Below are 72,089 nucleotides of genomic sequence, written 5' to 3' on the forward strand. Positions count from 1 at the left end.
CTAAAATGCTGCTGAATTTTCATGAGTACTTGGTGTTTTAAAAATGTGAACTTAAGAGTGGGAAAATGAGAAACTGAAACTGACCAACTTGCCTTTCCTACTTTGAACAATGTCCACATTTCTTTGAAGTGAGCCCACTTGTATTCAAGATTTGTCCAAAGCAGATGCTCACCCTTCTTGCAAATCCCACTGTTGAATGATGTTGTTACAGTGCCCCATTCCCTGGTTATTAGTTGTTGTTTTTAAAATAATTTTTTATTAGTTTTCACATTATCTTTCACATATATCCAATTACAAGGTTCCCTGAACCTTCCGACTTCCTCCTCTCCCTCCCATGGGCTTTTAAATTAAAATTTATTATTATTTGCATATTATAATTTTACCAACTATTATGTATCCCTATTTTATCATAGTCAATTTCACATTACAAATGCCATTATGCTACCAATATTTTTAACTGCTTACAGTGGTTTTTCAAGTAAGTGACGAATTTCCTCCAGTCTCTAGCAAATACTTGATCTTCTTGGTTTCTGATCTTCCCCATCAGTTTCGCAATTTCTGCATAGTCCATCAATTCTGTCTCCCGTTCTTCCTTTGTTGGTAATGCTTCTTCTTTCCATTTTTGGGCTAGTAGCATTCTTGCCACCGCTGTTACATACATAAAAAGTCTTTTATCTTCTGTCGGTACTTCTTCCCCTAGTAAACCTAAAAGAACGTCTTCTGGTTTTTTAACAAATGTATTTTAAAACATTTTCTTTAGTTCATTATAAATCACTTCCCAGAAGCTTTTTACCTTACAACATGACCACCACATATGGAAAAAAGTACCTTCTTTCTCTTTACATTTCCAACACATATTTGATTTAGTTTTATACATTTTTGCAATCTTACTTGGTGTTAGATACCAACAGCACATCATTTTCATGTGATTTTATTTCAACGCACAGCATGCTGTAAATTTTGTTTCTTCTCTCCACAACTTTCCCCAAGATAAAAACTGGATATTATACCCCAAATCACTAGCCCAATGTATCATCACTGCCTTAAATGGTTATTAGTTGTTTCTGTCACACCGAAGAAATGCTTTTGCACCACTGTGTTGTGGCCATCTCAGGAGATTCATCAGGAAGACTTGCTGAGTCTCCATTTACTCTATGAAGAGGAGCATAATGCATTACAATGAAAGACACGGTATTCATTTGAGCTTGCTGAACGCAGTCAGCAAAAAACACACAAAACACCACATTTTGATTAAGCTGAAAATCTGTTTGTACTTTCACTTGTGTTTTTTAATTAGGATTCAAATTATTTCTTGTAGACAACTCAGTTATTAGGAGAGTTGGTAGCGTGCCACGGCAGCAGGCAAATGAACTCAGTCCTAAATATATATATATAAAGGCCAATTTAAAAATATCATTGAAGCCAACAACATTTTCAGGAGATTAAAATCTTAGCAGCCCCATATGTTATACCTTTCACTATGCTCCATTTTTCAATCCTTCCGAACATTCCTAAACAATATCCTTTGGGATGACATTTTGCCAATTTACTCACAGCCTGGATGCAGATTATGTCTGAGCGTTTGATTGAGCCCTCTGTCACTCTCAAGCAGTATGAATATGGAGCAATGGCATTTCCTGAGACAGTCATTTATTTTAGCTGGATTATCATTAATCAGATACAAATTTGGCATTACTTTAATACTGCTATTTTCTCTTATAGGCGCCATGCTCAGTGGTGGTTGGTTGTTTGTGGGTTTTTTTGGGAAAAATAATAATTGATGCAAGCTGGAAGGAGCACTGTGAATAAATTAGTGAGGGAATGTAGAGGGCTTTCGTTTTGTACGTTTTGTCAGGGTGGGAATGGGTGACTGGACCCAGATCCAGACCTTCTGGCTCAAGGTTCCTGAGGTCAGTAGCTTGTGCTGGACCAAGCAGAAGTAGCTGCTGTGCTGCCAAGTTGGAGCAGAAGATATGAGGATCCCTCATATCTATGCCAGGTCTGATCAATTCAGGGGCCTCTGACTGACTGCCAGTGACAGAGTCTGATATTGCATACTCGTTTCCTTCTGTTCCTGAGAGGGATTTGAGGCTAAGCACCAGGGCTTCTTTTCAGCTGGAACTTGACGAAACTCTGTTCTGGCACCTGTCAGGTGGACGCCATTGCCATTCTAGGCAAAGGAGGCAGGTGTTCATGGAGAGTTCTGGCACCTCTTTTTCTAGAAAAGGTGATTCACATGGCTTGTTCTCAGTCTGAGACACAGTGGTTCTTGGTCCAAGGTGGACACCCACTAGGGAAGGGTTTGCAAAACCTTCAGCTCTGGGGCCAAATCTAACCCTTTATACCTTTATAGCTGGCTCGTGGGACTCTTCCCAGGCTAGACTCCATCCTTAGTTGCTCCTCTCTCCTGTGCCACCCCTCTTCCTAACCAGACTTACTTTGAATCCTCCCCATATGTTTTTGTCTAGCTTGAACGCTAACAATGCATCTTGCTTTCCTGGTTGGAAGACATAAACTGGTGTGTAGAAAGTGGTCTACTGTACAAAGGTAAGATTTGCATTTGGTGCTCTGCCCACCTTTGCCTCTCACCCACACGCTGGCATGTGGCCTCTGGAAGGCTGCCCAGGATGGAATGTGATATTTAACTGAGCATGGTTCACCTAAAATAGGGTGTTGGGTGGCGCTGTGGGTTAAACTACAGAGCCTAGGACTTGCCGATCAGAAGGTCAGCGGTTCGAATCCCTGCGACGGGGTGAGCTCCTGTTGCTCGGTCCCTGCTCCTGCCAACCTCGCAGTTCGAAAGCACATCAAGTGCAAGTAGATAAATAGGTACCACTCCAGCGGGAAGGTAAACGGCGTTTCCATGTGCTGCTCTGGTTCACCAGAAGAGGCTTAGTCATGCTGGCCATATGACCCGGAAGCTCTATGCCAGCTCCGTTGGCCAATAAAGCGAGATGAGCGCCGCAACCCCAGAGTCAGTTATGGCTGGACCTAATGGTCAGGGGCCCATTCCCTTTACCTTTAACAAAGGGTGGCATTGAACTAAATTTTACACAGAGAAGACCCCTTGAAATCAATGGGACTTAAGCGATTTGCAACTTGTCCCATCAGTTCTAGTGGGAGCTAACCTCAGTGGACTTTGTCTGGCTCCAAGCCAACACATTTTAAGCATGCTATGCTTTGTTTTACTCTCCACAAAGTCCTAAGAGACATTTCTCAGGTCTCAAGCAATGGTGATGGGTGCGTAGTATTACAGTTGCATTCAGCATGGAACTCAAAGCAACATATGTAGCATTACAAGACAGTCTCCAAACCAAGCACAGACCAGATCAAGGGCCTGCTTAGCTTCAGGAAGGTTGCTGCATCTGGTACCTTGCTCCTGGATATGGATCCATAACCAGTAGTGGAAGAACTGCACTGCTCACCTGACCTCCCTCTGACTGAGTTGCTTCTGCATACTGGGATGGAGAAGGGTAGGGCCAAGGAGACAGCAAGGTCAGCCTGGTAGAAGCATGCCAGCGGAGCCAATCCGGTGCTGCTGCACTGACCTCACTGCCACTTTGCCCCTCCCACTTTCCATCCTGGTAGGTAGCAGCGACTCAACCAGAGGAAGGTCAGTTGAGTGGCCCAGCCCCACCACAGAATGCACTGCCGGGAACCACAATGTGATGTCCATGCAGTGTTGGCGTTGGGAATGGCTACCATACACACACCCTTGTTATTTGATGCATTCTGAAATTTGAGAGAAGGAGAGAGAAAGCTTCTCTATTTTTTTACAATTTGCTTGCTACATAGAGGGAGTTATATTGAGAACTTCAAATAGTGTCTGCCCATGGCAGTCATGCAGAGAATAGAGAAGCACACGGGTGGCACTGTGGGTTAAACCACAGAGCCTAAGACTTTCTGATCAGAAGGTCAGCGGTTCGAATCCCCGCGACGGGGTGAGCTCCCGTTGCTCGGTCCCTGCTCCTGCCAACCTAGCAGTTCGAAAGCATGTCAAAGTGCAAGTAGATAAATAGGTACCGCTCTGGTGGGAAGGTAAACAGTGTTTCCGTGTGCTGCTCTGGTTCGCCAGAAGCGGCTTAGTCATGCTGGCCACATGACACAGAAGCTGTACACCGGCTCTCTCGGCCAATAAAGCGAGATGAGCGCCGCAACCCCAGAGTCAGCCACGACTGGACCTAATGGTCAGGGGTCTCTTTACCTTTACCTTTTATGGCAGTCATGAGCACCTCCAAGAAGGAAACCAACATTCCATTTCCAGCCACGGTGATCTTTGATTTCTCAGCAGAATCCTTTCCCCATAAGATATCAGAAAGAAAACACATTTATCAAAAAGACACAACAGATTCTCAGAGCTAGCCCTTCTGTTTGGCAGACTGAGGCAGAGGATTAAGGCAGAAGGCAGCAAGTGTCACTGAATGAGCTGAAAAGGCCAGTTGTTTAATTTATTGTTGTTTACAGTTGGGAGAGAAGCTTGCTGGATTTTCCACCTGTAGTGCCAACATTGAGTTGGCCCTACAAATCAACCCCCTGAGGCTGGAACTAGATCCTTTTGGCTATGCGTGGCTGCCACAATAAGTAAATAATTCCCCCATATCTCCTGTGTCTCCCTCCCCAGTAGCAGTGAATAAAACAAAGAAAATGAGGTGACATCACAATGCTCCAAATTTCTGTAGACCCACAATTGCCAGTGTAGTGAGGGTGGGATGTTAGAGCATCATGCTACGTGGTTTTTTAAAAAAGAAATATTATTATGTGTCTGTGAGGAAACAGAACGTAAGAACAGACCAAAGGTATATCTCCAGGTGAGTATCCTGATTATTTATTTATTTATGACAACACATTTATTCAAAAATTACAATACAGCTTTGTCCACTGCTCTAATATCACAGAATGATCACTCCAATCTCCAGTCCCTCATGCTGGCTCGCCAAGAACCCTCAACAAGAACCCAACTACCAATATGGCTTACTAAGTAAAGGTAAAGGGACCCCTGGCCATTAGGTCCAGTCGTGGCTGACTCTGGGGTTGCAGCGCTTATCTCACTTTATTGGCCAAGGGGAGCCGGCCTACAGCTTCCGGGTCATGTGGCCAGCATGACTAAGCCACTTCTGGTGAACCAGAGCAGAGCACGGAAACGCTGTTTACCTTCCCGCTGGAGCGATACCTATTTATCTACTTGCACTTTGACATGCTTTCGAACTGCTAGGTTGGCAGGAGCAGGAACCGAGCAATGGGAGCTCACCCCTTCGCGGGGATTCAAACCGCTGACCTTCTGATTGGCAAGTCCTAGGCTCTGTGGTTTAACCCACAGCGCCACCCACGTCCCAATATGGCTTACTAGACATTCTCAATTAATATATTAAGTAGGTGACACTTCTGCAATGATGATAGCATTAAAATATCCTGTTCTTTTTCAATAAAAGGGGGTGGGAGGAGACCAAATTGTGTCTGACCTAACCAGTTGCTCCTGGCAAACCAGTAAGCTTGAAGGCATCAGTCTTCTCCTACATTTGCTGAGATAACGCCTAGTTCTTCCCTATGACTTTAACCCACGCAAAGCAAATTCAGGTATTTCCTGATGTATTTTATGGGTGAATTTTAAAATAATATCCATCATAGCAGTCATCTATGTTTCATTCATATTGCATGCTGTCGTAGCTGAGACAGCGTTCTGAACGGCAAAGGGACTTTTACAGCTTTCTGAATTCTGAAAATCCATGTGGACGTCTCCTTGGAGAAATGAGCCAGCACTGTGGGCTATGGATAAATCAATAGATACATGGAGAAATTGGATGCTTTTTATGTTAACATTCCATCTTCTTTTGCAAGCTGCTGCTGCTGCCTGTAATTTTTACTTATTATCTGTGTCAGTTTTTCTTATCCTATCTGACATTCATGGACACGAACTTGGTTGCATTACAACATAGCCAAACATGTGTCAGAACAGGCCTTCAGATAGTCTGCTAAACATTTGAGGAATGCAATCTTTTAAAATTTGTTTTTGGGAAATAGTTTGGACAATAATATTTCCACTAAAAAAACAAAAATAAACCTTACTAAATCTGCCTATTAGTACAGCCTCTCAAGCAGCCTCTCAGAAGTACCAGTAAGAAATTCCAAGCACACTTAAGTGTATGAAAAATGGATCGTTCTCCATGATCAGGCAACCAATGCATGCAGCAAACTGATCTTCAGATTGATTTCCATATGGGAAACTGCTAAGCGGTTCCTACGACAAAAGGACATTGTTCAGTTGTTATGTTATTTTGTTTTGTTCTGGTTTTCCTTGATCCACCTGTAATCTTGAATATTTTTACTCAGTAAACACACTGTTAGGAGCTGCTGAGATCTATGAACATTCTGTCACAAGTGACAAGTCCCTGGACTCAGCCTGCCTTACAAAACCATAACAGGTAGCCCCAAAGGTTCCAAAACAGGGTTCACTTGGACAAACGTAAGCAACCCCCATGCCACTCAAGAAAGCTCCACTGGACTCAAAGATGCAATAGGTGCCACAAAGAAGGCCTTTTTAATGCCTTCGCCATCATTCACCTAGATACTTCAAATCTGCAGGGCATGATGAGTCCTAAGGACCCAATAGTCCAAAAGTAGCTTTTAATCTCAGACCTTCTGTCTATAGTCTTTGAGAATTATTGGATAAAAGGTGAGATTCCTGTGGGCTGGAGGCAGGCAAACGTAGTTCCCATCTTCAAAAGGGGTAGTGGTGGAGAAAACCCAGTTAACTACCAATTGGTGAGCTTGACGTTGATACCAGGAAAGTTCGTAGGACAGAGAATTAAACAGATTCAAGATTCAGGTAGGTAGCCGTGTTGGGTTGGTCTGATGCAGTTGAAATAAAAAAATAAAAATAAAAAATTGCCCAGTAACACCTTATAGACCAACTAAGTTTGTTCTGGTATAAGCTTTCATGTGCATTTTAGAAAAGGATGTTTTGATTAACAAAATCCAGCATGGCTTTCTCAAAAACAAGCCAGACAAATCTCATTTCTTTTTGTGATAGAGTTACAAGCTTGGTGGATCAGGGAAATGCTGTGAATCTAGTGTATCTTGATTTCAATAAGGCTTATGGCTAAGTCCCCCATGATATTCTTTCAGAGAAGCTGGTAAAATGTGGTAAAACAGCAAGATAACTGTGAGGTGGATTTGTAGCTGGTTGACTGACAGAACCTAAAGAGTACTCATTAATGGTTACTCACCATCCTGGAAAAAAGTAACAGGTGGGGTGCTGTAACACATGTACCACTGTAAGACTGGAAGACTTGCACCACTTCTGCTCCTGCTGTTTCTTGACCTGTTTCATTGCTCGGAGCTCCCCAGTCAACCTGGGGGCTGCACAAGCTTCACAGGGCTGGTGCAATTGTGTTGGTGACCCATCATTCCATAGCAAAACTACAGCTACAACAGAAATGCATTCACTGGTTACTCGAAAATTCCCCAGATCATTCAGAAATCCATTGGATTTCCTAAGTCTTTCTTTCATTTGTTTGTTTGGATGACATAAATACAGAGTAATTTTAACCCCATCACCACCATCTGAACCATCTTCCTCCAACCTTGAAGCAAAGGTTAGAGTGTGTGCCCTGGCCTATGTATTGGAATGGTGACAAACTGAGGCAGCCTCATGATTATCATGTAAACCATGGTGTCCTATGCTGGCTCTCTGGGGGCAATCTCAGAGGCTACCAGAACCAAGGCCCTTGGGTGGTCAAACAACACATTGGATCTGAAGAAATTCAACATTTTCCCTGAGATTATTGTATTTAGTACACTCTATCCCTTTGGGAGAACTTTTTGGCTTGGAGGGGAAAATATGTAAAACCTCCTCTCCTAAAACCTGGGAAATGCTTATTTCAGAACTATGAAATTGCCACAGTTTTATCTTAATGTGCACAGAGACCAAAACAACAACAACTCTTCACTATGCAATTAGAACTTGAACTGAACCAATTACGTGTTGTAATGGCATACAACAATTATGCATAATGACAGAATTATAAGTTGTGATGATATCACAAAAGCTGTTATGCAACTTTCTGAGTGAACGTTGACCATGGAATGAATATGTGTGCGTGTGCTATTTCAATGTTTCAGCTAAAATAGGGAGTGTGGAAGAGTAAAACCTCATCTTACTATTCTGCATTATTTAAAAAAAAATGTGCAAAACAGGAAGAAACCATACCCTACAGCAATAAATGAAAATATGCTCATCTCAGCATTGGAAACAACACGCATGGATTCTGATGCTCAATAATATTGGGACTAGGATTGTAATAACATTTTTCAAACTGCTAGAGGACCAATATTCTGGTCTGGTTAGTGATCCCTCTGTGATGTGCACAAGCATCCGCATATTACCCCTTTTTCAAAGATCTGTTCTCGCTGTCAGTTCACTGCCTGGTTGAGTTCAAAGTGTTACTGTTGCTATATGAAGCCCTTAATGGCTTTGGATCACTTTGATCTGTGCACTTGCACTTCTACAAGTGCCACACAATCTCCATTTTGCATTTTCAAGGAGTTATTCTTTTTAGTGTTGCAGTTGTACAAATTCTTTGAGACTCCCTTACTGTTAATATTAAGCAAGCACCATCACTGTACTCCTTTAGACACTTGCTGAAAACTTTTCTGCTTTGGAAGGTCTATTGAGATGCATGACTCAGTCGCATCTATTCTTAAATTTGTTTCAGACATATTACTGTGTTTCATTGTTTTAAATGTTTTAAATCCTTTTTAAATATGTCTTTATTTTATTGCTAACTGTATTTTTTAACCACAGAAGTATTTGCTGCCCTTGACTACATAGGGAAAAAGGACAGGGTATCAATTTAATAGATAAAATAAGAGTAGGCTTAATGTATTTCTCCCTGTGTTACACAAGAACACATATCACAATCTCGGATGCCATTTATGATACCACCCTAAAACCATGGCATTCTCTTCTGGCAATGGTGCAACACTTCTTGCCCCATCAATTCAAACACATCTGGAGGGCATAACATGTCTCAGTGATTCTTCCCAAAACTAAATTACGTACAAGAGAGACAAAATAAAGGCTCTCCATTTAGGGGAGAAGCAGAGAATGAGAGATACCTGCCTTGGATGTAACACATGTGAGAAGATTCCAAGGATTGTGGTGGATCATCGCATGCTGAACATGAGTCAGCAGTGTGTGGGTGGTGCAGTTTTAGGCCTCATCAATGGAATCTTTGTTTCCAGATCCCATGATGTAAGAGTTTCACTTCATTCTTCATTAGTGTGTAGTCAGAAGACTCCAGTGCTGTATCCAGTTATGGGTACCACCCTTTAAGATGAGTATAGGCAAACTGTAACAGTTTCAGAGGAGGACAATGAAGATTGTCAGCAATATGAAAAACAGACCATATCAAAAGAAAGAAAAGAAAAGAAAAATGGGCAAGAGAAGAGAATACTGAGGCAGAACGTGTTATGGTAAGACCCTTCAAATACCTGAAGGGATGGCACATGGAGGAGGACAAAGGCTCCTCTGTAGCCCCAGAGGTTATATGGGAGAGAAATTTCATTCATGTTGCATATAGAGGACAGCCTACCTAATCCATGTTTTTTGAAACCATATGTGAACCAAAACACAGCCATCCTGTAACATTCACAGCTTTATTAGTTTTTCAATGCACTTCTCCAACCAATGAATGCATACAAAAATGCATAAAGGTAAAGGTAAAGGTACCCCTGCCCGTACGGGCCAGTCGTATTCGACTCTAGGGTTGTGCGCCCATCTCACTTAAGAGGCCGGGGGCCAGCGCTGTCCAGAGACACTTCTGGGTCACGTGGCCAGCGTGACGAAGCTGCTCTGGCGAGCCTGCACCAGCGCAGCACACGGAAACGCCGTTTACCTTCCCGCTATAAAGCGGTACCTATTTATCTACTTGCGCTTAAGGGTGCTTTCGAACTGCTAGGTGGGCAGGAGCTGGGACCGAAAGACAGGAGCTCACCCCGCCGTGGGGATTCGAACCACCGACCATGCGGTCGGCAAGCCCTAGGCACTGAGGTTTTACCCACTGCGCCATCTGCGTCTCCCACACACAAAAATGCATAGATCAGGGTTAATTCTGCATCAAAATACATAAGTGGTAAAAACATACAAAAATGCATAATATTTGTTGGAACTGGTCGGTAAAAATGTGAATATTGTGGAAGACTCCATGTAGACATATGTATTGTAGGAGACATTCTCACTAAATTGCTGGCGGGGAATTGCCAACTGATGTGGAAATGTGAAGAACTGAATTTAAGACTGAGAAATGAGAAGTAGAAAGAAAACAGAATCGGCAGATTCACCCATTCCTAACCAGAGGGCAAGAAAATATAATTACAGATTTGTCTGGAACATTTAGAGAAACCTTTTGATGACAAGAGCCATCCAACAATGGTGTCAAATACTTGGTGTGTCATGGGGAGGGAGATGCTGTATCTCAGTGGAGGTCTTCGAGAAGCTAGCAGCCATCTATTGAAGATATCACAGTTCTGAATTTCCTTCATACAATGGGGATGGATTTGATGGCCTATGGCACCTTAGAACAGGTTAATTCTAAGATGAATGGGAAAGTTCATCTTTATCCGAAACCTGCAGAATGCACAATGATTGGGTCCGATCCCTCACACTGGAATGTGCATCACGATCTGGAAGTTCAGTTCTGCAAAGCAATTGGAGGTGAAGATGAAAGTGTAGCTATTGATTTCCTGCTGCATTTCTTTCTTTTGCTACACTAGATAGCGCTCATCGAAAGTGACTTTCCAAGAATTACTTTTATAACACTTCACTTATTTGGTGAATCCTACCAAATGATTTCTTTTGAAGTTCATCACCCACTCAATATTTTTCAAAGCCAAGGAAACTATTTTTCAGGATTCTTGTTTCTTGGAATACCCTGTTATAAAGGACAGTGTGAAAAATACACATTTCTAAATGGAGGGTCAATGTCTTTCATAAGCCATCTCCTGGTGTTCAGCCTGAGCACAAGAGCACAGAATGTGTGAAGGGGGTTCTGTGATATGTACGCAACTCTGCCCCCAAATGTAGACATGTTAGGGGGTGGGGTCCAGATGTCAGCAGACTATAAGATGGTTATCACCAATGGAGGCTAAGGCCCGGAAAAGACCCAATATGGAGGCCAGCTGGCCGAAATATTGGGAAATAATAGAAAAAATTGGAGAAAATTGGAGGTTGCAGAGCTTGGAGAAATTAAAGAGTAAGGTGCGAGATTGGTTACATTACGCTCAAATTAAAGAGGTTTTCAATTTGGATAAAAAGATAGGATTCCAGGTGGAAAAATCGAAATTAGAGACAGAACTGTTAGAACCAAAGACTAAGGTACTTTCAAGAATGTATAACTTGCTGCTTAAATGGAATACTCAGGATGAGACAGTTAAATCAGCCATGATAAAATGGGCTCAGGATATTGGGCATAACATCATGTTTGAGGACTGGGAAAGGTTATGGACCACCGGAATAAAATTCACGGCAAGTAATGCTTTGAAGGAGAATGTTATGAAAATGATATATAGGTGGTACATGACCCCAGTCAAGCTAGCAAAAATATATCACCTGTCTGATAATAAATGTTGGAAATGTAAGGAGGCTGAAGGAACATTTTTCCATCTCTGGTGGACCTGTCCAAGAGTGAAGGCCTTTTGGGAAATGATCTATAATGAGTTAAAAAAGGTATTTAAATATACCTTCACGAAGAAACCGGAGGCCTTCCTCTTGGGCATCGTCGGCCAGAAAGTGCTGAAAAAAGATAGAACTTTCTTTATGTATGCGACTACAGCAGCAAGGATACTTATTGCAAAGTATTGGAAGACACAAGATTTACCCACACTGGAAGAATGGCAAATGCAATTGATGGACTACATGGAACTGGCGGAAATGACTGGCAGAATCCGAGATTTGGGAGAAGAAACAATGGAAGAGGACTGGAAAAAGTTTAAAGACTATTTACAGAAACAGTTTAAGTTGTATGAATCTTAAGAAATTGCGCGATTTAGAAAAATACGGTTCCAGTAAATTTATGGTAAACTTAAGTTACAATTAATTGATAATAACTATTTTAAGCTAAGAAACTTAACATCTGAGGAGTACAAAATAAGGTATGACACAAGGTAACAATTTGCTGATAATTTTTATTGCCGAGAACGCAGGGTAAGGGAGATGTGAGGAAGTCCAACAAGTTATATAAAAAAGTTATGAAAAGTTTTATTTTTATTTTTCTTTTTATTTCTTATGTATAACGTTGATGTATTTGTGTGTTTAATATGTGTTCTATGTTTGAAAATTTAATAAAATATTTATATTAAAAAAACAAAACAGATGTCAGCAGCCTATAGTTCACCCCAATCTTTCACCCAATTTACAGGTACTTGGTGGGAAGGCTACCAAATCATTTCCCTAACTCATTAGATATATTTTTCCCCCAAAATGTGCTGCTGTATTTTTCCTTTAGAGTTTTTTAAAAAATTCTTTGATGTGATATTCTAGTTTTTTTTATTTCATCATTTGGTTGTGTGAATGTATGAGTAGACGATAGATAGATAGATAGATAGATAGATAGATAGATAGATAGATAGATGATAGATAGATAGATGATAGATAATTTACTGTAAATATTCACTTAGGCCACATAATAATAATATAATAATAATTTATTATTTATACCCCGCCCATCTGGCTGAGTTTCCCCAGCCACTCTGGGCGGCTCCCAATCAGTGTTAAGAACAGTACAGCATTACATATTAAAAACTTCCCTGAACAGGGCTGCCTTAAGATGTCTTCTGAATGTCAGGTAATTATTTATCTCTTTGACATCTGATGGGAGGCCGTTCCACAGGGCGGGCGCCGCTACTGAGAAGGCCCTCTGTCTGGTTCCCTGTAGCCTCACTTCTCGCAATGAGGGAACCGCCAGAAGGCCCTCGGCGCTGGATCTCAGTGTCTGGGCAGAATGATGGGGGTGGAGACGCTCCTTCAGGTATACAGGACCTAGGCCGTTTAGGGCTTTAAAGGTCAGCACCAACACTTTGAATTGTGCTCGGAAACGTACTGGGAGCCAATGCAGATCTCTCAGAACCGGTGTTATGTGGTCCCGGTGGCCACTCCCAGTCACCAGTCTAGCTGCCGCTAGACAGACATTTACACCATACATTTAAAGTGCTTTCCCAGTCAGAGCTGTGATTTCCAGAGTGGTTTACCAATCAATCTCTCTCAAAGGCAACGCTGGAAATTGTACCTCCGTGAGAGGAATAGGGGTTTCCTAACAACTCTCAGTACCCTTAACAAACTGAAGCTCCAAGGTTTCTTTGGGGAAAGCCATAACTGTTTAAAGTGGTATCATAGTGAATGTGGCCTTAGAGACTTGTCCAGTATCAAGTGGTACATAAATATATGAAACAATAACAGCACTCTTAGAAGCCTCCTTGTGACTGGAAACTTTAATAATCCAGGGTTCCTGATTTTGGGCAGGAGGGGTTGTTTCTAAGTGAATTCAACCAAATGCAGTGAGAAGCTCCAATCAAATCTTCCAGCTAAATATGCAAAGGTTAGGAGTGGAGTGGGCTAGCATCAATGGGAATATTGGGTAGGCAATGCCCAGTGCATGCGCCTCTGACCCCAGCACACTTTTTGCCCTTGCATGTTTAGGCTGAATTTCCAAAAAAGAGTTTTAGAGATGGAATGTCAAGAGGTACTGCTCCATTTCTGATTGTGGCCTTCCTGTGTCCTAGGATCATCAGAAACAACAGATGCCAAGTCTGGCTTCTGGAGTCCCAAATATACAGAGTGCTCTACACTTCAGGTATTGAGCTGCGACTCCTTGAGGTTTTCCCATTCACTTTTATTGAGAGGAGGCTTTGGTACATTATTTCCCTGAGGCTCTTCAGCCAATACACATAGATAAGCCTCTATTCTTTGCTACACAATACGGGCTTTGCTAATCCTCTCTTTTACTACCCTGACGGCCCAGCTGTGCTCTTGCTTTAGGAAAGTTGAATTGATCTCTTGCGCTCCTCTCTCCCCATAAATATCAAAGTGGAGTTCTCTCAGGCATTCTCTCCTCCTTACTAGTTGCTGTCCCCTCAACTGCCCGTGTTTCTCACTCCTTCATGTTGTGGTGGGAAGATGGGATAAGCATGCTGTGAGGAGGGTATGGTCAGGGAAGCAAGGGGTACTTGCCTCTCCCTCTCCTTGTTACTAGTCTCTGATTCTTTCTCCCCTAGTGGAGGCCCCCCAAAGCCCAGTGGACCACGTCCTGGGATTGTCATCTCACCATTCTGTGCCCCGCTGGCTCATCCTACTCCTGACACACGGGATAGTTTCACTGTCTTCAGTCCCATGCCATCAAAGCAAGAGTCGCCATCTGAGTGATGAGTCCAGCAGAAGAGCTGGACTAGTCTGGTCTGTAGTTGTCTCAGCAGAATAACTAAATTACACAGCCCTTAAGAGAATATATGCAGCATGGCTCCTAGGCCAAGTTCAATGATGTAGCATCTCCATATTTTAGTTTAGAAGATTATTCACAAAACAAATTTCCTCTAATGTCAATCCCTAGATGTAAGATGTAGCCACATCCAGTTGGACCAACCAGAGTCCCAAGAGCTAATCCAAGACTGAATGAGGCAACAAACTACTCGACACAACTTCTGTTCCAGCCCTGTGTAAATCCCATCAGATTCTTCCTAGCAATAATGAGCGAAGGACTGCATTCTGTGCTTCCTAACTTACAATTCCCCATCATCCCCAGGATGTGTAAATTTGCCACTTCTCATCCATCTCAAAAAGGCAAAAGAAGTTTCCTTGCATCAGTGAGGTTTTGACAATCTCCTGTGGCAAAGCACTCAACATTAACAAAATATGTCAAATGAAACACTTCAGGATTGAAATAGCGCATCTCTGATGCTAAGTAAGCTCACCCATAAATAAGGTTGTTTCAACTCTTGGCTTGCAAAATACATGATCTCCCCTCCCAACAGGTTGCTGCTTTTGATGGTAGAAAATTGATTGCACATTTTCAAGGGGCTGGGAATTGTGAAAAGTGTCCAACTTGAGTGTCCATCATCATTAATCTGTTTTGTCAAGAAAACTATAGCAACTGTTGTAAGATGAACTGCTCAGTTCTTGCACAACTGCTTTGTGAGCTGGACCTGAAATGTATTCCATTCTGACTCTTGACCTGATAATCCACAAAGGACCCTTCATCACATTATATGTTTATTTTACAGAAGTGATCACCATGCAGGAAGAAGAGTGTGGGCTGGATTTCCTAACACTGGTAAGTTAGCTGTAGTTCAAGTGATATAGTCCCACAGTATAGGAAAAAGATCTCATGTTTAGTAAGTTAAAAAATGGTTTACTTACAAACTCTCCCAAGTTCAGGTTCTTGTGTTTCAGAAAGTTTCATAGGCAATAAAACTTGGCTTAGTTAAAAAGTGGTGTCAGTTTCTAGATTATTGGTAAAGGAACTCAAGAGTGTCTGTGAGAGCAATGCAGTCTAAGCTGGAACAACCACCTCCAAAGATTGAGCTTCTCAGGTAGACTGGGAGAGGAACCATTTCCTCCTAAGGTAAGGGAAGTGGACATAGCTAAGCCTGGCAGGACAGCTTACTCTATGGTATTAACCTCTTCATGAATTAAATAGACTCAAGCCTGTTGGTTATGTGAGGCTATTTATCCCACAAATACTAGATGGATCTACATTCTGATTGCTTCCTACGTGTCAAGGCGCTACAGTGGAAACAATCTCTTTTCCTTCTGCTGCAGCAAAAGTGCTACCCTTGTCTAGTCACAGGGCTGGCCTTGGCTCATACCTACAAAAAGAAGATGGGAGGCTATCTAGATGACTTCCAGTGAATGGTCAGAGAGTACCAGCTCTTGCGGCGTTATTGAAGACAAGCAGGTGTGGACAGCCTTAGTGCTCTGGCAAAGAATGACAAGGTTTTCCTGGGAGTTGCTCTCTGCCTTTTAAAGAAAATGGATATAAGTTTTATTAATTTGCAGCATGGGTGATGATCTTCTAGCAGCTAAGCCCTTTTCCAAGGTCCAGTGTACTTCCACCTGCTCTGTCAGCCGAAACCTCTGATAGAAACCCCTGAGGGGAAAGAGCAAATCTTCTCTGTAGGGTTTAATTGTTGGTTATAGGTTACGGGAAGGACAGTTGTAATCTTTTGAAGCTAGCAGTTAAGTATAGAAGGGAGCTGCCTTTGACTCAAAAGGGCACACTGCAATTACAAGGAGCCAAGTGCTCACGTTAGTATCTTAGAGGAAAACGGATCGTCCGTGGCTCAGAACACGATTAGTTCTTCTCAAGATCCATTCGAATACTGAGTTCCCCCCTCTTTCCTGCCTTCTCATCTTGTCATTTTGAGATTTGGACAGCTTCATTTTCTTAAAGTGTGGAGCGAATTTATATTCTTCCCGTTTGATATTCAAAGCAGATGAATAATTAAATTAACCCTGTTGCTTTTTGATCAGAGTCAATGTCAAACCACTCATTTCGCATGGCTTTGGGGAGCCACCCTGTAGCAACGCTAAGCTCAGAGTTAAGCCAACTGTTTCTTTGCCTCCTTTTCTTTTGACGTGGAGAGGTCCAACTCCCATCTGCTGGGAGAAGGCCAGTGGTGAATATGAAACAAAACCAGAATCCAAAATGAGTCTCACAGCTTCAGAGTACAGATTAAATTCCATCCAAGGATCTTGGGCTTCAGAACTAAATCTTGTAATCCTCTTTTGATAGAGCTAAGTGCCATTATCCTCAAATTGCAGATGGGACCAATATGAAGCTTTACGGAACCAACGGGGATGCTCTTGTCCTCAAAGTGAACCACCAGCCCAGAAACAAAAACCCAGAGCATTGTGGGTGGATGTGGATGACCATTTATCAAGTGGCAACTTCTCACCATGTACCCATATCGCAGGCCAGCACAACTTGTGACCTGCCAAGCTGAACACAACCCGCCAGCTGTGTATTGTGGCATGCCAACTGCTTTCCAAGCTCTCCTGTTTCCACTGCCAGATAGGCTGCGAAACCAAAGAGATTTATCAATGGATTTCAGTGTGTGGCTGGTGGACTGCATTCAGCTTCTTAATGTGCTTTGATGGTTCACATCAGCAATTTAAGGATAATGATGCTGTTCCAAGGCATTATGTTGTCGGTATTCACCTTTTCACACCCCTCGCCAGGACTTGGTGGCAAAGCTTCAGACTGGGCACAGACTGGGACATAGCTATGGACAAGAAAACTCAAATCCAGACTCAATTCATCTCCCCACTATTGAAAGCTGCCCATGCTAGATTCTGAAATGCAGTGGACAGAATACATCTATTTGTTGATCAGGCAAACTCAGCAGTAGCAGGACAGGAACCCTAGTATTTATTTTAGACCTGGCCATTTGAGAACCTTCCTGTTGCTTGTCTATTATGGTAGCTGATGTTGCCCTCATGCATTCCAAGAGGACTCTGGAGCCTCAGCACACACAGTCCTAGGTGAGCTCAGCTGACCAAGTCCAAGCCTAGTTTCATGCAGATGTACAAGGAGGACACATGCAATATGCTATGCATGAGGCTGCTGCTGAAGAATAATAGAATCTTAAAGTTGGAAGGGACCTTGAGGATCATCGATTCCACCCCCCTGCAATGCAGGAATATGCAGCTGTCCCATATCGAACCTGAAACCTTGGCGTTATCAGCACCATGCTGTAACCAACTGAGCTATCCAGGCCTGGAAATGACATTTAGTACAAAATACAACAATGTACATGGAAATCCAAACAACATTTGGAGCAGGCTGAAGGGGGTGGGTGGGTTGGATTGGGCAGGGATGTCCAACTTCCCAGTGCAGCTAGTCTCCACTGGCCTCCACTGGTCACTGACTGGGGCTTGGATTGTAACATCTAACTGGGACCAGGCTTATGGATCAATTAAAGTCCCTCTTTAAATAGCTGCTTTGGCTTCTGATACATTTCTATACTTGATTCAGGATGCTAGCGTTAACCCTGAAAACCATAAGGTTCCCACTTCTCCAAGGTCACGATCAGGGAAGTGTTGAGTTTCCAGATGTTGCTGCTATCACAACTCCCATCATCCCTGTCACTTGGCCAGGCTGGTTAGGGGTTATTGGAGTTGGAGTCCAACAACATCTGGTGGGCAACTGGCTCCCCATTCCTGCCTTCAGTGAACTGCCTTGCTTGGAGATCACTAACTCCGGCCTTTCTTCACATCCTTCCAGCTTGTGAACCAGGCTTGGACTCTCTTGGTGTTGCCACCCTGACTTCAGAATTTTCTGCCTCAGGATGCTTGTATGGCCCTAACACACACACACACACACACAGAGAGAGAGAGAGAGAGAGAGAGATATGCTTTAAAATGCTGAGTTTCCTATTTTTGTAATCTGGACTTTTATCGCTCTGCTGCTACTGTTTGTAACCCCTTTCCTGTTTAAATACTCATTCTCTCATTCTTCCTTTTACATTTAGTGCAGTTTTGATTTAAACTTGTCAGCTGCTCTGAAGGGTGTGATAAATATCTCTAAAATAAATATACTCCAGAGAAGAAGTCAGGGATGACATAATCCATCTACTTCCAGTCACATGGTTTTCTACCCAAAATTTCCTTCTGTTTCCACATTACTCAGTGTATCCTTAAGTATGGATTTTTAATACATATTTAAATGCACAATTTCTCTCAAAATGCGCTTGAAAACTGCATTGCAATATTTGGAGAAGCATGAAATCTGGTGGATGGCTAAACTGTATTCTGCACATTAATCCAAGAGGATTTATTTATTTATTGTATTTATATATCACCCTTCATCATAAGATTTCAGGGCGGTTCACAGAATAAAAAATACAGGATAGAATCAAGTTAATAATTAAATCGAAACAGCAAAACAACAACCCCTCCTTCCCACAGACACATTTAAAAGGCTGTAGAATATTAATCAGCCAAAGGATTGGTTGAAGAGGAATGCTTTCACCTGGTACCTAAAATTATATACTGAGAGAGCCAGTGTGGTGTAGCGGTTTAAGAGCGATAGACTTGTAATCTGGTGAACCGGGTTCGCGTCTCCGCTCCTCCACATGCAGCTGGGTGACCTTGGGCTAGTCACACTTCTCTGAAGTCTCTCAGCCTCACTCAGCTCACAGAGTGTTTGTGGTGGGGGAGGAAGGGAAAGGAGAATGTTAGCCACTTTGAGACTCCTTAGGGTAGTGATAAAGTGGGATATCAAATCCAAACTCTTCTGCTTCTTCTATAATGAAGGTGCCGGACGAACTTCCCTGGAGAGAGCATTCCACCTTAGCCACCATTCCCGTGTTGCCACCCTCTGGAGCTCATGTGGAGGAGGCACACATAGAGGGGCTTACAACATACTTAAAACATCCCTATAAAATACAAAGTAATGGAATTGAAAGCAATAGATAAACTACAATAAGAGACATTTGGAACCAGCATTGAAATGTCACTTGTCGTGATAACAGTGCAGTGGTCAGCACCATCTGCACCTTAGTTTTCAGAGGCCTGCTGTGATGGGGAAGGTCTTTGCCTGCTGGTGGAAAGGTAGAATGGAGAGAGCCAATCTAACCTCTCTTGGGAGGGAATTCGGCAATATGGGAGCAGCCACAGAAAAGGATCTCTCACGTCACACCACCATCTGCGCCTCTGATGTTGATGGGAACAAGAGTTAGGTGCTCACCTGAGGATCTTGGCACTTGGGCAGGTTCCGAAGAATCTGCCAAGATCAGGTTTGCAAAGATCTAGCAACAGCTGCTGTCGGTGCTTCCATGTACAACTCGTTCTACTCAGTGACAGCAACTAATAGGAATGTACACGGATCCTCCCAATATTCAATTAAACAGTGACTGGTAGCCAACTTGTTTTGGAAAACAAAACTCAAGCATAGCTTTTATCCAAACAACCACTTGCTGTAAGCCATGATCTATGTTCTGTAAATGCATATTCAAAAAGCCCAGCCATGGCACTGTGATGTGGAGGCAAGTAGCAGAACCTAATGAATAAAATTGTGACTATTATGCTGATAGCATCTCTATTTCTAATTAAGTACTAATTACCCTCAAAGCTTTTGACTTTTGTTATTCATTTCAATGTACAATGCTTTATGCCCTTTAATGTTATTTTATTATCAATCTTGTTAATCTCCTCGAAGAAATCCGTATTGAGTCTCATACATCACTGACCATCTTTATTTAGAATGCATTTTTTGGGTGAGGCTTTTTAAAATGTGTATTCCTCACCTCATAAAAATGAAATAATTTGAAATCAGTCGTTGCTTGTAGCTCTGGTTCATCCCATTGAGGAGAATTTATAATCGTTTTAATCCTCTGGAAGAAAATAAAGATAATGAAAGGAAAAATTAAATTCCCTTTAATAAGAGAAAGACCACAAAGAGAATGGGGGAGAGGGCAGGATAGCAGGTGAAATTCATTTCTTAATAAGCTCAAAGTGCTGCACTGTGGAATAGCCCAAATTATACTGATGCACCAAGGAATACATTTTCTATTATCTTTTTTTAAAGTGTCCTTGGTGATAGTGGCTGTATATAGAGGCCCTATGTCTAAACACACTGGCCCCAATCCAAGGATACCTGTGTGGATTCCATATGGCAAACACTATGTGGAGGGAAACCATTTTAAACTATGTTAAACTAGGTAACTGTCTCCCACCAGAGGCAGTGATGGCTACCAACTTGCATGGCTTTAAAAGAAGGATGGACAAAGTCAAGGAGAAGAATGCTATCAATCTTCTCTCTTTCTTCTTTGGCAATCACTCATAGCTGAGTAAGATGGTCTTCCATAAACACGGTTTTAACAATGAGTCCGTAAGTGACTGTGGAGGTCAATTCTGGATCCACACATCCTTCCACAGTGGAGACATTGGTTTCCGGGCACGAGTTGATCACTGTGAGGGTTTGCCAAACGTGCCTTCCTATTAGCACATTTCTCCCTTTTGTCCTGAGTTCAAGTGTCTTCAAAGCCCATGATACCTTTGGTAAAGGCTGTTCTCCAATTGGAGCGCTCGCAGGCAAATGTTTCCCAATTGTTGGTGTTTATACTACATTTTTAAAGATTTGCCTTGAGACAGTCTTTAAACTTATTTTGTTGACCACCAGCATTACGCTTTTCATTTTTAGGTTCAGAATAGAGTACAGTGGTACCTCAGGTTACATACGCTTCAGGTTACATACGCTTCAGGTTACAGACTCCGCTAACCCAGAAATAGTGCTTCAGGTTAAGAACTTTGCTTCAGGATGAGAACAGAAATCGGGCTCCGGCGGCACAGCGGCAGCTGGAGGCCCCATTAGCTAAAGTGGTGCTTCAGGTTAAGAACAATTTCAGGTTAAGTACGGACCTCCAGAACGAATTAAGTACTTAACCTGAGGTACCACTGTAGTTGCTTTGGAAGACGATAATCAATGGCATAACATTGGAAAATGTCGATCACTTCTCCTACCTGGGCAGTTATCTTTCCACAAGGAATATCAACAGCAACAAGCCAGCATGGGGAACACAAAGGCAGTTGCTTCAGACATAAAACTCCTAGGGGTGCAATTTTTCAACACCCGGTGCTGCCTCAATGCAGCTGCATGCTTCCATTGCTGGGCTCCATTGAAAATGGTTTCTCCATGCAAACCAGGAAGTGACCTCTCCAGACAATGGAATGACAGTTGGGATTCAGGTCATATTGAATCCTAACCCTGTCTTCGGCAGCATTACGTCCCTCCCTCCCAGTTTGGTGTTATCTGCAAATTTTGTGAGCATTCCCTCACCTTACATAACAAGACATATTTACAGTGTCACACAAATGGATGTAAACTAGCAAACCCAGGTTGATGTCATTTCCGTAGTGCAAGGGGCAGGGGGACTTCTTTTTATTGTATCTATATTGGAAGAAGGTATTAAATAAAAAATCAGCTAACCATGTACAAGAGAAAGCTCCTTATTTGCCTTAGGTCTGATCCTGCCTGCATGGTGCTGGGTGCCCTAAGTTCAAATCAGCATGAACGGTATGTGATGGTACTCAGCACCTGCCCTCAAGGGCCTTAGCACACTTGCCAAATCCACTACCCATCTCGTTCCTTAGCTAACCTAATTAAATCGTTTATTTGATTCAAAACACAGCAAAGCCTGAAAAACCTGCCTCTGCCCTGAGCGCTAAACCAATGCTGGAAACAAGTGCTGGTTTACACAAAGCTTCCTAATTTGCAGCATAATATCTTCCTGTTAGTGCAGTCTGCAATGCGCTGCTTGAGTGGTCGCTCTGAAGGTCTCACACAGCGATGACAGGGAATGTGAGAGCCCCTCAATTCAACCTTGTTATTTGGGGTTGGCATGCAGTGCAAACACCACCCTCCACCTGGTACTTGCAGTTCGTATTTTGCGTGGTAGTGCCAGGTAGGCAGATAATATCAGATATCACAATTAACAATGTTTTTTTTTTTAAAAAAAGAAAAGAAACAAAACCAAACCCTACTACAAAATAAATCATTCAGCTTCATAAGATTAATAGCAGGCACAAATAAGACAGGCAGCAGAAATGAAAATAAAATATCACTGTTTACTTTAGGCCTCCCTAAAAACCTGGGCAAATGGTGGGTGGGGCTGTGTGAGTAAGAAGGCAACTAAGCTGTCAGCAGGTCCCATGGAACAAACTAAGCAGGCCCCAAGCAGAAATGGGCGAATTTGTCAACTTTAGTTTCTCTCTGTTTGTCATTGTTTCAGTCTTAAGCACAGTTCCCACATTTCCATGTCAGTGTGTGTGTTTTTTAAGTCCTTGTGAAAATTCAAAAGCATTTCACTACAAATTTCAATTGAGGTTTTGTGTGCAATTTCATATGCCTTACATACTCAACATTGCAAAGTAATTTTCCTAACGTAAAGCATCATTTTAAGTTATTTTCATGAATAAATGCACACATGCACACTTTATCTGAGAAACCTACTTTGACCCAGCTTCTACTCTCTAGGTACTCAGTAAAGGAGCAATACAGGTGCCTGACCCATACCTTGCATTGGTCAATCAGGACAGAACAGAGATTCTGTTGATGTCCTTGCAATTTCCCCCATTGTTGTAATAATAATATGATTTTACATTGTTGCTGATTTATTATCTTGTTGTAAGCCACTTTGTGGATCTCATGTGTGGGAGTGGAGAATTTCCCTCCTCCCTTGAATGAATTGAAATGTAAGCCGAGCAAGGAAGCATCAGACATGCTTTCTTAAACCATGCAATGATAAAAGTGACTAGATAACTATTCATTTTAGGGCAGGTTGTCAACAGCAGGTCAGCAGTGAACGCTGGGGACAATACTGCCCTTGACTTCTGGAGAGAAGAAAGCAAGGCGAGGCTTACCTGGTGATTCCCAAACAATAACAAGAATGACAACAAAATTATACATTAAGTCAATGTTTGGGGAGTCGTCATAATTAGGCATACCCTACCATTAGCTCCATCCACTCCACCAGTTTTTCCTCACCCACTAAGTAATTTCACCTGAGTAATTCCTTCCACTGATCTCTACTACAAGCCCTGGAGACAGAGCAATGCATTATCTATCCATCTTGGCTAATTATACATTCCCTTTGGTGGAAGCTTCTGAATGCCCTATAGCTCACATATTTAATTTGAAGCTGCTATGCAGCATGACGTCTCTAAAGGGTCAGCTCAGACAACTAGCTCAAATGATGGCATCCACCATTACTGTACAGCTGCTGTGAGAAAAGAGCTTCATCCATACTGACGTCCAGCTCCCTTGGCCTGTCAGTCCACTTCCCCCAGCATGTTGGTCAAGGTTCAGCACTGAATGTGGTTTGCAATGGCACACCAACTTGCACACCAATCTGACAACTTCCAGTCCTGTGTCACATGGAATCGCCCATGGTAAGCAGGAGATCAGAGGCAGGACAAAGAGCTTTCTATTGTACCCTGAAAGAGTTTAATCTGTGAGGCATTGTTCCTCTTTATCTAGTCTTGAAACGTATCAAGATGCCAGATGGATGGATTGGGTTCGGAACAACTGTCTGTTTAGTATTGTCCAAGACTGGTGATTATTGTCAGACTTTGGATATAGGAGCTTAGAATGAAACTATTAATCATGAATCATCCCAGTTCCACAAGCGGTAAATTTCTCATATGGATACAGAGCCCACAAGAATGACGATAGGGGTGACAAGGGAGACACTGGAACACTGCACATTCCAAATAAATGTCCAGGTCTTATATGAAGGGAGGAATTGCCCCAATGTGGAGAATATTCTGTGCTTGCATTCTGACCTCCAGGGAAGCAGGCACATCTCCCTTCTTCACAGAAGAAGCAAAAGTCATTTATTTCTTCTGTCATCACTTCAGAGTTGCAGCAGTCAGTGGCGCAGGGTGGTGGCGCTTGCCTGACCTCCCTTTGCCAGAGTCTTGGCAGCTTGCTGGGAGGGAGAGTGGTTGTGAGGGGCAAGATAGCTGTGAGGTCAGTGTGGTTCAATTGCAGGTGAAGGAGTGCCAGACCAGTTCCTGTTTGCATTGTGTTGCCCTCGCCACCACTTTGCCCTTCTCCATCCCAGTAAATTGCACCCCCCGTCAGCCAACCATTCTGTGCAACCCAGGCACAATGCCAATGAGGTATTTGCTCACCCCACATTGTACTTTGGGGTTGAGAGGAACTTTCTCCATACTTTTGTCAATCAGTCAATCTCTTTTACTGGCATAGAAAAAGTGCATAGTATACCTGGATCAGAACACAACACAGTTAATGAAACAGAGTGGGAGATACTTTAGGATAAAACTGTCCATACTTGTAGTAGATGATCCATCACATACATTCCCCTAAGGGAGACTGGCACAGATGTTTATTTGTTAGAACTTATACCTGAGCTTTCCAGACAAAGAGGTTGGATCCAGCTAAATTCTACTGAGAGTAGGGTAAAGGTAAAGGTAAAGGACTCCTGACAGTTAAGTCCAGTCATGAACAACTCTGGGGTTGTGGTGCTCATCTCGATTTACTGGCCGAGGGAGCCGACGTTTGTCTGCAGACAGTTATTCCGGGTCATGTGGCCAGCATGACTAAGCTGCTTCTGGCGAAACCAGAGCAGTGCATGGAAACGCCGTTTACCTTCTTGCCGGAGCAGTATCTATTTATCTACTTGCACTTTGATGTGCTTTTGAACTGCTAGGTTGGCAGGAGCTGGGACCAAACAATGGGAGCTCACCTCGTTGCGGGGAATCGAACTGCTGACCTTCCAATTGGCAAGCCCAAGGCTCAGTAGTTTACACCACAGTGCCACCTGCGTCCCTGAGAGTAGGGTAGACCCATTTAAATTAATGGATGATAAATTTGTAATGCCAATTAATTTCAATGGGTCTACTCTCAGTATGACTAACTTTGGACACAACCCAAGGCATCTAAGTATAGATTCTGAAAATACTGTCTACTTGTAGTCATTTGGAACACTCTAGTATATTTTCTTTAGTCTCCATTTGCGTAAGTCAGTGTAACTCCATTTAATAAATCTGCAACATATTGCATCAACAAAAAAATTGGCCCACCATGCCCAAAGTACAGCTGGAAGTGGATAAGGCTGTTGAAAAATCCATTAATTAAAAAGGAAGCACAACTCTTTGCTACTTTTTAATGAATTTTTAAATATAAATTCTGACGATTCTGAATGTTAGCATAAAATGTAATCTGTTCTAACTCACATAGTTCAGTGAAGCTGGAATTCATTTGATTAATTCACTTCAGCTTCCCTTAATTCATTTAGTTTGCTTGTTTATCAAAGTGGAAGCCAACTCAATGTATCAAATGAAGGTGAATAGAACCACCTTGAATGGCTATGTGAAAGAAGCAAATTAAATGAAATCTAGCAAAGCAGGCTTAACAGATTGCTAAGTACTGATCAGCAAATCATCAATGCGCTAAGTAGAAAGGAAGTTACAACCACGCTGCAAAGTTTATTGCACAATTCTCCATCAAAATTTGCAATAAAGAAAGCAAGGAAACTGTACCAAAGACTGACTTTAAAACAGTAATATGGAATGCCAAACTTTTTTTCTTTTTTTTAAATGTAAGGCATGAAAAGCTTTGCAAACCACCTGCAAACTTATCTCCAGAATTTGAAAACGATGCTTGTGAGATCTGGGATTCATCATGTATGCGATTCAGTTGGTGCATTCATTCCTCCATTGTCCAAAAGCTATTGCATAGCGCAAACATTTTCTTTTTTAATTCAAGTTGCAAATTGTGCTCCCTTTAAATGACATCTGCTCATTAGCAACACAATCGTGCTACTTTCAGGCAAGAGTTTTGGATGACTCAGGGATCTAATCATGGTGTACTCTCGGTATGCTTGTCTTGCCTCTCACACATATCTGTCATTCCATAAGCACATGAGGTCTATATTACATGGATCAAGAGTCCTCCACGAGGACCTGGGCAGAGAAGAGCAAAAGCATCTCTGCAAAATAATCAATAAGGATGTTCTTCCTGAAGTTTGCAGGACTCATGCCTGGGGATGCACTCAAGGCTAGGCAATGCTTGGCTCAAATGGAAGGTGAGAACCAGGAGCCAGCGAAGACTTCCCTGGCTATGCAGGGGGCTCGCAAGATGAATGCCACAAATGTTTCTGGGTAGGCAATTAATTTGGGAAAAATTAAATTGGGGCTTGTGGTTGCTCCATTGCATATTACTTTGGGGGAAACATTGATTTAATCTATCTAGACATGATTTGGGGTGTAATGAATTGAGATGACCGAAAGAGAACTGAATCTGATTAAAAAAGGATCTGTAGGGAGACTAACTTGGGTAAATGAACCAAATAGGAACCCATTTGGGCTGGGGTGCAAATTCATTGAAGGATTTACCCAGAGAGATTTGGTTGGGAAATCTGATGGCTTGACTTCTGTGACATGTGGTCTCCACCTCTGCATCTGTACATGCACATTAGCATATGCAAAAGTTATGCAAATTTGTCTGTCTTGTGTACTAAATCTTTTAAGTACCTAGCAACACCCCAAGCCAAAGAAGATTTCCCAGGCTTAACCTTGCATTGAAGGGCTGATGCTGGGGAAACTGTTTGTTGCTAGAGGGCCAACAGCCATATTCCACAGGGGCCTCGCTTGCCAGAAGAGTAGATGGGATTTTGGTTCCCATCCTTGGATATCAGCCTCTCTGCAAATGTATGCATTGTCTCTATCTATTTGCATGAAGGCTGGTTTGTGAAAATGTTGTAGCATAAGCATAAAAGGCATGTGCAAGTCTAAAACTTTATATTGGTTTTATATCAGGATAAGCCAAATGGTCACCCAAAGAATCCTGGGAACTGGAGTTAGGGAAGAGTGCTGAAGATTCTCTGCTGGAGATCCACCATGCTATTCACAAAGCTATGTACCTGGGTACTTTGTGGTAGAAGGTGTTCAAGGGAATTACCATTAAACTAGGTCGGTGCTGTATGGTAAGAATGGGGAAATGTTCTCAGCTTGATGGCTACCTTCTCTTATAGACAACATTCTGAGGGCCGCCTACCAGATGCAGGTGGGTCCAGAGGCAAAACTGGATATAATCAGAGAATAAAGTGGGCAGACACAGAGGCCTATGAGGAGTAATGAGTGTGAATCTAACCTTTCTCTAGTCGACTGCATTCCAGGTACAGTGGTACCTCGGGTTACATATGCTTCAGGTTACATACGCTTCAGGTTACACACTCCACTAACCTAGAAATAGTGCTTCAGGTTAAGAACTTTGCTTCAGGATAAGAACAGAAATTGGGCTCCAGTGGTGCGGCGGCAGCAGGAGGCCCATTAACTAAAGTGGTGCTTCAGGTTAAGAACAGTTTAAGGTTAAGTACGGACCTCCGGAATGAATTAAGTACTTAACCTGAGGTACCACTGTAAATGAAAGTCGGCTATTTCTTCACATACATGCACACACACACAAACTCATCTCTCCATCAAATACTGTAAATACTTGCAGCCTATTTAAGGATTTCATTGACTGCCTTTTTCTGCATGCAGCTGGAGGTTATTGCACACCCTTGGGACTGCAGCTGCCTCGACTTTCTCTGTGCAATGCAGTAAGAAGGGAGCTATTCGGCTCGAATCTATCTATACACACCTCAGCACATGTTCTTATGTAATGTGTAATATGGCTACCTTCCTGCCGATATACGTAGGAAGGGAGAGAAAGAGATCAGTAGCCTACTTGACTAATATGCTGCATTTGATGCTATTATAGAACACTGTGATTATACAAGGCGAACTATGTATTTTTAAAGGGTTGAACTGGAAGATTACAGTTTTATGAGGCAATTGCTTTTGGAGCTGGTAATATGTAATATTTAAATGCATGAAGTGAGAACGAAAGAAAGTGTCAGAGATTCCCTTCTTCTTCATCTGCAAAGGATGTCATCTATTCTCTGCTGATTTGCAGTTCTCTACAAATGAAAAAGAAATAGCTCTTTCTTAGCAATAATTTAAAAGTCTCCAGAGGATATATCAAGAGAGACCTAGATTGACTCTGACAAGTCTAAATCCTGTCCCTGACATTTCATTCTGCCTTTCACCTCCGTTAGATAAAATATCCATATTTTAATGTAGCAACATTTAATTTTTCTTCTCGAGTGCATTCCTATGGTCCTTGGGATGAGAGGAGGAGGCAAGGCAATAGAAAACCTTGGAGACCTCCCTATCTATGGGCAGCCAGTGGATGTCTCGTCCAGGCTGCTGGGGAAAGATCTAGGGATATAAATTCTTCTGATACAGCCCTAGGGATGTGGGAGAAAGTCAGTTCCGTTCACATTCTAATCAGAACTTACCTAATTCATACTTCTCAAACCAATCACAAACTGAAACACAGCTGTCCTTTGAAATTCTGAATTTTTCAGTGCAGTTCTCCAACCAAATCATGCTTATGAAAAAGTATCAGAAGAATGTATGCATAAAATGGCATGACATTAGGGGAAATCACTTGCTGAAAGTATTATACTGGGCAAATCTGAATACGAAAATGTATACATTAGGAGCAATGCACACTAAAACCATAGAATCATAGAAGTGCAGAGTTGGACAGGACCAGTGTTTCCCAACCTTGGGTCTCCAGCTGTTTTTGAACTACAATTCCCATCATCTCTGACCCTAGGGCTAGCTAGGGATGGTGGGAGCAGTAGTCCAAAATCAGCTGGAGACTCAAGTTGGGGAACACTGATCTAGTTCAACCCCCTGCAATGTAGAAATCTTTAGCCCAATGTGGGGCAAGAACTCACAACCCCAAGGTTAAGAGTCTTATACTCTACTGACTGAGCTATCCTGCAGGTAATGCTGATGAGTTTTCATGATACATATATTTTAATGCATCTCTAGTCTGGTGTGGTGTTTCCAGTGTGGAGGGTCATCTTGAAGGACCAAACAGAGAGAGGGTTCAATTGTGCTGTATATTGCAGCCCCTCCCTACAGATATATTACTGTAGAGTTGAGGAGCACTCAGCTCAGAGCCTGAATACGGATGTCCATGCCAACCTTCACCACCTTTCCCCAACCACACTTCCTACCAGGCTAGCATGTTTTGAGCTGGATTGTGATAATATTTCTTGCTTTCCTGGCTGGAGGATAGAGGCAGGTACATGAAGGTGTCTTGAAACTATCCCAAGGTAAATTTACATTTGTTGCTCAGCCCACATTTGCCCCTGACTCAGCTCTCCATTGGCATGTGCCCCCCCCCGAAGGTTTCCCAGAAGTGAATGCAGTGCTCGGGCTGAAATAGATTCCCCAAGCCTGTAGTAGTGCAATGATCAGGGATGGGTTACAACTTACTATTCATGTATGCAATGACAGCGACCAGGATGCTGGTAGCCCAGAGGTGGAATGACAACAAGGTCCGTTCCAGAGTGGATTGGCAGAATAAATTGCTGGACTATGCAGAAATGGCAAGAATGACCAGGGAAATCAGAAATCAGGAAGACCAAAATTTTAATAAAGAATGGGAGAAATTTATATTATATTTGGAGGGCCACTGTAAACATTTGAACTTCTGTAATGTAACAAAGATTTTGGATTTAATGGATAACTGGAAAATTGGAGTGACGTATGATATGCAGTAGAAAAGGTTAAACAAAGAACCCATGGAGGGGAGGAGCGAAGTCTAAAGATTCGGAAGAATCTTGTTTATTTTAGGGTTTTTTTAATCTATGATTGTGAATGTTAATATTAATTTGTAAAATCTAATAAAAAATTAAAAAAAAGCAACTTACGTTTCCAAATGTTCAATATGAAATTTACTGCAAATACAGGTATCTGTTTCAGAACAGTGAATTGGTATATTCCTCTGATGCATTTTAGCATTTATGGGCAGTCGTCATCGCCCCCCCCACCCCGATTTTCAAGATTGAGTGGAATTAATACCCCCTCTCCCAAACCAAGGTTCATTAGATGAAGCTAAAGTGATCAAATCCTCTAGGTGATCAAATATAATGTTGCAAGACAAGAGGCTTACAACGCAGTGCTAATAAGATTAAGTGAAAGGAATCAAAGCCAATTTATGTTTGGCAGTTTGGGGAATAACATTTGTGTCAAGATGCACAGTAATCATCTAAACATGGGAATAATCTACCTCGTAATTAAACAACAACAAACCTTTGTCAATAGTGCACAATTCTTGAAAGTCGGCAGAGGCGGCGTTAATGTAAACAAAGACTAAAAAGGGTTCTTTAATTCCAGAGGCCAGAAATGTTATTTGGTGCTCATTCATGCTAACAAAACGTAACAGGCATCTGCATAGCAGAATGTGGATGTTTATCGATCAGATGAGACTAGGCGACTCTCAGTGAGCTGGGTGATATGCCACTATATGGAATTAATCATCTGTGTGCCAGATAGAGAGCCATCACCCCAATTACTATTTTTTATGCCTTAAGCCAGGAGTTGCCAATGTGGTCCCCGTGGGTGCAGTGGTGCCCTTGAGGTCTTCTCCCGGTAACCACTAAGTCTACAAGTCCCCCTCTCCATATATATATATATATACATACATATATACACTTGAAGCTTCCAGTTGGGCATATGTGGGGTACAAAAGAATTCAGTGGGTTATTTTATTCATCTGTTGGCTTAGGCATGCTCAAAACTCTTTTCTAATCCGTCAGAATGCCAAGGCAGCTAGCCCAAGGTTAGCACCACACACACACCACACACACAGTTAGCGCCACACACACACTGTTAGCGCCACACATGAAAGGGGAGAGGAACGGGTTGTGTGAATGACTCTCTTTTGAGACTTTATGTGTAATGTGCAAAAGAGGAATTTGCACTTACCTCCCACGGTGAGCTATGTGAAGAATCTGGAGTCTGAGCATCCCACTTCTCCAAAAATGCCTTAGCCTCTCACCCATATATTACATCTGATGACTCTTCTTAAGCTGAATTCATACCACCAGCCCTGGATTGCAGTTTGTCAAGTGCTTGGTCATGCCCTTGATTCCACAGTCCCAAAAGGGCAGCACCTATGGTTTATTGTAGATGTGTTGCATGTCCTCCCCCCGGGGTTGGAAAGGGGTTAGTTTAACCTCTGGTTTGCTAGTAAAACTGAATTACTGTGTCGTTGTTAAATGATGCGTGTCTAAAAAGTGTGTCACCAACATGAAAAGTTTGGAAAGCTCTGCATCGAGGGCTTTACGATAAGATACAATAATCTTCATTGACATTGTCCCATACAGAACAACGAAATTGAAAAATTCTACATAAGACATACAAAAACCAACAAGCCTGCTATCCCAACTTGGTTAGTCCCCTAAAAACTCTGATACCCCATTTTAAAATACAATATACTCCCGTAGTGACTCCTTACACTGCATTTTAAACCAAAATTGCATTTGGATAGAAACTTTATATACTAATAGTAACATCTTAGACTTGGTTTGGTGGCAGATTAGCAGATTAGCAACCAGTGCAGGTCTCTGAGCACAGGTGTTATATGTTGTCAGGGTCTCACTTCTGTCAGCAACTGTACTGCAGTACATTCCACACTCACTGCAGCTTCTGGGTCAAGTGCAAGAGAAGCCCCACATACAGCACAGTGTCAGGCCATGGCTTCTGCTTCAAGGGTTTAGATACAACCATCACCCTTCTCCCTGCTGGAGGCCTCAGAGCATACACAAAGAATAACAAGACACGTGAGGAATCATCTTCCACCCAGCAAGGAGTCGACTGATATACCTGGTGGCATGTGAAGATGGAGCCTGGTAATTTCATGTTTCTGCCTGAAGCATTTCCTAAATCCTGTATTTCTGCCGTCACACGTGATAATTGCTGGCATTTTTTTTTTTTTAAAAAGCTGCTTATCCTGAGAGCTCCCGGTGATAAATCTGTGCCTTACTGCAATTGTTTCTTTCATTGGTATAATGAAATTGATATAAATGTCTCAATCTCTCTCTCTCTCTCCTCTCCCTTTTGCAAAAAAAAAAATAGTGAAGCTAATGTGTTACTTGAGGAAATGTGATCCTGCTATTTTGAGAGTAATTAAAATGTTTCACCAAGCAGACGACAGATGTGATAACATGCGACAAGGTTAGGGACTCCATGGGTGTGATTCACAAGCATATATATTAGCCTTAATCCACGAATGAATTTGTATTATTAGTTGGAGGAAAGATAAAAAATTTCATGGATGCTCATTATCTCCTCATACATGGGAAGCAGCTTTTCACGGAGAAAGGAAAGAATCTTGCTCTTTTCACAAAGCTTTCAGGCTCTCTTCTCACAAGCAAGTTCAAAACTGGATGGCTACAACATCAAGTGATGACTTCACCACTATTGCATCACCAGTGAGATCTGCAACAAAATTTTGAGGTGCGAAGGGCTCCTTTCACTGTCCTATTTTGTCAGCCATTGCTAGAAATGGGGAAGAAGCTCAACTCAGATTGCGTGTAAAGGAAAACCATCATCGTTTGCGCTTTCCCTAACAATGCACAAACCGAAATTGAAATTTTCACTTCTTCAAATTTTGCAATGCAATTGTCTAGCTAAGTAACGTGTATACAGGAAAGTTAAAATGCACATATTAGTGAAAGTAACATATAAAAATCTATATATTTGGCCAAAATTGCAATAGTATGCTGGCAAATTTTCATGTTGACTTTTTAAAGAATTGCAAACGGAAATGTGAAGAACTCTGCTTAAGATTGGAAAAATGAGAAGCTGAAAGAAACTGAAACTGACAGATTCAAGCATCCTTAGCTATTTCCTCTTTTATGTTATTCCATTCCTCTCTCACAAATGGTATGCAGTTAATTGATGTGGATGGAATGGTTGAATTCATATATTAATACAAATGATGTGTGTGTGTGTGTGTTAACTAGAGTTGGCCCACCAGTGCCTTCCTCCTGTGAGAAATAAAGTTTCAGGAGGTCCCTAAGTTATTGTGGACCTAAGCTGCTCAGGACTTTGCAAATTAATGCAATAATATTGAACTTGGCTTTGTAACGGATGGGCAGACAATACAAGTTATTTTACAATCCTGTCATATCTTATCAGCCAGGTGACCCCATCAGCTGTCTGGTTACTGAATTCTGCATCAGCTGCAGCTTCCAGACTAGGCCCAAGGAGACCCCCACATAAAGCACATTGCAGTAATCTTGACTTGTGATTAAATGCACTACAGTGGTCAAGCTACTCCTGTCCAGCAACAGCAGTAGCTGTAAAATCAGACAAAGCTGGTGGCAGAGTTGCTTCCAGGAGTACTCCCAAGCTATGCACCTCCTTCCTTCAGAATGGGTGGAGAAAGGAAGGCAAAGGCAACGGGGCAGAGGAGGAGAAGGAGGAGGGAAACAGTGTTGAGAAGAAGAAAAAGATCAAGTGTAGTATAGTGGTACCTCTAGTTATGAACTTAATTTATTCTGGAGGTCCGTTCTTAACCTGAAACTGTTCTAAACTAGAGGTGTGCTTTAGCTAATGGGACCTCTTGCTGCTGCTGCGCTGCCGGCACACGATTTCCATTCTCATCCTGGGGCAAAGTTCTTAACTCGAGGTAACTCTTCTAGGTTAGTGGAGTTTGTAAGCTGAAGCGTTTGTAACCTGAGGCGTTTGTAACTCGAGGGACCACTGTATGCGGGGGAAGCGGGGGGCGCTGTGGGTAAAACTTCAGTGCCTAGGACTTGCTGATTGCATGGTCGGCAGTTCGAATCCCCGCGGCGGGGTGAGCTCCCGTCATTTGGTCCCAGCTCCTGCCCACCTAGCAGTTTGAAAGCACCGCTAAGTGCAAGTAGATAAATAGGTGCCGCTTTATAGCGGGAAGGTAAACGGCGTCCCGTGTGCTGCGCTGGTGCTGGTTCGCCAGCTGCAGCTTCGACACGCTGGCCATGTGACCCGGAAGTGTCTTTGGACGGCGCCTGCTCACGGCCTCTTGAGCGAGATGAGCACGCAACCCTAGAGTCAGACAAGACTGGCCCATACGGGCAGGGGTACCTTTACCTTTACCTTTACCTTTACAGGTTACATACGCTTCAGGTTACAGACTCCGCTAACCCAGAAATAGTACCTCGGGTTAAGAACTTTGCTTCAGGATGAGAACAGAAATCGTGCAGCGGCGGTGCAGCGGCAGCAGGAGGCCCCATTAGCTAAAGTGGTGCTTCAGGTCAAGAACAGTTTCAGGTTAAGAACAGACCTCCAGAACGAATTAAGTACTTAACCCGAGGTACCACGGTATATGATTGTTGGTGGCTGTGGTGTGTGTGGTGGTTTGTTGCAATAAATGTTATACTTTTCAAGGTTCTTGTATTAATTTTCAAGACCCTGAACAATTTGGCCCAGGATACCCCAAGTACCATTTTTTTAAAAAAATATTTTTTTAAATTAATTACCCATTAATAATGGTCCAGTTAATAACATATCAATTCATATCAAATCATAAATCATAACCCAAATAATAAATCAAATTATACATTCCAAATTAAAAGCCAATTAAACATTCTGAATCAAATAATTTCATGTACCATTTAAACCTTGCCCGGTCGCTGTGGTCTTTAGAGGAGTCACTGTTTGTGGTCCCCCATAGTGCAGATGCTTGTATCCAGCAGTATCCAGCATCTAGTATTATGGGCTCCAATTTTACAGAACTGCCTTCCAGTTGTGGGCAGACAGGCCCCATCCCTGCTGAACATCTGGCAACTCCTGAAAACCTTTAAAAAATAAATAAATAAAAAATCAATTTTAATTGATTTTATAGTTTTAACTGATTTATTGTTCTTGCGCTGTATCTTTGAGACTATTGTAGTTAAATGCCATGTAAGTTGCTCAACTAAATAGATAGATAGATAACACATTGGAAGTGAGTGCTGGCATAAGCGTCTGTGTGGCACAGCTTTAAGACTGACACCTACGCATGTATGCTCACTGTAGGAACTGAACAAGTTCCCTTAGAATGAGTCAGACCATTGGTCCATTTTTGCATAGCATCATCCACAATTGGTAGCAGCGACTTGTTCTCAGCCCTACCTCTGGGGGGAGGCCAGAGATTGCACCAGGGAATTTTTTGCATGCAAATCATGTACTCCACCACTTCAGCTACGGCCCACACCCACCCATTGCATACACCACTTATTTACAATGTCATTACTAATATGAGAGTTAATATATATTAAAAATATATTTGTGTAAGAGCGAAATTGTATTTTATGCATGTGGTGGAAAGCTCAATGAGTAATCTCTTTGATTAAATGTTAGAAAGTGTATGATGCAGAATTATTGCTCGGGATTGCTTTGCAATCCTTACACCTAGCTGAAGTGCATGCCCAGGTTTGAGCTGTGGGAAGGGGGAGATCTTTCCATATTCCCCCGCCCCCCATACTGCCCAGCATGATCAGATAGCTAGGCAGGCACAGAATCGCCCCGATGGATTCAATAGATCTTGGGATGTTAACTAATGTACAAGAATGGCATGTAATATCTTCTTTGCCAGCTGCTTAAAATATGGGCTAGGAGGATCAGAGAGATTTACCACACAGATAAATGTCATGTTGCACAAAATAATTGGAATGCAATGAGAACTATATTATGCAAGCAACATCCTCCATCCAGTCAATGGAGTTGTAATGTGTAATTACTATGCTATGAGTAAATGTGAGCAAATCACATCTTTGAGACTTCTCTGATGCAGGATTGAGCCTCCTATGGCAAGAGGTAAGACTGAAAATTCCCAGGTGCTGACGAGAGGAGGTGGTCCACAAGAGGTTGCCTGGCTCCCATGCTGACTGATGTGGAAATAGGGTAAACTGAACGACTGGAACAATTAGAAACTAACGCTGGCAGATTCACCCATCCCTACTTACGATTCATCAAGCCAACATGGTCCACCACCTGTATTGAAGCTTCCCAGGTGCTTGGCAACACATGTGGGTTTCCCCCTTCTGTTTAAGTAGAATGGTAGAGTTGGAAGGGACCCTGAGGAACATCTAGTCCAACCCCTGCAATGCAGCTGTCCCATACGGGAATTGAACCTGCAACCTTGGCATTGTCAGCAGTAGGTTCTAACCAACTGAGCTACCCAGGGTGCATTTCTGCTACCATGTAATCCAAGGGACCCTGCCAAGCCCAGTCCAGTTTACAGATGGTGCCTTCATGTGCCTTCAGATTGTATCATCCCATTCTGGCCAAGCATAATGAGCAAACGGTTTCCTAAGGGTCCTTTGGACACCATCAATGGCTTAGTACCATGTTGGGCAGGCTTGATCGAAATGAAAATAAGTCCTGATTGCTTTCTCTCTTCTTTTCCTCCTCTTGCCTATTACACAGCGCTCAAGCTACACAGCTGGTTGGTAGTACAAATCTTAGAACCCCTTTGCAATGACTAACAGTCCTAATTATGATTTTGGAGTGATAGAATTCCAGGCCTGGGGAGCTTTTAACTGTGCAGACCAGGGAGGTGAAAGGTCAGCACCACAATAACTGCAATCGCCTTTGCTTCTCAACAGAGCGAAGTATGTGTTAATGAGAGTTAGACCTCAATGCCAGTTCACAGCGTTTCACGGCAGTCTCTTTAATGACCAAGAAAGCATGTTACTCATTTTCCCATGTCATGGCACTGATTGCAAAGCACACACTGCAATGCACACACTTGGTTTTGAAAGATTTTGCCCTTTGGCAATCTGTGTACTCCTATGGGGGGGGGGTGAACACATTGCCCTTTTCTTTTCTTCTTTGGTTCTTCCTCTCCTCCCCCCTTGGAACTTTGTAATTTATTACATTCCTTTCTTGCATGTACATGCACCTTGGCACTGTGTTGCTTTCTCACCGAGATTTGGGGAAGATCATGATGGAACACGTTTGCTGGAGGATGGCAAGGAGGTATTTGTATGCAAGCGTTGAGCAGAGAGTCCAAAATTGCCTATATATGGACAGGCGGCTTAAGCAGGAACCCAGGGAGGGAGCTGAGAGACATTTCAGTTGAGTTCTTACACTGAAATGGGATGCTTACAGAGACAGATGTGGAGAGAGCACACGAAGCCAGGATGATGAAAGAAATTGAGCACTCTCACTCTGCTGGTTTCCAGAAATCAAAAAGTATTTTTTCTCATTTAGCAAAACAGAAACTTCCTCCTCCCAACACAACATTGTGCATACTTACAAAGGGATTATAGGCTTCTTCTTTTTTTAAAGAAGTCTCACTGTACATCAGACTTCACCAACGTGGGGCCCTCCAGAGGTTTGGGAGGACAACTCCCAACAGCCCTTGCAGTGTTGGCTGGGACTGATGGAAGTCGTGGTCCTAAACATCTGGAGGACTTCACGTTCCAAACATCTGGAGTTGTGGTGTTGGACATCTGGATAACACCAGGTTGGCTGGCAAAGCTTGCCTTTTACAATTGTCTTTTTTTTTTATTTTGCAAAGCCAAACCACTCAGTACACCACTGCATCAAGTTAACTAGGTCATCATCAAGAGGCAGAATTGGTTCATACAATGGAGCAGAGCAGAGCTATAATCTCCTGGCAGCAGCGACTCCTGGCAGCAGAAAGGGGTACGATGGCAGGGAGGTTGAGGCCATATGGGTGTACCAGTAGAAGGCTGGTTTGGCTCCTCCGGTGCACGAGTGAAGCCCTGATCTCACCACTGTCTCCAAGTGATGCTGCTGAGAGAAGGCTATTGCTATGATTCAGCCACACCAGGTGATCCACTACTGTCAAGAGGCTTACTGAGATCCCAGGATAATCATGGGGTTGTCTGTTATCTAGGTACTTTATTTTAATTATACAAACAGTTCAATATGGAGTTGAAGATGTAGATCGCTTGCAACCCAATCTAGGGCCGGCCCAGTCATGCAGCAGGGTGAAACAATCTGGTTCACCATGAAGAGCAGGTAGATGGAGATGGGAACTGGCACATCATTCAAGCTCTAATTCAGGCAGCAAAATGTATTGGGCTGACATATCCCCAAAGCTTATATGATTTTAAGAAGGTCACACTGACTTCAATGGGACTTTCAAATAAATATACACATAGTATAACAGCTTTATAGCTGTTGCAGTCTTCCTGTTTTGGGTGGCATACTCTGGTCACAGCTTGCCTCGTAATCCATTTTATGAATGACATTTGCCATTCACTGCTATCTCACCACCAGAACCTGCTAGACTTGCAGAGCTGGATCTTACATTGGCCCAGGCCACAAGTAACCTCAAGCACTGCTGGATCTTGCCTTGCTTGCCTGGTGACATCCAGTTGCCAGAGGAGACAGGGCTCCTGTGCCTCCAACAGTTATGCAGAAGAGGGCAATTAAGCTGGAGCTGCTGTGTATCTGACTTCACAAGGGACAATCATCTGTTTGAAGGAATCCTCTATTTGAAAGGCTGTCTGGCCCAAGCTCAGTTTAAATGTAAAGAGCTGTAAGAAGGAAAGGCACGGGTCTTGCTTATTCATCAATAGGTAGCAGAACCTGCAGAAGTGGACTTGGCAGACACACAGATCACCTGGTCTTCCACACTGGTAAAAATGCATTGCATTGCTATTTATTTTAAAGTAATATTTTCTAACTTTGGATGTATTTATGCATATAATAGCATATACAGATTCTATGTAAACCCATCTCATCTTTTTTCTAGCATTGCAAAGGGGCCACCCTGATTTCAGCAAATGTAGTTTGCATGTACAGCTACATCTGCTGAAATACTTTCTTCTACACAACTGTTAAAGGTGCAGGAGCCCTGTTTTCTATGGCCACTGACCATCATACCTGTTGCAAAGAAGGAATACTGGTGCCCATGCCCTAACCATGTTGGAGTCCTGATGCATGTGTATAGGCCTAGTTCCCCCATCTGTCAGGGACTGGACTGAGGGGGACGAGACTGAGGAGGAATGGTGGAGATTGCCTCCCTCCTCCTAAACCTTCTAGAGAAGAGGAAGGCAGTATTGGATTACAGCAGTGGTTTGAGGAAGGTCACAGCTCAGAGACAGGCGAACAGAAGAGTTGGGAGAAGTGAAGGCGGAGACAGAGACAGAGCAGCCAGCTGACACATTATCACTGGAGAGCATTTCTAGGCCCCCTTCTTCCAGAACCCGGCATGCATTGAAAGTGGAAGAGCAAATAACTCAGAGACAATTAGCCCCTGGCGGCCACCATAAGGGGAAGTGCTGTTGCTAGGAAGGGAAGGGGGAGGAGCTCAGTTGGAGCAATGCTGTTAAGCTAAGATGCAGTGTATAGATTCCGCTCACTGTGAATATTGAATATAGACTTGGTAAGAGCTTCCTTGTCTACTTCCTTGGTTGTCTGCCATGGAGGGGGGGGGCTGGAATTCATTGAACCTGACACCACCCATCACTTTGTACATAGCATCTCTTATGGCTCATAAGAACATAAGAAGAGGACCATGCCAAAGGCCTATCTGGTCCAGTATCCTGTTCTGACAGTGGTCAACTGATTGACTCTGGGAAGTCCACTAGGAGGACTTGAGTTCAACAGCACATGTCCCAGGAACTGACATTGGAGGCAGAACATGGTCATCTTGGCTAGTAGCTACTGCTAGCCTTATCCTCCCGTTGCCATTTAACTCATGGAGGGTGCTTTGTGCTGCTACTGCATTTTCTCCTTCTGCATGTTACAAACATTTCCTTTATTAAATGGAAGCGTCACCCCTGAAACCCCAGGCCACTCCACTGCTCACCTCAGCATATGAGATTCAATGTAGACAATTGACAGGCACCAGGAAGCTGGCAGCCGCTTGAACATTACATGAACTTGATGACACTTTGTAACCTTGCAATTAGGTGCACTTCTGTCTTTCATAACTCTGGCTTTCTGCCATTCAGCATATATATATTTAGAATGCCTAGGAAGAAGGGACCTGTTGGTTGACTTCTCTAAGAGCACTGCAGGTCAACAGAGAAGACCTCTGAGTGTTGGGGCTGTAAGATAAGGGAGCACTGGCTTTCTCTGACACTATGTAAAGCTCTGGCTCATGCCCCAGAAGAAACCCAATTGGATTGGAAATGAGCTGAAATGTGGCACTGTCGATTTTATTGCTGAAATCAATTGCACGACATTGAATAACACAAACGAGAGGGATGTTGCTGAAATCAATCCGTCTTCCTGTTTTTTTCCGGGCACCCTGTTATGTTTGGCCAAAGCCCTCAGGGGAAAGACAGAGCTTTTCAAGACCGGCAACGCTACTCAGAAGCAACCAGGACTACATGGAAACAGGAAGTTGCCTTATACCACACCAGACCACTGGTACATATAGCACAGTACACTGATGTGGGTGGTTTTTCGGGGTTTCGGGCCTTTCTCAGCCCTACTGTGATAGCCTGGGACTCAGACTCGGAACTAGAGGAGTCTCAGTCCGCACTGGATCCTTTGCCTCAGGGAGCATCTGAACCAAGTCTGGGGCCTGATTCTGAAGAGCCCCAGTCTGCACAGGTTCCCCTGCAACAAACACCAGCTAGGCTGAGTCAGGGGCCTGAGCCTGCCCTGGCTCCAGATGTGGGGATTACCTCGTTGCCTTCAGCTGAGCCACTACCAGTTGGGTCAGGAGAGGCTGAGGCGGCCTCTGGGTCTAGTAACCCACCGACGTCTCCCGAGCTGCAGAGACTAAGGTCTGAGAGAAGTAGAGACCTGAGTACTTGCAGGAGGAGTGCTTGCCTTTGGGCGAGACAGGGAGGTGAGTCACTAGGGGATCAGGACCAACTGTTACCCCGACAAATATAAAAGGCTGTCGACCTTGCCCCAGGTTGCAGGAACAACATTGCTGTTTGCCAGAAACTGCCTTGGCGCTGGCGAACTGACTCCTCACAGAACCCTTGGATTCAGTACCGGACCTGGACCACATTGCTCGGGTTACCCCTGGGCCCAGCACACCTACCTGGAGATACCAGGGATTGAAATTGGGACCCTCTGCATTCAAAACAGTTGCTCTTCTCCCTCTCTAATAGTGATGGCTATTCCCTACCTCCACAGCTGGAGGCAGTAATGCTTCTGTATACCAGTTGCTGGAAACTGAAGAAGGGGAAAGGGCTGTTGTGCTTGAATCCTGCTTTCAGTCTTCCCATTGGGGCAACTGGATGCTGGACTAGAAGGGCCATGGCCTGATCCAGCAGCTTCTTCTTATGTAAGCAAAGAGAGAAGCGTTTCAAAACAAAACGCTGGGCTGCCCAGGAAGCCTCTCAAATATCTCAGATTAGGAGGAAGGAGGAAACAAAACATTAGGAGTAAATGCATGTTCTTTCCTGAGTGGGTTAAAAAAAAAATGTTCCTCAAGGAACTAATGTAATTGAGGGAGGGCAACACTGATCTTGTCTTTCTTTTTCAGTTAGATTTATCATTCATTTTCTTCATTTACCATTAAGGCAGGTCCAGTGAGGTTGCAAGTAGTTTACGGCCTTTAACAAATGGCCTCCTACGCAGGCCTGATTTAATTAGGAGACAAGCCTTATTATTTGACCTTAATGGACTTCCTATTCAAAACGGCAGCCTCTATTTCCACCCCCTCATCAAGACAGATAATCAGCCCTCTTATTTTTCCAAGGCTGAAGTTTTGAAGGGTTGCTGAGCAGCCATGAGCCATCAAGCAGTGTTGGAAATGGCAAAGTTAGCCCTAAAGGCGCAGCTGGATATGGCAAAGCAAAGGAGATGCTGAAGGGCCGTGGCTTAGCAGCAGAGCACCTGATTTTCATGGAGAAGGTCCCAGGTTCAGCTCCAGCGTCTCCAGGTTCGGCTGGGAATGTTTCCTGCCTGAAACTCTGGAGAGTTTCTGCCAATCAGAGTGAACAATACTGAGCTAGGTAGAACCGTGATCTGACCTTCTATGGTTCTCTGTTCCTACAGTAAAAATGGCAACAGAGAGTAACCTCCACATTGTTGTCTCAAGGCAGCTGGGTCAGGACTTGAAATATTTCAGTTCAATAAAGAGATCACTTTCCTTCCCCTTCACTCCAAATGAAGGCCTATGAATTCATTAGTTACTTATTATTGTAATAATGCTGTTATTTCCAGGAATGTGTCATTTACCGGAATCCAGCTGGGTAAATAAATGCAAATGGCTAATTTTGCCTATCAACAGCCAGTTTCTATGGTACCATGTCAAATGACGAAACAACCTTAATCTCTTATCATAAAGTGCAATTGAATATCCAGATTTTGTTAATTTCATTATAGCCAAGGTTATTTGATGACTCCCCCCACCTAGATATATGAATTTATTTGTGAAAATGCTGACATTTGTATACCATTTCTAAACTCAAATAATAAGTGTTTCCATTTGCAAACAAGTGTCTGCGGTTTCTGTTCTCAGTCCCTCCCACCCCATTTTTGCTTCCATTTTTTCAAGTTGAAAAATAATAATATAATTTATTATTTATACCCCGCCGATCTGGCTGGGTTTTCCCAGCCACTCTGTGCGGTTTCCAACAGAATATTAAACTACAATAATCTATTAAACATTAAAAGCTTCCCTAAACAGGGCTGCCTTCAGATGTCTTCTAAAAGTCTGGTAGTTGTTTTTCTCTTTGACATCTAGTGGGAGGGCGTTCCACAGGGCGGGTGCCACTACCAAGAAGGCCCTCTGCCTGGTTCCCTGTAACTTGGCTTCTCGCAGTGAGGGAACCGCTAGAAGGCCCTTGGCACTGGAGCTCAGTGTGCGGGCAGAACAATGGGGCTGGAGATGCTCCTTCAGGTATACTGGACCGAGGCCATTTAGGGCTTTAAAGATCAGCACCAACACTCTGAATTGTGCTCGGAAATGTACTGGGAGTCAAACATCCTTATTTAACATTTGGTATACTTGTGACTAATGATACATAGATACATTGATGCTTTACAGTACAATCTTTTACATATCTCCTTAGAAGTATGTTCAGTGGGACTTGCACAATTATTTGGAAGTGAGTCCCACTGTGTTCAATGGGGCTTGTTTCCAGATAAGTTTCTTTAGTATTATACCCTAAATGTTTCCAAATGGTGCAATTGTATATATTACAATTATACAGAAAATATTTCAGGCTCCTAAAGCAATCAAGTAAGATTAGGTATGATAAAGCTGTGAAGACTTAATTTCACTCCCCACTTTGCTTTCCCACACTTTCCCCTGTTGGATCCAGCAGAATTAGTCTGAGCCTTGAAATTCATCAAGAGTGAAGGAGGAGATGAGAAAGAGAGGGATTCTTCCCAATTGCTCTCTGTCAGACACATCCAAAGTCCGTTTATGGGGCCTATTCTGACCTGCTGGTCAATTTAATCTGGCCTCCGTGGTAGTACATGTCCTGAGGTAAAAATCTTTAAAAAACTCAATAACTTCAATTGTCAAAAAAGCTCATCAACTTAAATCCTAAGAAAAGCTCAAGAACTTTGGTCGGCCCTCATGAATGTTCACTGCATATAATCTGACCCTCTTTGGAAAAAGTTTGGGCACCCATGCTCTATGTAGTTCTCAAGGTAACTGCTAACTGCTCTTACCATCTCATGACCAAGGAGGCACTATGAGGGGTCAGGGGCTCAGAGACCGAGTTGTTACCAGGAGGAAACCTCACGACATAATTCCACCTTTGGGCTAGCAGATTAGAAACCTAATTTTAGATGGAAAATTATAATTTGGCTACAATGAAAAACTATTGCAGGAGTCATCTGATAAAAGGCAATTTCCTTTCACAGCAAAACCGGTTTTAGGAAGAGTGAGGTGGCCACCTCTGACAGCTGATTTTGGGTGTCTCCGAGGGGAGAGGCATTTGTGGGATTTTCTGCCTCATCTGCCAACAATACCTTGCTCAGCTTTGAATACTAAGCACCTTGATGGGAGGATGTGGGGCAACAACACACCATTTGCTGTTTCATCTCAGGCAGCAAATTGTCTGGGAGGTGAGTGTGCTTCTTCTGTGATGGTTCCTGGTGGGATACTTGCAGAATTTGCCTCATCTGCTAAAATCTCTTTGCATGTCCCCTGCTGAAATCTGAAAAGTTTTCCCATTTTGAACTCCCCCTAGCTTACTCCTGTATGTACTTGTGACACATGCAGAGAGGTCTTTAATCCCTTTCTCTCTCCAATAAACACCAATGGGAGCTCTCTCTCTTTCTCAGACTTCTTTATTTGCTGTGACATGAAGCCTCATCAAGCAGTAGCGTAGCGTGGGGGGTGCAGGGGGGGCCGGCCGCACCGGGCGCAACATCTGGGGTTTAGGGTTAGGGGGCGCAAATCCACGGGTTAGGGGGCGCAAATCCACGGGTTAGGGGGCGCAAATTACTTGCCTTGCCCCGGGTGCTGACAACCCACGCTTCGCCACTGTCATCAAGGTTGGAAACCGACTTTTTTCCCCCCGGGGGAGCAATTGGGCAATGTGTAAGCTCTAAGGACCAGCTGAAAAGTATGCTGGTGATGTCATCCTTCATAAAGAACCTGATTTCCAATTATGTTTATCAGTCACTTCAGGTAAATAGTGACCTAATTGCTGAATGACCCATTGTTATTATTGCATTAGCCAAAGGGCTGTTGCAAAGATGACACAGGAAAGTTCTCTGTTGCTCCACAGGGTAGGATCTGAGTCAATGGGTTCAAATAACAAGAAATGGGACTTTGACTTAACATTAGGAATAACAGTACAAGCTGTTCAGCAGTGTAACAGGCTGCCTTAGAAGAAAGTAGACTGCCTTTTCTTAGATGCTTTTAAGCGGAGGCATGATGCTGATGCTGCTTAATTTTATTTGCAGAGGCAGATGGCCACCTAGCAGGGATGTTGTCATGGTGCATTTCTTATATCAGCAGCGAGTTGGTCTGGATGTCCTTTGAGTTCCCTCCATCTCTTTGATTTGCTCGCATATATAGGGATGCGGGTGGCACTGTGGGTTTAACCACAGAGCCTAGGACTTGCCGATCAGAAGGTCAGCTGTTTGAATCCCCACGACGGGGGAGCTCCCATTGCTCGGTCCCTGCTCCTGCCAACCTAGCAGTTCGAAAGCACATAAAAGTGCAAGTAGATAAATAGGTACCACTCCAGCGGGAAGGTAAATGGCGTTTCTGTGCGCTGCTCTGGTTCACCAGAAGAGGCTTAGTCATGCTGGCCACATGACCTGGAAGCTGTACGCCGGCTCCCTTGGCCAATAAAGCAAGATGAGCACCGCAACCCCAGAGTCGGCCACGACTGGACTTAATGGTCAGGGGTCCCTTTACCTTTACCTTACTGTGCATCAAAGTATTGGCTGCACTTACTCAGTTGGGTCAAACCCTTCGAGAATTTCTCATCCACACACTTATGGAGACAAACACAACAGCTGGACCTGGCTCCCACAAGTGAGACTTGTCTTCTACAGGAATTGCGTCCTTTGTCTCCGGTGTCAAAACATCAGCATACCCCACTTGTCTATCTAATCTTCTCACCTGAACTATTTATGGTATTTTTCTAGTGCCTGTCACTGAAGTATTCAAACATTGGTAGAGGGGGGAAAAATCCCTCAGAAATGTCATTTATGCACACTAATTCTTTGCAACATTCTGATCTCTCCAAGTTTCACAATCCCCATGCCTTCTTTGTCTCTGTTTTAGGTGCTGCTTGCTTGTTGGCTCTCTGCTTTCTATCAGCTTGACAGGTTTAAACAGCCATAGTAGAATTCCTTTGGCTTGAATGTTGGGCTAGTTGCCTTCTCTGCCAGCTCAGAACCCAATACTAAGACTCCAGATGGTCACAGTAGTAGATCTATGCTTTTGATATAAATCACTTGGCCTTTGGATGGAAGCCTTTGAAACGACACCCTGTAGAATGAGGCTACTCCTCTCAGCTTTAAGAAAACACATACTGTTTCTACTAGAATATTAAAACTGTGTGGAGCTTGGAGGGTTGACTCCTTGTTATTACTTAATAAGTACCAGATGAGTTTCAATGTAATGACAACACAATGTGGAAAACAATACGGAATAGCATTTTATTGCTACGAGCGCGCGCGCACACACACACACACATTTTGAACCTTTTCCATGGAGAAATTACTTTTGTTCACACCCACCTTTGAGTTCTTCCCCTTTGGAAACTTCTGCACTACTGCAATTCAGTTGCAAATGAAGCACTATCATCTCCTATCTAAACAAAGCTGAAGTAAGGGTAATGGCCCATTGTCCGATTTATCCCTTGCTACCCCACCCTAAAACTTCAAGAGGATTAAGGAAGCAAACTAGCCTTTCACATAGACCAAAAGGACTTTGAGGACCTCAGGAGTAAAAATAATTCCTTATCTTCAAACCCATTATTTCTCATTTCTATGTTGATCTGTGCCTTAAAAATAAAAAAGTATAAATTTATTTTTAAAATTTTGTGAACTGCAAAGAGTTGCCTAAGCGAGGCACAGGCAAACTTGGCCCTCCAGATGTTTTGGGACTACAACTCCCATCATCCCTGACCACTGGTCCTGTTAGCTAGGGATGATGGGAGTTGTAGTCCCAAAACATCTGGAGGGCCGAGTTTGCCTATGCCTGGCCTAAGTAGTATACATGATAATAAAATAAAATTGCAGGGAAAAGTCACTAAAATCTAATTTATCTATCTCCACTGGAGAATTTAGGTCCACTAATTTAAGTGAGTGTACCCTGAGTGAAACTTAGCCAAGTTCCAGCCACAAGAAAACTTCATGTCCCATTCTGATCTGCTTTTATTGATGCTCCCTTAAGCCACATCAGTTTCTTTGGATCATAAGATAAAGTTGTGCTGCTCTTCCCATTATTGTAGTCAAGGTTTTGTGGTGCATATACATATATTTCCAGCTAGCTCGCTGCTTCCTAGAAGGTGGAGGTGGGGAGTTAAAAATGTCCTGCTAAAAAAACCAACAGTGTAAGGATATCTGCTCTTTTCGTAAGGACTTTTTGACCTGGGCGGAAGGAAGGTATTTTAAAAGGTATTTCACATTAAACACAAGCGAGTGCATACAGAGAATATGCGAGGTGGAAAAGGTACTATAAATCTTTTATTGCTCTGCATCTGGGATGACCACGTTAGTCAAGACTCAGTTATGCAGATTTTCCAAAACTAATGACAATAAAAACTTTACAGCTCACTGGGCCTTCACATACTTTTTGCTCACACTCAGTCCTTTATTTCTTCTGACCCTTTGCCCCATTTCTTTGTACAGAAATAGAAAACAGTCTTGTAGCATGTCAGACCGTCAGTTCATCCAGCACAGTGTTTGTCTGCACCAACTGACAAGAGGCTGTCCGGGGCTTCAGACCAGGAGTCTCTCTCGCAGTCTGACCTGGATATCCCAGGGATTGAAACTAGGACCTTATTTATTTACTTTACTACCTTTCTAGGCTGGATCTACATTGACCTGTTTAACTTTATTCTCCCCTATTAGAACAATATTAGGCATGCCGCTCTAAAATGTCACAGGGCATACTTGTTATTATTATTTGCATTGGTTTTTTCCATCAAATGTAAGTAATTCTCAGCCACACCGTTTCCCAAAATGCTGTTTCTTTTCCTGCTGCTGGTTCCTCTGCTCCACCCTCTGGCGTCACATTTTAATTCTTCCTCCCTCCCTCCTTCCCTCATGTCCTTTGTTATCTACCCCTCGAATACCATTGGAGAGGGGTTGGTGCTTGAAGGCAGTAAAAAAAAGGTTAAAATGCTACATAGGGACATATGAGCAGTTTTTCACTGATACAGCAGCAGAAAACAATTAAAATTAGGCAACGAAAAAGCCAAGGTATTAACACATTATGAATGTAAAGAGCAGGATGTCATGTGTCCATCTACATCAGGCATAGGCAAACTCGGCTCTCCAAATGTTTTGGGACTACAACTCCCATCATCCCTAGCTAACAGGACCAGTGGTCAGGGATGATGGGAACTGAAGTCTCAAAGCATCTGAAGGGCCAAGTTTGCCTATGAAAACTACATTATCAAACCATTCCTTAACCCTTCCATGATGCTAAAAACCAGGAGTGTGGATCTGTCCCAGCCCACTTTTCCTCCAGGGACCTTGAGGTAGCAGATATAGTTTTCCTCCCCCACCATTTTATCCTCACAACAACCTTGTGAGGTTGTTGTGCTGGCAGGGAGAAAGGCACAAGCCCAATAGTAGGTGGAACCAGATCCAATGGCAGGCAGAGAGGCAGAGTCATCCCCTGATTGATTGTAAGCAAGAAGGCAGGCAGGCAGGGACTGGCTGAGGGCAGAATGAGTGAAATATACTCAGAGTCGCAAAGTGATTTCATGCTCTTTATTCAGCTCATAGTGGTGAGGAGGAATGAATGAAAGTCCCCTCAAAGTCTCTGCTTTATATACATTATTTACACAATGGCCTGCACATGATTGGTTAATTCTGGAATTCTAGTGTAAGCCAATCAGGTTGTGGATTCACTTATATCTGGAGCATGATTGGGTGGTTCCTGCCAACCAATCATACTGCTGCATTGTTCTTGGACCAATCAGACTGCTGCATTCTGAATCCTATTGTTCTAGGACCAATCAGACTGCTGCAATTTGGATCCTATTGTTCTAGGACCAATCAGACTGCTGCAGTTTGGATCCTATTCAACTCAGTACATAACACCCCTCCCCTCTAAGTTCCAGTCCTGCCCGGGAGGTCGCATTCATAGTCCTCGAGGTACGCCGGCGGCCTACGTGTGCGTTGCGGCCTGTGGTGTTCCCTGGTCCGGGGTTCAGGTTCTGGCTCGTGTTCCAAGGATGCTGGCTGTGATGGGCCTGTTTGGTCTGGCGCAACCGGCTCGCTCAGTAGTGGTTCTGGTTCCGGTGTCCTTTCGGCCTCGCGGGTCCTCTCTGTATTTACTGATTCTGCCTCTCCTGCTGGCCCCTCCTGGTCTATGGGCCTCACTGCCCCTCTGTTCCCTTGGGACTCCTCTGACCTTTCCTCCTCCTGGTTTTCTCCTGGGAATCGTCGCCGTATCTGGTCGCAGTGGCGGCGCCAGCATTGCCCCCCATCCGTTAGCACCTCGTACGACACGGGGCCAGTGACCCTGGTGACTGTGGCGGGTACCCATGCTGGGCCTGCCCCAAAATTCTTTGCGTACACTGGGTCCTGGGCCTCGAAGGTCCGGGGGTTCCTGCCTTCCCCCACTACTACCTCATCCTGAGCTCTATCGGGGTGAAGGCGGTCCAATCTGATTGCAAGGCGCCGACCCATTAGTAGTTCAGCGGGGCTCCGGCCAGTCGTTGAGCTGGGGGTGCTGTGCTGTGCTAGGAGGAATGTGGCAAGGCGGTACTCCCAATCCCCTTGCGTCATGCGGCGAAGGGTGTCCTTGGTGGTCCGCACCATGCGTTCTGCTTGGCCATTGGTGGCAGGGTGGAATGGCGCCGAACGGATGTGGCGGATGGCGTTCTGCGCTGTGAAGGTTTGGAATTCTCCTGACGTAAATGCAGTCCCGTTGTCTGAGACGAGAGTGTCAGGGAGCCCGTGGGTTGCAAACAGCCTGCGTAGTACCCGGATGGCTGCGGATGTGGAAGTGGACGGTACCAGTGCGACTTCCAGCCATTTGGTGTAGGAGTCCACCACTATGAGGAATGTTTTCCCCTGAAAGGGGCCAGCGAAGTCCACATGCAGGCGTGACCATGGTGCTCGGGCGGACTCCCAGGACTGGACTGGAGCCCTTGGGGAATCTGGGCGGGATTCTTGGCAGGCCTGGCAGTGTTTGACCCAGGCCTCTATCTCTCCGTCGATCCCTGGCCACCACACATAACTCCTGGCAAGGGCCTTCATTCTTACTACCCCTGGATGTGTCTCGTGTAGGGCTGTGAGGACCCTTTTGCGGAGGGGCTGGGGAACAACGACCCTGCTTCCCCATAACAGGCACCCCTTGTGGGCCGACAGTTCATGTTTGCGGGTTGTGTAGCCAGCGAATTCTGGCCCAGGGCTGCTGCTGGGCCATCCCCTCCACACCCAGTCCAGGACCCGGGAGATGACCCTATCTTTCTTGGAATGGCGTGCAACTTCTTGTGCCTGAATGGGGCGTTCGGGAAGCAGCTCCAGGCTCATAACCTCTTGTGCAGGTGCTGGGTCGGGGCCTGTTTCCGGTAGTGGTAGCCTGCTGAGGGCGTCTGCATGGCCCATTGCCTTCCCCGGGCGGTGAATCAGTGCATACTGGTAACTGGCAAGGAAAATTGACCACCTGAGGATGCGAGGAGACAGCACTTGGGGGGTCTGCTTTTCGGGGGCAAACAAGCCAAGCAACGGCTTGTGGTCAGTCACCACGGTGAAGGGCCGCCCGTACAAGAAATCATGGATTTTTTTTACTCCCTTCACGATTGCCAAACCCTCCTTGTCTATTTGCGAGTAGTTCCGCTCGGTTGCGTTGAGTGTCTGGGAAAAGTATGCCACCGGTACCTCTCTTCCATCCGGGAGTTGGTGTCCCAGGACAGCACCAATGCCATAGGGTGAGGCGTCGCATGCTAGCACCACCGGCAGCCTCTCGTCGAAGTGTGCCAAGACCGAGTTTGAGACAAGCAAGTCCTTGACTGCCTGGAATGCGGCCTCCTGGCGCTGGCCCCACACCCAAGGGGCCCGCTTGTCCAGGAGTCTGTGTAGGGGCTCTGCTACCGCCGCCTTGTGGGGAAGGAAGGAATGGTAAAAGTTCAATAGTCCCAAGAAGGCCTGAAGTTCAGTCTTGCTCTTGGGTGCTGGGGCATCACAGATGGCCCGTACCTTGTCCCCAGTCGGGTGGACCCCTTCTGCGTCCACCATAAATCCCAGAAAGTCCACCTGAGGCACTCCTAGTAGACATTTTTCCCGCTTCACCTTGAGACCCGCCGTCTGGAAACGGTGCAGAACAGTGCGGAGGCGGTCCTCAAACTCCTCTGGTGTGGGCCCGGCAATCAACACATCATCGAAGAAGGGGGTGACGCCAGGAATCCCTTTAAGGAGCGAGTCCATTAGATTCTGGAATATGCCTGGTGCCACGCTGACACCGAATTGCAGCCGCTTTACCCTGAACGCTCCTCTGTGCGTCACAATCGTCTGTGCCTCTGCTGTGGCCTCATCTACTGGCAGCTGTTGATATGCTTGGGCCAAGTCCAGCTTGCCAAAAATTTTCGACCCAGCCAGGGTGGCAAGGACATGGCTGACCACTGGCACTGGGTATGCATGGGCCGTGAGGGCCTTGTTTATGGTACATTTGTAGTCTGCGCAGATGCGGACCGAACCATTGGGCTTGACGGGTGTGACGATTGGGGTTTCCCAGGGGGCATTAGGCACCGGCTCCAGCACTCCTTGCTCCACGAGCCGGTCCAATTCCTCGTCTATACGGGGTTTCAGGGCGAACGGGACCCGGCGGGCCTTGAGCCTGACCGGTCGTACTGCGGGGTCAAGCTGTAGAGCAATGGGGGGGCCTGTATACTGTCCCAATTTTCCATCGAAAACCCCTGGAAATTCCTTGCAGATGGCGTCCACGTCCACTTGTAAGGTAGTGTGGTTCACCCCGGTGATGGCTAGCCCCAGTGGTCCAAACCATGCCAATCCCAGTAAGCTAATGTAGGGGCCCTTGACCACTAGCAAGTCCAGTTGCCGCGTCCGCCCTCGGTATTGCACCCTGAAGGTCCCCACCCCCATTGTGGGGACCTTACGTTTCTGGAAGTCCCGGAGGGTGAATGGGGCCGGCCTGAGTTTGGGACCCCCAGTAGGACACAGTTTCCTTAAGGTCCTTGCCGAGATTATGGATAGAGTTGAACCCGTGTCAAGCTCCATGCGGCATGGGGCCCCCTCTATCTGTACCTCTACATAAATTTTCTCTACGTTGGGGTGGGGCAACTGGTATACCTGGAGGTCCGTGAGCTCCGTAGAGTTGCCTTGGTGCGTTGGGCCCCGGGACCTGGGGCTCTTGGATTGGTCATCTGATGCCTGGCGTCGGGTGGGCCGAGCTCGACACACCCGGGCGATGTGTCCCAATTTTCTGCACTGCCTGCACTCTGCGTTACGGAAATGGCAGGTCCTCCTCTCGTGACTTTCCCCGCAGCTTGCGCAGTTCCCTCCTTCTCGTCGAGGCCGCTGTGGTATGTGGGCTGCTTGAGTGCGCTGCTGTACTCGGTGCACCTCCTCCCTGTCAGATCCTGAGTCATCGGTGAGGTCTTCATGGTGGACCCTCGGTTGGGGTGGCAGGCTCGGCCGTGCCTCTTGCGTCGACCTCTTGGCAGCTTCCGTTGCCAGGGCCTCCTCCAGAGCAACCTGGAACGTTAGGTCCTTCTTGGCGTAGAGGCGTCGTTGCAGCTTCTCATCCTTCAGGCCACCGACAAGGCGGTCACGAAGCATGTTCTCCAGCTCTGAGAAGTTGCAGAACCGGGCAGCTTGGCGGAGAGAGGTCACAAACCCAGTTATGGTTTCCCCAGGGGCTTGCCGCTTTGCGTAGAAGGCATTTCGACGAGCCACCACTGAGGGCTGTGGCGAAAAGTGCCCCTTCAGCTGTTCCATTATTGTTTTGTATGGAACAGTAGCGACGTCTTCAGGTGCAAGGAGAGCCCGGGCGATTTCAAATGTCTCCTCTCCGCAGATGCTGAAGAATATCGCCCTCTTCTTGGCGTCTTCTTCATCGGTGATCCCTTTCGCTTCTAGAAGGAAGGTGAAACGGGAGGCGTACGCTTCCCAGTCTCCAGATGCTGGGTTGAACGGCGAGAAGCTGCTGTCGGTTGCCATTCTGAGTTCCTTGCGTCCCGGAGCTGAAGCCTGGATACACGGTGCGAGGCAGCGGTGCGGCAGGTGGCGGTGCTGCGGTGCTGTGTGTGGCAGTCAGCTCAGCGGGATCCCACCTTCGTCGCCAGTGAAATATACTCAGAGTCGCAAAGTGATTTCATGCTCTTTATTCAGCTCATAGTGGTGAGGAGGAATGAATGAAAGTCCCCTCAAAGTCTCTGCTTTATATACATTATTTACACAATGGCCTGCACATGATTGGTTAATTCTGGAATTCTAGTGTAAGCCAATCAGGTTGTGGATTCACTTATATCTGGAGCATGATTGGGTGGTTCCTGCCAACCAATCATACTGATGCATTGTTCTTGGACCAATCAGACTGCTGCATTCTGAATCCTATTGTTCTAGGACCAATCAGACTGCTGCAATTTGGATCCTATTGTTCTAGGACCAATCAGACTGCTGCAGTTTGGATCCTATTCAACTCAGTACATAACAATGAGGTTGGTGGGGCAGTACCATTTGCCCTAAGCAACCAGCCTCCACTGGCTTCAGGGTGTCCAAAGGCAATTGGAGTAGCATAGGATTTGCCCATGTTACTATGCCCATTCCCTCTCTCACCCATCCAGATGTGCCGCATAATAAGTTTACAATCTGTCATCGTGACAACTTGGGATCAGGGTTCATTGCCAGTCTGATGGCATCCTTGGGTCATAGCATGATCACTAATAGTGTGGAATAGTACTACTGTACTGGGGCAGCCTTCTGTTGCCCCACATGTGACTCTGTCACAGTCCTGTCTATTCTTTCATCTGGGTTTATATTGCATATTGGCAGTGAGATTTGCAGAATGGTGTAACTTTGTTTTGCAAGCTGCTCTGAGGATGTATTTCAGTGGAAGGGGAAGCCAACACATCTGTACTGCACAAAATAATAAAAAGAATGGGTATTTCTGTTGCAGTCGCAGTCTGGGTGTGGATAGCTTTGCCATGCAGGCCTCCAGTCCTTCTAATAAATACATTAAGGGTGTCCCCCATTAAGCATCTATCACCCTCCTGTTTGTTTGTTTTCTTCTTTCCTTCCACATCACCATGAGTCATGCTGTGTGGTTTTTTAAAAAATAATAATAGCAGGTCACAAGAAAGTTGTCCAAATTTGTCACGTTGTGCCACAGCTAGCGATTTATTGGCTAGCTGTTGTGCAGCAAATGTTCTCTGTCTCTCTATAGAGGTCACTCTGCTTTAAAAAAGAAAGAAAAAGAAATCCGGCAAATGAGAAAACAAAGGCCACTTGGGTTTGATATGTTCAGAGCAAATAGTTATCATCTGATTGAAGAACAATGACTCCTTAGAATGCTCAAACAGTGTTTGTTATTGTTTGGGAGCATGTGCTCTGCGGTCATCATATGATAAAACATACTGATACGGAAAAGGAGTGTGTAGCAGACACCCTCGGATCAGCTGTTCCTATCCAATTTTGGCAAGCTGCAGGAGGAAGCTATCAGGCGGGCTGCAATATGCCAATGCTGTTTGAACCACATTAGTCACTTGCATTATTGTCTGGGCTGTTATCAAAGGAGTTTATTGCTTCTTCCTTCTTCCTTCTTGGATTCACAAAATTCCAAAGCCTTCTTTTGCTTGGGAGAATGTGAAATTGTGGGGCATAGTGAACTGTACAAACGATAGGCGTTTGCTGCTGAAACATTAGTGAATGGTACAGAGGGACAGATTCCACTCTGGGTCTGAAAGCTTCCGTCTGCAATGGAATGATTTCTTGCACAAACTTGCGGCCTCCACCAACAGTATTCAATGACTGAACGTGCTTCAATGGATCAGGCTGTAGGCACAGGAACGATAAGAAACATGCAGTGGTGTTGCCTGGTATCCAGATCTTAGCATACTAATGTCTATGTTTGCATGTATCACCTTGAGAAAATGTCTCATTATTCCAGCCTGAAAAGAAAACACATATATTTGATATATAGTGGTACCTTGGTTTATGAACTTAATCTATTCTGGAAGTCTGTTCTTAAACCAAAGTGTTCTTAAACCAAGGTGTGCTTTCCCATAGCAGCGGGGGACTCAGTTTACAAATGGAACACACTCAACAGGAAGCCCAACATGTTCTGCTTCCAAGGCAAAGTTCACAAACCAAAACACCTACTTCTGGATTTGCAGCGTTCTTAATCCAAGTTGTTCATAAACTAATCTGTTCCTAAACCAAGGTACCACTGTATAGATATAGATGATCTAGATATAGGACTGTCAATGGTTTGGTACAGATGTGGTGGTGCTGTGGTCTAAACCACAGAGCCTCTTGGGCTTGCCAATGGTAAGGTCAGCAGTTCAAATCCCCATGATGGGTGAGCTCCCATTACTCTGTCCCAGCTCCTGCCAACCTAGCAGTTTGAAAGCATACCAGCATGAGTAGATAAATAGGTACCACTGTGGCGGGAAGGTAAACGGTGTTTCTGTGCACTCTGACTTCCGTCACGGTGTCCCATTATGCCAGAAGTGGTTTCGTCATGCTGCCCACATGACCCAGAAAGCTGTCTGTGGACAAACACTGGCCCCATCGGCCTGGGAATAGAGATGAACACTGCACTCCATAGTCTAATTAAACTGGACCTAACCATCCAGGAGTCCTTTACGTTAGTGCTAAACCATAAATAAGTGTTGCCTGAGCTAAGCCTTGTGTGTGCCATCCTCCTCATTCCTTTTCAGTGATGCTATAAGGAGGAGATTGGAAACAACCACTTTCTATTTAATGCTCACCACAGTCTATTGTAACGCCCCAAAGACCAAGCTGTGCTTACTGCAAACCATGGTGCAGTAACTTTCCAAGATTATAAATGATGCATTGAGCTTAACTTGTTTCAGTGAACCATAATTTACATTAACCACAGAATGTCCTTTCAGACTGTCAGGACTGGGTCATATCTAGAGGGAGCCAGGGGTTGAGAACCAGGAGTCTGGATCGGAGAGCAATCAGGGCTGGAGAACAAGCCAGGAGTCAGGACTGAAGAGCAGGATCAGACAGAAACTTAGGAGAGCAGACCTCAGGACTATCTAAGTGTCAAGACCAAAGTAGAGCTCAGACACATAAAGGTTCACTAGTGCTCAGGCAAGGGCTGCACGTCCTGTTTTGCCAAATGAGGCAAAATGGGAAAGTGCCACCCTGCCCTGCTGCCATGCCACCCCCGCCAAAACTTCCCTTACCTGCATTGTGCAGCAGCACTCGTGAAGTGGCAGCAGTGACGATGAGTTCCAGTGACATCTCGCAGAGCTCTTGCAAGATCTTCATGGAGAGCACAAGATCTCACCGGAAACTGCCTGGGCTGCTGGCACCCCTTCTTCACTGGCGGTGATGGGGACAATGCCTTGTGGGCTTCTTCTGCCTGAGGTGGCTGCCTCAGCTTGTTCCATGTGTGGGTCGGCCCTGAGCTCAGATAGACCTTGTTGCTCAGGCAGGACTCCAATGAGATGGGAAGCCTTCTTATGCTCCTCCCTCCACAGGAGAAGCCAATGGTCACCCTGGACACATGGAGTCGGACCAAAACCAGAACAATATTTGTGTAGAGGCTGAAGACATGCTGTTCATTACATTGGGCAGTGGTAAGCAGTTCTGGATGAGGACAACATAATATGCCATGGCTAAACAGGGGTCAGATGCTTCAATCTTCTTGTAACCACATTAGAAATACAGAGAAGAGGGTGGGGAGGAGGACTTTGTAAGCCCGGGGCTTGTTTGTCCTTGCTTACTGTATGTAACACTAAACAGCACTTCCAAGCTACATTCAAACTGGGTCAACATACCACAGGACCTTTTCTGGAAGCTTTCCACCACCATCAAAGTTACATTCCTATTGCTGAACCTAATATTTCATTACTGGGCCCATGGTGCAGCTGATTGATCTCGTCTATGAATTAAGCAAACCCTGAGTTGGACTCACTGGGGGCTGCAGTTCAGTACAGAGCGTTAAACCTGGCAACCATGTATAACCCCCTAGGGTGTTTAATGTGAAATTAAGGTTTTACTCGCAGAAATGGGAACAGTGGACTCTGGCAAGCAAGCATTGAACGAATGGTCACTACGGGACAATCAAACTGTGCATATTTTATCACCCAATACTCCACAGATTTCACGCCTTCTCTCAAGACTGGTTATCTTCTCGTTATTTGAAACTTAAACATCGCACACAATTTATATAACCTTATTCATTTAAACTGATTTATACCCACGGCAAGTTAAGCTGGAAGAAAAGGGAGAAAAGTGGTATTGATTAACCTGTCATATGGCATACGCTATGATGCTAGCTACCTCAGGAATGCTTCAGTGGTTTCGTTAGAAACTGCCGGTGGGATAGGATGAAATTTTCTTGACAGCGCTGGATGTCCAGTCTATCAGCAAGGGCTCTTTCTGTGTCATATATGGCTACCACAGCCTCCGGAGATCAACTGAGCAGCATACAGAATAATAACAACCTCACGATATGTGTGAGGAGTGAATAAATTAGCACCATATTTCAGCGTTGGCTTCAGGGTCTTATCATTAACAAAACAGTTGCACTGCTTACTCCTCTGTGTGTCTCATTAAAATGCTTTGTGTAATAAAAAATGCTTTTACAACTTGCTCCATGATAAATGTTGTCATGGTCATGTATCAAAAGTGGTCCCCCAATATTTTGGATATCACGTCTCTTTTGTAGGAAAGTGCAACTGGAAACTATCAAAGAACCAAGAGAGGATCACTCCCAAGTAGTATTTTTAGAAAACTGTATTTAAAGGAATACCATTGTAGATTATTACTTCAAATTAATTACTTGCTACCTGCAAATCTGTGCTGCCACCATCTTAAATTTTTATTATTTATTAATTTTCCCAATTATTACAAATCGAGCCAGGTTACTTTAATACAATTTCTTAAAATCATATGTCCATGTCTGGGACGTGGCTGAATTGAACGCCTGGGAAGAGTCTGACTCTGGAGATGAAGGATTGCCAGTACAAAGGGAGCCAGAATCTAACTTCTAACCCCTGGATCCAGGGTTAGTGCTAAAAGATAAGCCAGGCTACCTTCCTGTGTTGAGGCAATAGCCTGGGTGACGGGCCACTAAGAAACAAAGGAAAGGGGCTCTGTGTGAGACAGCAAATGGGTTAAGCTCATGGTTGGTTAGAAGGACAAAATCAGAGCTGGAAGCTGAGAGTGCAGTGATGTGACCTAGAAGTAAAGCAGCAAGTCAGAGCTAATTTTGAGAGAATGTTTGATTTCTGTTTGAATCAAAGCCTGTGGTTGTGGGAGAAGCAAGACCTTTTTGGGGGGTATTGATGTTGTGAACCCGTCCATTGTAGGCTCAGGTTGCATATATGTGTAAACCATATATCTTAAAGACACCGCAGTCTCCACTGTTCCTCATTCCCAAAGGAAACATGAACCCTGGGTAAGCATCTGGAATCTCACACCGCTTGGAGATTGTGGCAGGTGTGGTGTTCTGAGCTTATCTTGTTGCAAGGTGGCCAAGGGTGGTATATGTGTATATCTTTTCTGTTGCAATTTGTCCAGCAGTCTGTAGCCTCTCTAGCCACTCATCCTTTCTGTGGCCATAAGAGGAGCAGCATCTTGATGTATTCCTCTGGATTTCAACTGAAGTATGGGTTCCAGGAAGGCAACAGAGTGCAGACCATTGGCAACATGGTGCATAGGATTAAAAAAAAGGGACACCCCTTGGCCACATTAAAAATACAGTAAATGCAAATAAAATTAAATAAAACGATGCACCCCACTCAACAGAATTCTGCTTATTAACTGATGGAGAATGGTCTAAAAGGAAGATGGGAGAAATTGTTGGCACAGCAATAATATAAATGTGCCAAGAATGATTCTCTCAGTTCAATGTAGGAGCTAGCATTCTCTCACTTTCCACCTACCTCTGTTAGCCATGTAAGCTCTGTGTGCATGCATGAGTCCAGAAAGGCCATACATTTTCTCAAAGGCTGCATGGTATAATAGAACATGATTTCAGAAGGAAATAAGCACCATTCATTTACTTCTAGCAGTCAAAAGTGAGACATTTAAGAAAAATCCTTTGAGTGCTCAATGCAAACGGTTCACAGTGTGAGTTCTTATCATCTCAGAGTCATATTTCGAGGATGAGAATTTGATCTCCCGCCTATTACCCTAGGAGTCCCCCGAGACCTGTACTTGGCCATCAGTGCTTTGAATTGCATTTTTGTACACTATGCTTGTAAAGTCTCATTCTATACATTAATGACTCGATTGATGTTTGCTCAGAGGGTGCAGATTTAATGTGCACTGATGAAACAAGTGTTATTCTGTTCTTTCCATTCTCTCACTAATGGGTATAGAACAATCTTTTCTTCTTCTTTTTTCATTTCAAATACTCTGCATGCCTGACTAGATGCCTCTCAACTCTTCCCATATTTTTGCCTATAGACACAGCAGCCCTGATGTAGCTACAGTCATAGAAAGGTGGTATCCCAGAAACATTGTACTGTCCATTCTACCATGTTCACCTGTCTTTTTTGTATTTAAAATGGAATCGTGATTTTTTTTTGGGGGGGGTCCTTTTTGTTTTTAGGATACCTGGAGAAACATGTTATTAGGTGGCCCAGAAACAACCTAAATAAAATCAATAAATTCATCTAGTGGGAACAGAGCTTTCCTGTGACCTCCTGTCCTTTCTGGCTGGTTTCACTATTTTCTTTTAGCTAGAGGAAAAATAATTGTAGAGAAAGAAAGAAACATCTCCAGCAAATTCTTTTTGTAAAATAAAATAAAAAATACTATGTATTCTGGGCATCCTAAATTAGACATGCATGGTAGGGACAGGGAACCTGTGATCCTCTGGATGTTGTTGGGCAGCTTCACTTATAAATAAGTGCCAGAGCTATAATTTTCAGAGTGATAATAATTTTCAGAGCTACAATTCTCAGAGTCCCCTGGAAAGAGGGACAGACAGTTAAACCATTCTGGCAATTGTATCTGTGTGAGGGATATAGGGGTCGCTTAACAACTCTCAGCACCCTTACAGTCCCTTTGATTCATTATGGGAAACCATAACTATTTAAAGAGTTATGATACGGCTTTAAGTACATCATGCAGATGAGGCCTCGGATCTGCACACATACCTCATTCATAATCATTGTGTCCTTTGGGGTTTAATTGATTCAGATTTGCTATTTTCTGTTTCTGTTTCCTATACAAACACTCAATAACGCACCAGGCACATCTTTGCTACTGCTGTAGGAACGGAGGCAGGGGAAACCCTTTCTCCACTCCTAGTATGCTAAGGTATTTAGAATACAATATTTTAGACAGTGAAATACTCTTGAGATCAGATGTGGGACAGACTAGGGAGCCAATGGCAGCATTTCTGCAGAGCAGGGTCTTTGCAATCACGGCGAGAGCAGCAAATGGATTAAGAAGAGAAGACAAGCAGCAATGCAGGTTGCCAACTGGCAGGTACGTTCTGCTCCTCTGCCTGGCCTATTTAATCAGCCCCAAAGCCTGCAGCAGGAAGAGTAAGGGAAGGGAGCGGGGGGCGGGGGCGGGGATGTGTTGTCTCCAGCTTTTGAGCTCACCAAGCGAAACCCTTTCCATATTAATGAGCATCTGACGTGAGCAGCTGACAGAGCTGCAAATTGGTTGCATCCACATATTGTTCCACCTGTTGAATTCAACGGTTAGCCTTAATCAATAAAATCTGCATTTCATCAGCAAACTACGTGGTCGCCATATGCACATCATCAGGATTGCTTCATTCCAACCAGAAGGTGAGAGGGTGCAGCAGATATTAAGGGAATCCCCCAAGATTTGAACATCTGCAGCTGCTGTTCCCCTAGCAGAGGGCAAAGTTGTTGTTTTTTGAATCACCCTTTTTCAAATGGTATTTCAAGTTGGTCCCACTCCAGACGTCACTAAGTTTGTCCCTTCCAGGCCTGGCCTTTGTGTGTTCAGTGCAAAGGTCTGAACGGCCTTCTATAAGTGCATTGGCCAGGATGCCTTACAAACTTCCTTGTGATTGGTTCCTGTCTGCAAGGACCTTTGTAAACCCATTGTGGGTTAGAGGCTTAGAGCAGGGGTCAGCAACGTTTTTCAGCCATGGGCCAGTCCACTATCCCTCAGACCATGTGGTGGGCCGGACTATATTTTGGGGGGAAAATGAACGAATTCCTATGCCCCACAAATAACCCAGAGATGCATTTTAAATAAAAGCAGACATTCTACTCTAAAAACACACTGATTCCTAGACCGTCTGTGGGCCGGATTGAGAAGGTGATTGGGCCACATCCGGCCCATAGGCCTTACGTTGCCTACCCCTGGCTTAGAGGCTCCTTTCAGATGTTCACTCTAACCAAGAAGGTGGAGCAGATAGACCCAGTAGGGTCAGGACCAAGACACACATACAGCTCATTCTCCACATGTTTGTGCCCTTTGTGTCCAGGTTGAATGCCTGAAGAAGGTAAAGGACACATCTTGCAAAAGTTGTGCACTCTCTTTAAGAGCATATGTAGAGCCTACTGGATCAGGCCAATCTCCCATGTAATCCAGCATTCTGGTCTCACAGTGGCCAACCCGATGTCTGTGGGAAAACCACAAGCAGGATCTTCTCCTGGAGTTTCCAGCAACAGGTAAAGGGAAGCATTACTTTTTCTTTCTGTGTGTCACACAGAGAGACTGCATTAAGATATACAGTAACGCTATAGCATTGTTAATCATTAGGATAATGAGCCACAGTTGAGTCTTAGGACTCAGCTACATTCGTTTTTTAAAAAGCGTTTTAAATGTGTTGTAACACTGCGACACCAGATGACACTGTGGCGTTCCATCTTTCGGCAACGTGATTTCCCATTATGTCAAGCGTGGAGAGTCCTTCCCCTCCCTTTGGTAACTTCACAGATAAGAATTAACGAGCAGTTGACATATTTATAGTCCTTTTATTACAGCACCGTGTTGCAAGCACAATATACAGCTCTCCACAAGGAGGGAAATTGCCTGCTCTAACCCCTACTTCCGACTTCCGCAGCAAGAAAGGTGCCGACGGGAAGTCCCTCCCTCCCTCTGCCTCCTTTGTTCTCTGATTCGTTCAGACCTCTGAGTCCGTGGTGAGAGGGGGTACCCCACACTCTTGATTGACATCTCTTCTAGCTGTCCCCTCCATTCTGGTTCCCTTGTCATTATCACATAGCTAGGTAACCCCTCTTCTCTAAGCTGGTCAACTTCTGTGTCTGTGTCTGGCTCTCTCTCTGCTTCTGAAAATGCTGGAGGCTGTGTGTGTGTGTGTGTGTGTGTGTGTGTGTGTGAATATTCCCCCTCCTTCTGAGGGAAGATTATCTGCCTGCGACTGCATTCCCCAATCTTCAGATTCCCTAACACATTATGGGGTTCACAACACGTTTTCCTGAAACATTTTTTGACGTGTCTAGTTCCAGCCTTAGGCTCATAACTCTATGGTAAGTCATTTTATGTTGCTACTGTACATTAAAATAAGTTGCATAAATGATAACAAATAAAATAATAACTCTCCCCTCCCCACTCTGACTCTGACAGAAATGAGAAACAGAAAGCTCCATTTAAGATTAACTCGATTTGAGAGTGACATCCAAACAGTGCTTAAACTTAACTACGCTTAGCTGAAAAAGCCAGCTTCATAAACTATGGTTTAAAGATGACTTGTTCCAACAAACGACCACAGTTGCAGTTAATCTAAAATAGAAACGAAAGGCGCCAAATTCCTCTATGCAAAAGAGGACGAGAGGAGTATGAGAGCCTTAGTGGAGGCTAAAGATGTTCTCATAATGATTGACTAAACTACCAGCAATCAAGTTGTAAAAGGGGACAAGGGTTGGATTGCAAAGCCCAATTTGCCTGTACTATTATGACAATATAACTGGTAACAAAGCCAGAAAGGTTCCCCGCCTCTGTATTAAGATTATCAGGTTTTCAATCAGTGATGAGCATCTAATTTAGGAATGTATATAGCTGCTCTGTTAAAAAATACAAAGCAATTGCTCGTGTGATGGATTTTTGTCTATAACAAATACTGATGAAATAAGTTCTTAAAAGTGAATGGATCTTATGAATTTTTTTTTAAAGAAGAAGTCAATAAAGAGGGAGAAAAGCATAGAAATTATTCTGATTCATCAGGAAGGATAGTGAGAACGCTAAAATTATTCTCAGTAGGAGAGCTGCAAATAAAAGACTGATTTACGAGGAAGAACAGCCAACAGCAGAGGGGATTTTCTTGTATTTAGCTACTGCTGGATGTGGCACTGCGGTCCTGGGTGTGTTTGGAAAATGGATAGCGTTCCCTTCACGGCCCTACCATTAGGTGGAGTGGGGCACCCCACCACCAGAAAATCGTAAGTCATTTAATTATTTATTATTGCAGGGTTTTAACAACAGGGTGAGGAAAGACACCCTTGTGGGATTTTCTTCCTCTTGAGCATTATACTCCCATGATTTAAATCATATGTCTAGACCAGGGGTCTGCAACCTTTAAGACAAAAAGAGCCACTTGGACCCGTTTCCGAAGAAAAAAAAACTGGGAGCCGCAAAACCAGGAAGGTGACGTCGGGATAGTGCATGACTAGCGCACACACCGCCCCCATGCGACATCACAGCCAGTACAGCGCCCGCCACAGTGGGGAGTGTCGGGGCGCACAATGCGCCTCCTCCCCTCGCTAGTATCCGCCCCGGAGCCACGGCAAAGGTGTAAAAGAGCCACATGCGGCTCCGGAGCCGCGGGTTGCAGACCCCTGGTTTAGACCCTGGCTGTGGCCATGTTGAGTCTCTCACCAAGGCCAGAACATAAGAAGAGATGGCTGGATGAGGCCAATGGCCCATCTAGTCCAGCATTCTTCTCACAGTGGCCAACCAGATGCATATGGGAAGCCCGCAAGCAGAACCCAAGTGCAGCTTCACTCTCCCCACTTGTGATTCCCACCAACTGGTAAAATTGTCTAAGCCCAAATGCTATTGCTCTGTTTCTTTCCCACATGCACCCGTAGATTCCTCTTCATCTTGTAAACAGAAAGAAGGGAAGATGTATTGAGTTGGACCATTGGTCTGTCTAGCTCAGTATTGTTTGCCTTGACTGACAGTATCTCTCCAGAGGTTCAGGCAGGGGATATCTCTCAGCCCTATCTCAAGGTGTCAATAATTGAACCTGGGAACTTCTGATGGAGATGGATTGAGGATTACATCTGGAAACGTAAACCTACTGTCCCATATGTGTGGGAGAAATATGAGAATAACCAGGCTGTGAAGCCCTTTTTAGCAGAGTAAAAACACTTGGGCATTCGGGCATCTTACAGGAAGCTAGGAATTGGGCAATTACACCTTTTAATCCCTGTTTATTTGTGATCTGCTGACCTTTCCCCTGTTAGCCCCTGTTGCTAAGAATAAGCAACACATTTTTTGTAAGATTAAGGAAGTTTCCTTACACTCAATGCAGGCTGATAATACTTCAAATTAATATTCAGAAAAAAATGCTTCTTAGTTACAAAATACAACATTAGTTTTAAAATGGCAGAGCCCAGGAAGGTACATCTTCTCGCATCATTGGCTTGAGATAGAGAGAGAGAACTCAAACAGGAAGGAAGTACATAGGGTTATCTTTTCTTTTTTCAAAACTCCCACCAAAGCATTAAGGAAGTGACCACATCAACCTTAAATGCCACATTTGGGAGGAAGAGTGACAGACAGAAGCTACAAAACAACAGTTTAAATGAAAGGTCAGCTCCTCGCATTCTAATGGAAAGCTGAAGCAGCAGAAACCCCAAGCACATATTTGTGAAAATAGCACACAGTCAGGTGTGGTTGGAAAACTAGATGAGCTGCAGCCTTAAATTAATATCAGCATTAGCAACAGAGTGAAGTGCTTTCTAAACATTCACAATTTCAAGCCAGGGCCTTTTGACAGAACGTATTATTATCCCAATGAGTTTCCATATTGGGAAACGAAAAGGTTTTCCTTCACAGTGGCTCTTGCCCTAGAGTGAGGTGAGGAGAGTAACAGCCTTGGAAACTCATCATCCATCTCCTCTCTTCTCCCAATAATGTGTGGAATGCAAGACAAATTGGTGGAAGACTTCGCCACCCTACTTTCTATTCACACCTCTCACCCCCGGGCTAGCTGCCAGCATAAACAAAGCAAAACAAAGCATCGGAGGACTGAATGCAGTCTTTAGCGCTGAGCATGGAACTATTTTAAGAAATGCTGAACCTGGAAGTCCTCAAATATACATTTCAGGGCTTTGCATCTGGATTGAACTGCAATGCTGCTCCCAACCTACATATGGGGACATATAGAGCAGGAATCTATGTATCTCTGGGTTGCTCTAGAAAAAAAGAGAAGTAGGATTGAGGAATTCCTTTTTGTCAATCCATCTCCCATGTAACTTTCCAGCCATTGCACACATGTGTTTGTGCAATGGCCCTTCCAAGTTGCCCTAGCTATCCTCCTGAATCTAAGAGAATGAGGGAGGGGGGCACATTTATTTGACCTGCACCAGAACCAGGCATGACCCCCAAGCCACCGAGGGAAACAGCTTGCCTCTGCGGGTGGTGAATGTGGCTGTTGTCAAACTGGCATCTGTTCAGAGCTGGCCCAAGTTACCTGGCGACTTACTGTAACCTATTTTTCTGGGGGTGGGGGGGTGGGCAGGGGAAGCACCGGCAATAATTCTCCGTGCTTAACAATCCTGGACTGGTGGTTAAGGGAGACTATACAGACATCTGCCTTTGCAAACAAGCTGATGCTCCACATTGATTTAGAACGACTTAAACAAAAAACCAGAGGCAGCCCATTAGCTTGGATGGCTGTTTACAACAGTGGAGAAGCCTGGATACAAGTCTATTAGAAATAATCAAGAGGTCACAAGTCTGCTTTTGTCTCTGGCAAGAGATCTGTGCTCTACAAGACGTGCCACAATCCCATATGCACCTACTGGGAATTAATGAACATAACTGGCAGTATCCGGCTAACTCATTCAGACAGCAAGGATTTATGCTTGTACAATGGAACTTCCTCCCCCCCCCCCAAATCTATTCTGGGGGTGCCTCCAATGTCATGCGAAAGCACAGCCAATATGATGGCATTCTGGTGGCCCATATAACTGACCTTGTCCTAAATCTCTACCACTGGGCTGACTACTCTGTGACCCTCTGGGTGTTGCTGGACTCCAGTTCCCATCATCCACTTATCATCAGACATGCTAGCTGGGGCTGATGGCAGCTGGAATCCAGCCATGTCTGGAGGGCCACAGGTTCCCCATCTCTTGTCTGCCGGATGAGGATATATTTCTTTGAAGAAGGCTGATGGGCTTCGCTTTACAGCTGGCAGTAGCTGAAAACTGAACAGTCTTTGAGAACTGTGCTTTGTACAAGAAAGATCCTGCCACCGGGAAAACATCTGTTTCTCTTCAGCTACCATTTAGACAACAGGAAACAGTTAATAAAGACCTCGGAGAGAACTCTGATTGTGTTTTCCAGTTTGCTGAATGGACAGATTTTATTCTTGTACTGAATAACAAAGGAGCTATATTCTGGCTGGATGCAGGGTGTCTCCCATTGTTAACTTGTCACAGACATTTCTTTTTCTTCTATGCATAAGGATTTATTCATGTTTGACTCTACCTCCACAGTTTGGGATTTCAGCAAATTGCATGAATGTGCTCCTATAGCAAGTTGGCAGCATGCAGGTAGGTTGACTGCTAGAACACGCTGGAAGTTGCTAAGGAATTGATCCAAATGTCTGAATGAACCTGAATCTCACTACCTGACCCCAATCTTACATTTTTGGAGCCGAACTGCGCTCTTACTATTGATTCTCCATGGCAGGTTTGCTAACCTGGAAATTATGTGTTGTCTGCAGAGAAGCATTTCCAAGGTAGTGTCTAAAGAAGGGATGCTCTGAGATTCTGACCGTAATGTTGCATGGGCTCAACCTTGCCACGGCTATGAGAATTTTGTTAGAAACACAGGAAGCTGCCTTTTACCAAGGCAAGACATTGGTCCATCTAGGTCAGCACTGTGTATACCAAGGTTTCAGACAAGAGTTCTACTGGGAGACACCAAGGCTTGAACCTGGAACCTCCTACATGCAGCACATGGGCTCTACCACTAAACCACTTCCCATAGCTCAGTCCACATTTTAAAGCAAACCAACTTAATCCACAGTTCCCAAACTTATATCTGATTTTTCTTGGATTGTGATGCAGTTTCAGTTCAAAAATTAAATACACAATTTGTGCTGTATGGGGTGGGTGTGGTATAAATGTATATTTTATGGGGAAATAAAATAGGTATTAAATTTATATTTTAGGGGAAAGTGCATACAAATTTGCAGTTTTAAGGGGCAATGCATGTAATGTGATGTTTTTAGGGGGGATACTGTATTTTTATTTTTATTTTTTTTAAAAAAAAGCATTGTAAAGGGGACAGAATGAATTTTGGATTGAATGCACATGAAACTGACACGAAGTAGATCTGTCAGTTCCAAACTATGCGCTGTAGCTCATCTGTCCTTGACAAACCTGTAGAAGCTCTTGCCACTGGGGAAATTAGTTCCCTTTTGAGTTTTGAAGCATGCTCTGAATTTAGGATGGCTTCTCCCCAGGCAATAAAAGCTTTCTGTGGATATCAAACCGATTTGAGTCTTCTTTCTCATCTGCTTTCATTTGTGTTTTTGCATTCAAATCAGTATCACTGTTCACACTGATTGGCATAATCAGTGTGAACAGCAATACTGATCTGCATGACAAAGTAGCTGTACCACATGGACAAAAGGACCACCCACTAATTTGGGGTTCAGGAAATATATATATCGCTGGACATCAGCAAGGACCAAGAAAGGGGTCTGTGAGGCTTCCAGAGGGAATCTCAATGGAGGGGCCTGATTCTGAGTCAGGGACTTGAGCAGGTCTCTTCCTCCTTGTCATCCCCATCAGAGCCCCTGATAAGGCAAAGTACCCTTATTCTCATGGTTAGAACCTGTTACACATGAGCATGCAAACATACTCTTGGCCAGCTTGGTGGTGCATCCTCTACAACCGTTGTCCATGTGGGACACTCCAGGAGTCGTTGGGCTGCAACTACCATCAGCCCCATGGTGACTGGGGCTGTTGGGAGCTGTAGTCCAGTAGCACCTGGGGTGTACCACATGGGCAAAATTCACTGCGGAGAAGTAAGGAAGCAGCTGCCAAGGAAAGTTGCCCAACAGCAATGCCTGGCCGCTGCTCCTTCTTTGCCAAAATGACAAACAATATTTAAAACTGCTGTCAAAATTCAGCTGGGATCTCTGTTACTGATTTTGAGCTTCTTTTTCCTGATCTGGGTCCAGAACAAAATGTACTAAAAACCGAATGCAAAAGTGGCAAAAGATGCTTTTGTCAGTTGTTTCGACATCCAGATTGGGACATTCATAGCCCTACAATAGATCTTCTTGGTTGGTAATGGCACAAGCTCATACTGCCTGTGTTAGATCACGGCTCTGGCAGATCCTACCCCATTTTGTGGATGAAAATAGTAACACAACCCTCCTGACATCACACCAAAAGAATCGCTGCCCAAGTTCTCCCCACATTGCAGACTCTGCCTGCCATAAACTGTGTATTCATTTACTCAGCAGTAGCTTGCCCTGCTCGGTTTTCCAAATTAAGACACGGTCTGTTCCTTTGCTGAATTTTATGTGTGTGTTTGTGTGCTAGAAACACACAATTGCCCTACCGTCTGATATCAACAGATCAAAATGAGCCTTGCCAAAGTATGAAATGACAAGCTTTGCAACGTCATATACACCATTACCTGGGAGTATGGCCCATTGAATTCAGTGGGGCTTACTTCTAAATAGGCATATATGGTATTGCATTTATTCACTACATATTACATATTGCATTTTACGTTTATGTGCCACTTCTTCCTCCAAGCAGTTCAAGGTGGCATAGATGGTTATCTTCACAACAACTCTTTGAGGTAGGTCAGGCTGAGAGACAGTGACTGGCCAAAGGGCACCCAAGGAGCTTCATGGCCGAGACCAAACCCAGGTCACAATGGCGTAGCGTGGGTTGTCAGCACCCGGGGCAAGGCAAGTAATTTGCGCCCCCTAACCCCTAACCTGCCGCCGCTGCCAGCTTCTTGCTGCTGCCTGGTCTGGTCTGGTGTGGTTCTCTCCTGCGCTCAGCATTGCGCTGGGCGGCCGCTGCACTGTCCCTCCCCCAGATAGTCCCTCACTCTCTCTCCGCGCCGCATGCCTGGCACCCACCCCCTCCACAGTGGGCGGCGACCCAGCGGCTCGGAATCGGATTTGCACAGCCAGCACTGCAGTGAGAGAGAGTGAGTGAGCCAGGTAGGGGCAGAGAGCTGAGAGTGCGAGCGCCCCCCCCAGATGTTGCGCCCGGTGCGGCTGGCCCCCCCTGCACCCCCCACGCTACGCCACTGCCAGGTCATAGTCCAACACTCTAACCAATATGGCAATGTTGATAGAGCCTGGCCACTGGCATTAGGGATGGAGGAGAAATTTGACTCAGTCCACATTTAAATACAAACTTACCTCATTCACACTTTTTTTTTGAAACACAGGCATTCTTCAGATTTTACAATTCAGTTATTTCAACAAATGTGTTGGGAAAAAATCATATCCAAAAGTCAAGTGTGTATAAAAATGCATGTATCCATAAACACAACAAACAAAAATACACAGTGTATGAGAAAATTTTCATGCAGAACTGAGTATACTAGGATAAATTTGCACTCACTAAAAGGCTGATCTTTTTCAATTAAAAAAAATGCAGACTGGTGTAGAAACGTGGAGAACAGAACTTGAGAATGGAAAAAAAGATAAACTGAGGGAAATGGAAATTGACAGATTCACCCAACCCTACCCTAGAGGGCTTAATTCTAAGTCGGCATGTGTATGAGTTCAATGTTGGTAGAGTTCTAACATATATGCATGTACATTGGCATGTATGGGGTTAGAGATAAGATGCATGAACTAAGATGCATGAATTAAGATCATGATCCCATCACCTCCTGGCAAATAGAAAAGGAAGAAATGGAGGGAGGGAGAGATTTTAGTTTATTGGGCTTCATGATCACTGCAGATGGTGACAGCAGTCACGAAATTAAAAGACACCTGCTTCTTGGGAGAAAAGTGATGACAAACCTAGACAGCATATTAAAAAGCAGAGACATCACCTTGCCAACAAAGGTCTGTATAGTTAAGGCTATGGTTTTCCCAGTAGTGATGTATGGAAGTGAGAGCTGGACCATAAAGAAGGCTGATCACTGAAGAATTGATGCTTTTGAATTATGGCACTGGAGGAGACTCTTGAGAGTCCCATGGACTGCAAGAAGATCAAACCTCTCCATTCTGAAGGAAATCAGCCCTGAGTGCTCACTGGAAGGACAGATCCTGAAGCTGAGGCTCCAATACTTTGGCCACCTCATGAGAAGAGGAAAAGACCCTGGAAAAGACCCTGATGTTGGGAAAGACTGAGGGTACAAGGACGAGATGGTTGGACAGTGTTCTTGAAGCTACCAACGTGAGTTTGACCAAACTGCGGAAGGCAGTGGAAGACAGGAGTGCTTGGCATGCTCTGGTCCATGGGGTCACGAAGAGTTGGACACGACTAAATGACTAAACAACAACAAAATGAACTCACTACAACCTGTGTATTATCTTCTCAGAGCCTAATGTTGGGGTGTGAAAATGGGGGGGGGGTACAATTGATGTTTGCGAAATTTGAAGAAGATCTATGTCACACTGCTGAGAATTGCATGAATGCCTCCTTGAAGACCACCAGATCACACAGGAAGGAACCAAGATAGCACCATACCTCCTTGGGGGCTGGTAGTGCTTGTGTGGTTGCCTTCCTTTTGATCCTCCTTTTCCAGATCTTTATCAGTGACACACAGTATCAAAAGCTTCCCAGCTCTGGTAACAGCATGGAAGGGAAGACAGCACATAAGGTCTATGGCATTTGTGTCAAGTCTATTTGAAAACATATGCACTGAACATGGGGTGAAGAGGCAAGCACACATATGGTGCTCGTCTATTAAGCAGCCCCAATGCACTGAAGCAGTGTTCCTCAAACTTGGGTCTCCAGCTGTTGTTGGACTACAACCCATCAACCTAGCTAGCAGGACCAGTGGTCAGGGATAATGGCAGCTGTAGTCCAAAACCAGCTGGAGACCCAAGTGTGAGAAACACACTGCCCTACAGCAGTGGAGCATCTTTATGGATACACCTGTCTCCAAGGTCCTCCATTTGCCATGCTGAAAAACATAAACACAAGAACAAGTTGCTGAATCATGCCCTTGTCCTCTCTAGTCCAGCATCCTGTTCTCACAGTGGTCTACCAGATGCTGATGGGAAGCATCTGAGCACAACGGCACTCTCCCCTCCTGCAGTTCTCAGCAACAGATATTCAAAAGCATATTGGGAAGGTAGAACATATCCATGACAGTTATGAGCCTTATCTAGGAGCCAGTGTAGTATAGTGGTTAAGGCGGTGGACTCGTAATCTGGTGAACTGGGTTCGCTTCCCCGCTCCTCCACATGCAGCTGCTGGGTGACTTTGGGCTAGTCACACTTCTCTGAAGTCTCTCAGCCACACTCACCTCACAGAGTGTTTGTTGTGGGGGAGGAAGGGACAGGAGATTGTTAGCTGCTCTGTGGTTTAACCCAAAGCGCCACCTGCATCCCTTTTGAGACTCCTTAAGGTAGTGATAAAGCGGGATATCAAATCCAAACTCTTCTCTTCTTCTTATCCTCCATGAATTTATCTAAAGATAAGAAGAGCCTGCTGGATCAGGCCAGCAGCCATCTAGTCCAGCATCCTGTTCTCACTGTGGCCAACCAGTTTCCTGTGGGGAACGGGGGAGCAGAACTGGTATTCAATAGCATTGCCGTCTCTGGTAGAGCATAGTCACAATGGCTAGTTGCCTTGGATAG

General features: G+C 44.3%; 2 long non-coding RNA genes across 2 annotated transcripts; one reads left to right on the top strand and one right to left on the bottom strand.

The window, feature by feature from the left end:
- Window positions 1-20,223: 20,223 nt before the first annotated feature.
- LOC310689605 lies at window positions 20,224-41,565 on the bottom strand. Its single transcript, XR_014517551.1, has 3 exons — window positions 41,370-41,565; window positions 35,017-35,202; window positions 20,224-20,379 (listed from the first exon to the last, which is right to left on the bottom strand). It is a non-coding gene; the product is annotated as an uncharacterized lncRNA (long non-coding RNA).
- A 4,091-nt stretch (window positions 41,566-45,656) lies between these two features.
- On the top strand, window positions 45,657-54,019 carry LOC310689536. Its single transcript, XR_014517457.1, has 2 exons — window positions 45,657-48,674; window positions 53,630-54,019. It is a non-coding gene; the product is annotated as an uncharacterized lncRNA (long non-coding RNA).
- The last annotated feature ends 18,070 nt before the right edge of the window (window positions 54,020-72,089 follow it).

Source organism: Podarcis liolepis (genome assembly GCF_965112155.1).
Source record: "Podarcis liolepis genome assembly, chromosome: 12".
Classification (NCBI taxonomy): Eukaryota; Metazoa; Chordata; class Lepidosauria; order Squamata; family Lacertidae; genus Podarcis; species Podarcis liolepis.